Source organism: Elephas maximus, chromosome 3 (assembly GCF_024166365.1).
Source record: "Elephas maximus indicus isolate mEleMax1 chromosome 3, mEleMax1 primary haplotype, whole genome shotgun sequence".
In the NCBI taxonomy this organism is placed as follows: domain Eukaryota; kingdom Metazoa; phylum Chordata; class Mammalia; order Proboscidea; family Elephantidae; genus Elephas; species Elephas maximus.
Window position 1 is genome coordinate 132,542,850 of NC_064821.1, and position 72,089 is coordinate 132,614,938.

The window sequence follows — 72,089 nt, forward strand, 5'->3', positions numbered from 1 at the left end:
TACCAGCCAACTGTGTTAACCATTTGCACCATTCAGTGACTCTCATCCTCATGATGTGGCAGCAGAGAGTTTCGCCTGAGACAGTAACCCAAAAGAGAGAGTGAGTGCAAGACAGAAGCAGCAATCTTTAGTAGCCTAATTTGGAAGTGACATACCATCAGTTTGCCACATTCTACTGCTTATACAGACCAACCTTGGAACAACGTGGGAAGGACTAACACAAGGAATTTATACTAGGATGCATAAAAGGCTGTCTTCCTTTTTAAATTAACATTCTTATTTACACACAGTAAAATATACTCATTTTTATGCTTAAATTTCCATTATCCAAAAAATCACCTTATGTTGCCACTTTGTAGAAAACCCTCCTCCCACCTCAAACCCCTGGAAAACACTGCCCTATTTTCTATTCCAAAACGTCATGTAAATGGATTCATACAGTATGTAGCCTTTTGAGTTCTGGCTTTATTCACTCAACATAAGGCATTGAGATTCATCCATGGAGCTGCATTTATCAAGAATGTTTTTCCTTTTTATTGCTAAGTAGCATTCAAGTCTATGGATGCACCACACTTGGTTTATCTCTTCACTACTTGAAGGACACTTCAGCAGTTTCCACTTTTTTAGCAAATATGAATAAAGCCATTATAATCATATTCATATTGGTTTTTATGCAAATTTAAAATTCATTTCTGTTGAGTAACTACTTAGGAGTTATACGCCAAGTGTTTTTTAAAAGAACAGTGCTACTGGGAGCTCCTAAAAATCAAACACATATGCTCATCCAAAGACTTCACCAAAAGAATAAAAAAGACAACCCACAGACAGGGAAAACATTTTTGGCTATAACAAATGCAGTCATTGTCTAATCTCTAAAATCTGCAAGACACTGCAAACCTCAACAACAAAAAGACAAATAACCCATTTAAAAAATGGGCAAAAGATGTGAACAGGCACTTCGCTGAAGAAGACATTCAAGTAGTTAACAGATACGTGACGAAATGCTCACAATCATTAACCACTAGAGAAATGCAAATCAAAACTACAAGATAACATCTCAACCCAACGAGGCTAGCATTAATCCAAAAGACACAAAATAATAAATATTAGAGAGGTTGTGGAGAGACTGGAACACTTACACACTGCTGGTGGGAATGTAAAATAGTACAACCACTTTGAAAATTGATTAAGCGATTCCTTAAAAAGCTAGAAATAGAAGTACCATATGATCCAGCAATTCCACTCCTTGGAATATATCCTAGAGAAAAAAGAGCCCTCACACAAATAGATATATGCACACCCATGTCCATTACAGCACTGTCTACAATAGCAAAAAGATGGAAGCAACCAAGGTGCCCATCAATGGATGAATGGATAAACAAATTGCGGTATATAGTTGGAATACTATGCAATGATAAAGAACAATGATGAATCAGGTTGTTGTTGTTGTTAGGTGGCATTGAATCAGTTCTGACTCATAGCAACCCTATGCAACACAGAGCAAATCACTGCCCGGTCCTGCACCATCCTCACAATCATTTTTATGCTTGAGCCCATTGTTGCAGCCTCTGTGTCAGTCCATCTCGTTGAGGGTCTTCCTTTTTTCCACTGACCCTGTACTTCACCAAGCATGATGTTCTTCTCCAGGGACTGATCCCTCCTGACAACATGTCCAGAGTAGGTAAGACTCAGTCTCACCATCCTTGCTTCTAAGGAGCATTCTGGCTATACTTCTTACAAGACAGATGTGTTCATTCTTTTGGCCATCCATGGTATATTCAATATTCTTCACCAACATCACAATTCAAAGGTGTCGATTCTTCTTAGGTCCTCCTTATTCATTGTCCAGCTTTCACATGCATATGATGTGATTGAAAGTACCATGGCTTGGGGCAGGTGCACCTTAGTCTCCAAGGTGACATCTTTGATTTTCAACACTTTAAAGAGGTGATGAAGATATCTCATACCATGGAGGAATCTGGAAAGCATTATGCTGAGTGAAATTAGTCAGTCACAAAAGGACAAATATTGTATGAGATCATTATTTTAAGAACTCAAGAAAAGGTTTAAACACAGAAAAAAATATTCTTTGATGCTTACAAGGGGGGGAGGGGGGAAAGGGGTGTTCACTGACTAGATAGTAGACAAGAATTATTTTAAGTGAAGGGAAGGACAACACACAATACAGAGGAAGTCAGCACAACTGGACTAATCCAAAAGCTAAGAAGTATCCTGAATATAACCACACTTTGAGGGGCACATTACCAGGGGCAGGGGTCTGGAGACCATGGTTTCAGGGGACATCTAGGTCAATTGGCATAACAAAGTATATTAACAAAATGTTCTGCATCCCACTTTGGTGAGTGGCATCTGGGGTCTTAAATGCTAGCAAGCGGTCATCCAAGACGCATTAATGGGTCTCAATCCACCTGGAGCAAAGGAGATTGAAGAACACCAAAGACACAAGGAAAATATGAGCCCAACAGACAGAAACGGCCACATAAACCAGAGACTCCATCAGCCTAAGACCTGAAGAACTAGTTGGTGCTCCACTACCACGAATGACTGCCCTGACAGAGGAACACAACAGAGAATCCCTGATGAAGCAGGAAAAAAAGTGGGGTGCAGAACTCAAATTCTAGTAAAATGACTATGCTTAATGGTCTGACTGAGACTGGGGGACCCCAGAAGGCATGGCCCCCAGACTCTCTGTTAGCCCAAAACTAAAACCATTCCTGAAGCCAATTCTTCAGACAAAGTTTAGACTGGACTATAAGACATAAAATGATACTGGTGAGGAATGTGCTTCTTAGCTTAAGTAGACACATGAGACTAAGTGGGCAGCTCCTGTCTGGAAGTGAGAGAAGGCAGAGGGGGACAGGAGCTAACTGAATGGCCACGGGGAATAGGATGGAGAGGAGGAGTGTGCTGTCATATTATAGGGAGAGCAACTAGGGTCACATAACAATATGTGTGTAAGTTTTTGTATCAGAAACTGACTTGAATTGTAAACTTTCACTTAAAGCACAATAAAAAAAGAAAAAAAAAAAAACTGTTCCACCACTGTCCTAAGCACTTTGCATAGGGTATATCATTTAACCCTCACAACAAATCTAAGAGGCACGTACTATTATTATTCTCATTGTACACCTAAGTAATTAAGGCTTAGAGTCTACCAACGGTCATAGCTGTGTGAAGCTGGGTCTCAGTGTGTGCTCTACGGAACATGTAAGTCCATGCTACTACTCTATACAACCACGCTGCTCAGTGAGATTTATTTGCTGGTTTCTTCCAGCGTATTTTATTCTGTAGTCCCCAATCCCCTTCTGGTTTGCCTGTTTCTTTGTACATTAGGGCCCAAGGCCAGCCTATTGCATAGGTCAATTAGGTAATGTGATTTCAGGGATACAAAGAAGACCCCCCCCCCAAAAAAAAAACCTGTTGCCATCAAGTTGATTCCAACTCAGGGCAACCCTATAAGACAGAGTGGAACTGCCCCATAGAGTTTCCAAGGAGCGGCTGGTGGATTTGAACTGCTGACTTTTTGGTTAGAAACTGAGCTCTTAACCACTGTATCACCAGGGCTCCAGCAGGAAAGGCCCAGGTACCCCAAATTCTCCCTGACACAAGAATTGATGCATATCGATTTTTCGAAACTTCATTCTTTTAGCTTAAGATTAGGATCTATGGTAAAGCACAAGGTTGCCAAAGAAAAATAACATATTACTTGTTTTCAAAGTTAGTATGGGTAGTGCAAATGGTTTAGCACTGGACTACTAACCAAAAGTTGGTAGTTTGAACCTATCTAGAGGTGCCTCAGAAGAAAAGCCTGGCAATCGGTCACAACCTTGAAAACTCTGTGGATCACAGTTCTATTCTACAACACATGGTGTTGCCATGAGTCAGACTTGATTTTATAGCAACTGATTTTTTGGGGGGGAGGGGGCGGCGTGAAAAAAATCTGAGAATAGGTTTAATAGGTTTTGATGGACGTAGGGGAAAAAAGCAAGTATGCAGTAACCACTTGTGAAGATAAAGATGTAGGAGAAAAGTTACAAAACAGGAAGTCTAGAATCACCAGAGACACACACTGATCCATATTTAGTGAATGAATAAATAAAAGATAACCTTGAGACACTTTTCCAGTTTAGCCCACTGGGAGCTCTGGCTTCGCCTGTACTCACTAAGTTTCCTGGCAGAGTGGCAGGTTAGGGAGTAGCCCTGCCATCAGCACTTTCCTTCAACTTAATCAATTGGGGAGCACTGATGAATGGTGACTCTCATCCAGTACAAAAGCTAAAGAAGTAATTACCAGGTGATCCACTGCTTGCATTATCTTTGATTCCACTGAGTTGAACATAGTGCTGTTCAAAGAGATCATTCAATGATTTTTCAGTAGTTTGAGGTTCAATAAAGTCCAACACATTTTTCCTCCAGCACATTTCCCACTTGGTTTTTGTGATCAGATATGCCAAAGAAAAACTAATTCTTGGAACTTATTAAAACAGAGGGTTAAAGTTAGAGCAGCTGGCTGGATCAAGTCACTTACCCACCACATTCCCAAGGGTTTGAAGGTCAAGTCCAGCTCTCAGAAGGCACAGACATGCAATCTGTATTGATGCTGAGACTGTGATGGCAGTGGGCTGTGGCTGTAGGACCAGAAACTAGAGCAGGCAGGCCAAGACTGGGTCCAGAGTATAGAACTAAGAAAGGCTTGGGGCCAATGGGCTGGAGCCAAACAAGGAACACCCACATCTCTCTCTACTTCTACGCTAGAATGCAGAAGTTGCTCATCCAGATTCTTTTTCACAGGATGGCTCTGTTCACTTCCTGTATGAGTGGCAGGGACTAATATTAGAACCTGGAAGTGGTAATACAATCATCCAAAGGAAGAATCTGGAGGAGGAAGTTCATAGAAAAAAAAAAAATGACTTTTACTCATGTTTAATATGAATTATTATTAGGGCACTCTAATGAAGGTGTCTAGTGGAGATATGAATCTGAAGATTAAAAAAAGTTGGGGCTGGACAGTGAGTTTTGAGAGTCATCAACATACAGATTTTAGATTTGGTCCCTATCATCTCATTTATTTTAAGATTGGGACAACCTTTCTTTTTCGTCCCTTCCTAATTGCACCTTAACTCTGCCCTATATGGGCTGAAGATTGACCCCCTTGCATTTGTGTATCTTCCTTAGCATGCAAGAGACCCATAGCTGTAGTGTGGGTTTTAGCAGGCCCTTGATGCTGTAACAGATAGTTTCACTGATTGCCACATCCCATCCAGGGGTCAGATGGCCAATCTGAGTGTCACAGCTAGAGCTACTTGTGAGGCCACTATGTTTGCCATGCCGCCACACCAGAAATGTATTGATTATCTTTTAAAGACCTGTAAAAATTGTTTGGGGCGGTGTCTGATGTCTTCCAACCCACAAGGGGGAACGAGAACCAAGATCAATAGCGCAAGGCTGACTCCCATGAGGTGGAAGCCAGACAAGCCTCCTCTCTCTGCCACCTTTACTAATTCTAATACCAACCATCCCTCACACAGCACTCTCTACTTCTCTGCTGGGTTCAATAATTCACACAGAACTCACAGACCATACTCAAAATTATGGGTTTATTAGGAAGTACCAGTTACAATTCAGGCTAAAGAACACTCAAAATACAGCTTCCATCAGATAGCCTCTCCCCGGCGGTGCTCACAGGCACGTCTTTCCCTGGCCCTCAGTCTCTCCCTAAAAGCACTCAGCTTTCTCTCTTTGTGGGCCAGGAAACCCACTGCACTGTCTCCTGCTGCCAGGTCTCTGCTGCTAGTCTCTCCTTTGGTGGTGAGCGCCTCCTCTCTACTCTGGAACTGGCTGTCTGTTAAAGCAAAACTGACCAGTCCCCTTGGTAGGCCACAATTGCCCTAACACACAATCGGCTGGGTGGGAGTTACAAGATCATGGCTAGAAAGACCGCACAAAAGGGTAATTAATCTCACCACCAGACCTAACCCCCATGAAGTTGTATGTATATGCCCATCGCATAGTAAATAATATGGTAACAAACGCTAACCCTATCAAACCTAGCACATTCAGTCTAAGTTTTTGCCACCTCTCTATATGGCACTCTTTTGCACATACTCAAATGCATTCATTCTCATTTCCTTTTCTCTGACTCCCTTCCCCACTTTCTCTGTAACTGTAAAGCTGCTTCTTTTCCTTGAGGTGTCCGATATGCCTATTTAGCTCATTTGTACACGTCTGCAATTTTAGGTTGGGATTCCCGGGAAACAGTCTCTGAGATGGAGATTTGTATTCAGGAGGTTTATGGGAGCACTCTAAGGAACAACACTTGGAAGGAAATGAGGGATGCAGGACTGGGCACAGGAAGAAGTAGAAGTGTGATGCACTTCCCATAGGCTCTCAGCCCATCCTGCAGAGAGCTCTGAAGCTGGGATGGCACTTCAGAATTATACCGAATTGGGGGCTGCTCTGCCATCCTCCAGAGCCTATCTAAGGTATGACAGGTATGGCAAGTGTCCCGAATGCCACTTGAGGAGGCGTGCCAATGAGCAGTTTCTATTGGCCATCGCAGTTTCCATCACCAGCTGGTAGAGATCATTCAGCAATTTAAAATTAATTGCCATAGGCACTATTTTCCATAGACAAGTCTCTGCAGAGCGGCTGCCTTTGAGATGCCACATCAGCCAGGCACTGGATGCAGGGTGCTGCCAGGAAAGGGGGAAACACGTTGGCAAAGCAGCTCCCTTCAGCCAAGGGCCACTACAGGGAGAGGAACTTACCAAACAGTACCCACAGCTGGGGAATGACTGCTCCATCTTGAAGGGGGATCTGCGTGCACAGTTGAGTCCACCACATCTAGTATTCACGTAATAAACTCAGCTCCATTCCTCTCTTGTTTTGAATGACTACAAATTATCTTTATACTAAAAATAAAAGCCTTCCCTGACTCTCATTCCTCCTCCAGTACTGCCTTACTCAAAGATGCGGATGTGAGGAGCTGTGTGTTGTAGCCCCCATGAACATCATTGTTTGGAGAAGCAGTACCAAGTGAATTCTATGGATGTAGAGATCAAACACCTATTAAACTGTTATGGCTGTTTCATTCTAGACCATTCTAGTCCACCGGGAAACCCCAAGTGCTATTAACATAACAGACTATAACAGATACATCGAATCCATTACGTACAAATTTTAGTACATGGCTAATAGACTTTAATGAAAAATCTCAGGGGCTCTAAGTCTACCAGACCAAAGTGTTATTGTGTCTGAGCATTTAAAATTTTAACAGACTTTTTAAAAACTGAAAAAAAAAAAAAGGTTCTGTTTTCCAAGGAACATATCAGACTTTTTGAGTAAAAACACACACCAACTAACCACTGTGGTTGCCATGGAAAAAAGTATTAGGTTTATTGTCAGAAAACTCAGGTTTGTGACTAAGCAAAGCATACTTCCAGCTGTGTGGTCGAGCACAAGTTAAAACCCATCTCCGGCCTGAAGTTTCCTCATCTGTAAAATGGTAATGATAATAATAAAGTAATGAAATCTACTTCGTATGGTTAACCAAAAAATCAAATAGCACTGACAATAACAAAAACTAATATCGATTAACTACTGTTTGCTAGTCATTGTGCTAAATATATTTTTCTTATTTTGAGCCTTATTAGGACCCAAAGAAGTATTTACTATTACTATCCCTACTTTAAAGAATAGGGAAAGTGAAGCTTGCAAAGATCAAATAGCTTTCCCTTGGTCACACAGCTTGTAGCCTTTGGATGCTTCAACTGCAAAGACGACAACAATAAAACAGTGGCCGTGGGGTCAATTCTGACTCATCGTGATCCCATGTAGAGTAGAACGTGTTCAGAGTAGAGTGTGTTCCATGGGGCTTTCAATGGCTGTGACTTTTTTACAAGTAGAACACCAGCCCTTGCTTCGAGGCATCTCTCCAGGGATTAGAACTGCCAACGTTTTGGTTAGTAGCTGAGCACTTAACCATTTGTCACACCCAGGGACTCCTGTCCAACTCCAAAGACCATGATTTGATTCTCTTCTGCAGTTCCTCAGTAAAGTATACCTGAAAGTATTTTAAAGCCTGTGAAGCCCCGTTTTAAATGTTACTTTGTTCGTCATTAGTCTTGGTTGAGATTCTTTTGTTCCTGGGTCTGTCCCTGGGGAGAGAAGGTAGCTAGCGTAGGTTACATTTGGTCAATGTGTTTGTACACTAGGTCCCTGGAGTCTTGCCCTGATAACAGAAAGAAGGTGGTGACAGCATTTGTTGGCACTGAAAAGACGTGCAAGTCTAATTCACATTTGCTGGCACTACAGGATGGCAAATTCATTCTCGAAGTCCAATCAATAAACTCCAACCAGAAGTTTTAGTACTATTTAGTAATTCTACCAAGGCTAGGAGTACATCACATGTTTTAAGTGATACTCCTCACTGATTTATTTGTAGGTTAGTGAACATCCAATGTTATTACACTTAGCCTTTTTTTTTTTTTGTAAATGCAGACAAGCTCCACTGTCTAAATATACTTTATTATTCCAGTGATGTAACAGGGTAAGGTCAGCCTAGTTCCCTTTATAATTACTCTATTTCACTGTGCCAAAAAAAAAAAAAAAACTTTCACAATATATCAGAACTCAGTCCAAAATAAAAGCTATTCACCTGTAAAAATAGGGTGAGGGGATTTTAGAGAAATGCAATTGCATTTTTTTTAATACACGAAAAAAGCTCTAATTGCTCATTTTATTTTTTCAAGGTCCCTGCAAACTCAAAAAAAGGGCTAAATGGATTCTGGACTTTATAAAAGAAATTAACTTCCCAGATTAATATATTGTTTGCCAAGTTTCAGTTTAGAGTGAATTTTTACTACCAAGTTATAAAACTCCTGAAAATACCGTGGGGACTTTGAATGGAAAAACTCAAGGAACTCCAATACAGCTGATGATAACCTAAGAGCCAAAAACACGTGGTGAGATTGCTATCCCAAATGGTGAAAAAGGGACAGAGTTGGTTCATATGGTGAAATAAATGTTATATTTTATGGTGTTCATATATTTTGAAAGGCATGCCATAGGATATTCTGTAAAACTTTATTTGGATCTGTGGGAGCCTGGATGACTCATGGGCTCATAATGGGATACAGAGCCCTCTGCTTCAGGGCCATCAGTACAAATCTTCCCTGGGAAGAGAGAGATATAAAATTGTTACAATGGATCAATTTTTGTTTAATCCTCACTCACCACCCACCCCTACACTCTGCACCTTCCACGCCCTCCCCAGGCCTCCAATCTCTGGGATGAAAGATTAAAAAAAAAAAAAAAATACCATTTGTAATTGTAAGTGAATTACAATTTGTAAACTGTACATTTTTAATAAAGTGAAAATTGCTGCTTCTCATTTATTTTAGCTCTAAATCAGCCAATAAATGATTTGCGGAAACTTCAACAAAGACATCAAGAAGTCAATGCCACCTATCACAATTTATTAGCAGATGTTCAGTGGCCTTCCTTACTGCTTAAAAACTGACATAAAATGTAAAGATAATATCCATCTAATAAAAACTTATAAGAAGAATGATATACTAGCTCACCTGAGTGTTTAAAAGCAGTGGAGGAAAAGGAAATTCACATTCGTTGAACCGAGCATCAGCTAAGTACTTCAACTTACATGACATTTAATTCTCACAATACTTGGAGATATATATATTTTATATACATGTCGACAGATGAGGAAACCGAGGCTTAAAGATTAATTTGCTCAACACTATGGAGTTCTTGGGTGGCACAGTTAAGCACTCTACTACTAGCCCAAAGTTTGGGGTTTCGAACCCCCACAGAAATACCTCAGAAGACAGGTCTGGTAATATGCTTCCAAAAGGTTACAACCTTGAAAACCTTATGAAGTAGTTCTATGTTGTAAATATGGGGTCACCATGAGTTGAAATCACTCAATGGCAACTAACAACAATAACAACATAGCTAGTAAGACATAGGACTGAGAATCAAACACAGATCTGTGAGATTCTGAAGCTTGTCTCTTTGCGTTAGCCATTGGACTTTGAGAGTATGCTAAAGACCTGTAAGTAAGTGCAATATGGCCCAAGAACACGAAAATAATGATGCTACCAATGAATCCCCACCATCTAGTTCACCAAATGTTAATATTCCACCCTTACAGGGCATCTCTCCCCCAAAACTTTGAAGTGCTTTAGTAATCTGATTCTAAAGCATCCATGTGAATATACCTACCCCTTAATGAAAACATGCATCCCCATTCTATAAATGGAAAAGGCAAATTTAGCAATATATGGCACCCAGAGAGAGCCGATCATATTTTAACATTTCGCCCCATATGACAAAATTATTTTCAGTAGTAATCATGAAATGAAACAAATAATAATGACCACCACAAAAGAATTACAATTTTTTTTTTTGAAAATCATGTATATATGTATATCTATATATATATATAAACCCATTGCCATTGAGTCGATTCTGACTCATAGCGACCTTTTAGGATAGAGTAGAACTGCCCCATGGGGTTTCCAAGGAGCAGCTGGTAGATTCAAACTGCCCACCTTTATGGTTAGCAGCTTGTAGCTCACCATAGCTCTTAACCACTGAACCACCATGGCTCACTCTCTCTTTCTCCATATATATATATATATACACATACCCAAGCCATGGAGTTCTCACTCGCCTCATGTGCATGTGAAAAATGAATAAAGAAGATCGAAGAAGAATCGATGCCTTTGAATTACAGTGTTGGCAAAGAATATTGAGTATACCACGAACTGCCAGAAGAACAAACCAATCTGTCTTGGAAGAAGTACAGCCAGAATGCTCCTTAAAAGCGAGAATGGCGAGACTTCGTCTCACATACTTTGGACACGTTATCAGGAAGGACTAGTCCCTAGAGAAGGACATCATGCTTGGTACAGTACAGGGTCAGAGAAAAATAGGAAGAAAAGAGATAGACTGACACAGTGGCTACAACAAAAGGCTCAAGCATAGCAGCCATCATGAGGCTGGCACAGGACAGGGCAGTGTTTCTTTCTGTTGTACACAGGGTCTCTATGAGTTGGGACCAACTCAATGGCACCTAACAACAACAACATACATATGTATATATATATAATTTTGAAAATCATGTGTATATGTATGTGTGTGTATCTACTAAATTGTACCATTGATGTAACACTTTAATTCGTTCTTACTTTTAAGACAGTTTAAGGAAAAGAATCAAATTTCGTTTTGAAGATATTATTGGCACTCAGTAAAATATTTCACACATGAACTAAAATCTGCACTTCTCAATCAAAAACCTAGCACTCGTGCTCTGTTTCACTGTTTTAAAGTTTCAAACACAAATTTAAAACTCCAAGGGGTCACGTAGAATGACAGAATTGAAGTCATTCAAGACCTGTTTCTCCATTTTTACCAGTACTTTGCTATTGTTATTTATTTCAAATCTACTGCTCAAACATAAGAATATGTAGTACCATAGGGCTTGGAGACACAAATCGTGCCTGAAGTTCCAACATTCCAATTCCTTAACAAAATTTGTCTTGAAACAAGTGTTTGTACTTGAGTCCGCATGTGCTGGGAACCAACTGAATAACTGGGAGTTTTCTAAACTAACTTCTATGTAGAAAATAACATTTATTAAAGAATAAGTAATAAAAATGTGCTAATTTGAAGCTTACATATGCATTATTAAAATTTACCAGTATAATTGTTTAGAACTTAGACCAGCAAAATATTTTTTGAAGGAGGAGGATTTTAACACTGACATTGTTAGAATTGCCAGCACATGGTTATAATGAAAACCAACCTGCTTTTGGTGACTTTTGCTGTTGTTTTTTGGAAACCCTGGTGGCGTAGTGGTTAAGTGGTACAGCTGCTAACCAAAGGGTCAGCAGTTCAAATCCGCCAGGCGCTCCTTGAAAACTCTGTGGGGCAGTTCTTCTCTGCCCTATGGGGTTGCTATGAGTCGGAATCGACCCCACGGCACTGGGGTTGTTTTTTTTTTGGTACTGTTGTTTTTAAGTTCTCTGCAGACCCTGCACCCCCCATTGCCTGCACCCGGAGCAGACTGCGCTCACTGCGCATCCATGGTATGCCATAGCTCAGTTGTTTGTTCAGCATTGGCTTACCAACATATCTGCAATAGGATATTTTCTCTAAAGCATGGGATATTTTCTCTCCCACACAAAGTATGAGCAAACTGTTGAAATTCTTCTTCATGGGAGAAATGGAAAATTTTTTGACACTATGTAGCTTGTCCATCAGGCGTTCATTTAAAAGAAACAGGTGCTATAGAGTCAACTCTGACTCATAATGGCATCGTGTGCGTCAAAGTAGGATTGTGCTCCATGCGAATTTCAATGACTAATTCTTTGGAAGTAGGTTGCCAGACCTTTCTTCCCAGTTGCCTCTGGGTGGACTCGAACTTCTAACCTTTTGATTAACAGTAGAGTGCGTTAACCTTTTGCACCACCCAGGGACTCCTGTTTGTGCCCTTAATTACCATCCCAGTATCAAAAGATGGAAACACATGACTGCTTTGAGTTCATTTTTGTCATTTTAGTGGTATGTCCAAATCACTACAGAGACAACATGGCTACATAAGAACATGAGTGGGATAATGAATACCAAAAGGCACCATCAACAGTCATGTGACCTAAGGGCAACTCAAGCAATTATCTGTTCGGGAAAGGCTGCCATTACCTTTCCATGTGTCTCTACCAGCAGGCTGGCATGGTCTTGAAAAAACACGTTTCATACCCTCGTTTCATTAGTCATTTTATAGTCAACTGTTTATACTTCCATGTGCTCCATTAACTTATAAAGTGAGTGTTAGCAATCTCCCAATGCCTGCCACAATGCCATGTTCATTTGACTGTTTTCAGTGTTTTTGTTTGTTTTTTTACTTGAATATCATATTAGATACCCTGAAAACGTTAACTCCCAACTCTTACAGGAGATTCAGGTCAGTCTTTAGGAGAAAAAATATGTACATGTGATTAATGTTGGCTTTGACAACTGTATCACTTAGGTTTCAGTCAGAATTTAGCAACTAGTTATTTTAACAGAGATGATTTAATACAAAGGCCGTTAGTCTTTTTGCTGAAAAGGCAAAAGAGGACACAATAAGGTATATATCACAGAGGTAGTACTGGTAGGAAGCTATCACCCTCAGGGCTGCAAAAACAAAGGTAAGAAGCTGAGATTATGAAAATTTAGAAGCTTAGGGGAGAGGGCAAACAGAGCTGGGATTTAGTCCTCTGAGGAGAGGGCGCTGGTGCTAGGAAAAGGTGAAGCTTGTTCTGTGAGTGGTGGAAAAACTGCAAATTGTTGTGATCTGCAGTGACGAGAACGAGTGGTTGCTCCCAGGATAAAGAAGCTGGGTTTATGCCGATGGGTACAGGAACTAATGAAAAGGAACAAGTCCCTTATCCTTACTCCAGTATTCCAGTCTCCATCTAGGAATTAATTAATAAATAATTATTTGCTTACTGTTTGTCCTCCTTATAAGCCAATGAGTTCCATTACTGTTTGGTCCACCATTAAATCCCTAATGTCTGGCATATCCCAGCTACCCAAACCTGGGATATAGGAAGGATGAATCCAAATAAACTAATGAAACCAATACACTTACTCAGAGCCCTGGTTGTGCAGTGGTTAAGAGCTTGGCTGCTAACAAAAAGGTCAGCAGTTCAAATCCATCATCCACTCCTTGGAAACCCTGTGGGCTAGTTCTACTCTGTCCTATAGGGTCACTATGAGTCAGAATCCACTTGTTTTGGTTTTGAATACACTTACCCAAGCTACCTGGGAACTGGGGAAGTTGATAGAAGGTAAAGAAAGGCTTCACTCTAAGGACAGAAAAGAGATAATAGGATAAGCAACAGTCTGTGTGGTGCATTGGGCACTCAGAACTATGTGCTGGTATATTTTGTAATAATTGCATTATGGTAGATTTATATATTTATTTTTAACCCAACAGCAAGTTTGTTTCCATATCGTCTCAATTTTGTTTGAAGTGCTCCCATGAACACAAAAATGAGCTTTGTAAATAATAAATTTCATAAGATTCAAAGTATATCATTATGTACACAATATATTTTGAGTACTCTCCTTCTAAGATTTATAAGTTTCATGAGCAAGTGTGTTTTTTGGGTTGTTAATGGCAGCCCAAAGAAATGCACTTTAAACATCCTGGCTTATTTCTAACACCCCTATCTCAAAATCTCATCACAGCCACATATGTTGATTTTGACTTATGGTGACCCCATCCAAGTATGTCGGAGCAGAACTGTACCGCCTAAGGTTTTCATGGCTGATTTTTTGGAAATAGGTCTCCAGTCCTTTCTTTCAAGGAGCCTCTGGGTGGACTCCAACCTCCAACCTTTCTGTTAGCAGACTAGTGCCTTAAACGTTTACACCACCCAGGGTCTCCAAAATATCATCAGAGCCTTCTAACTCTGCCTCTCAAAAAAAAGTTTTGTTTTTTAACCTTCTATCTGACCCTTGAAGCCCTGGTGGTGCAGTGGTTAAGAGCTTTGGCTGCTGACCAAAAGGTTGACAGTTCAAATCCATCAGCTACTTCTTGAAAACTGTGTGAGACAGTTTTACTCTGTCCTCTAGGGTCACTATGAGTTGGAATAGACTCAACTGCACTGGGTTTGGTTTGGTTTTTTTGACCTTCACATCTGTATCTTAATTGTAACATTATGAAATCAGATGGGATACAAAAAGAATAGCATTTTTTTTTCCCTTTCTTCATTGAAGATTATTTCATGAAAATAATATGTTGACATTGATATGAACACAAGACCAAGGACAGAATTGAAGAATGCCAGTTAGTGAATCATTCTGTTGGGAAGAAATGGCTAAACATATACACACATTGTTTCTTATTATACATCACTTTCTTCCATTAAGACTAAATATGCAGAAGAAAAAAGAAATGTTCAAAGCCAAATAACACAACACAATTGGAAAATCATGTCTTATTCAGAGGTCATCTGAATATAGAAAAATATGAGTAAAATTCAAAATAATGGAAGGAAAAGTGATGTACTTTTTTTTTTTTTAGCATATTTGGTCAGATTTCCAGATGGCCCACTATACTTTTACTCCTCGGTTTTCCCCAAATGTCAAATCCTTGAATAAATCAATTCTACATGACAAGCCTTAAAAAAGAGACCTGTGATATGTATAAAAGCATTAAACATAATTTGAAATTTAAATTGTTTTCCAAAGAAATTGTAGCCCATTTGATTTTATTCAATGTTTACTGCTGTTATTTAGTCCATTTACATGTAACAATAAAATTTAAACCATTAAATTACATGACTTTCTCAAAATTGCTCTTCAGTTGTGATAAAATTGGGCTTTTGTGTCCTATTTATAAATATGGGTAAGTAGCCAGTACATTGAATATACCATTGCACTATAACTAAATTTAATTTTCAATAGTTTCCTCTGGGCTTTGGTCGTTTACTGATACTGGCTGATAAATTTGTGTGTGTGTGTACGTGTGTGTAAGCTGTGTCTAAATTGCTTCTAAGGAAGAGGGAACCATTTCTAAGGGACAGGAAAGTCATAAAACTTCTAGAAAAATCCAAGACTTAAATAGGGTTTAACAAGTGTGTTAGTTACAAACCAGTTTGAGAAAACAGAAATTTGAAATTAACCACAAAGAAAGGAACTCTCAGGTAACAGCACCAATTTTCTCTAGTTTAAGATTTTTGAGTATTAAGAAAATTTATTATTTATGAAATATCTCAATTCTTGGTAAGTTTTAAAGGATTTTTCAGCCACCTTTAAACTACAAAAAGTCTACAGTACTTGATCTAGGGAAATGTTGTATGACGAGAAAACAGAACTTTATGGAATAACCCTCACGATGACTTCTTGGCTGTTACTTCTCCCTGTTTATATTGTGAGATTCCACTAGATAAACATTAAGGTCTCCACTCTGCTTAGGCTTTAATCATATTTAGAGATATTCCTCTTAACTCCAATTTCCTTTCTTGACCAATTTAAAAACCCAGAAAGTAAATAAGGATCAATAAAAATCAAATTAAATTATAATCTGTAATATTCACCAAGATGAGTGAATCCAAGAGACAACTAATCCTGCAAAATCTGTGAGATTACTTCTTTCATTCTTTTGATTTGGCTATTTTATTTCCACATCTACACAGCGCACATTGGAGTAGAGCGTTGGCAACATTCTGGTGAACTTGCCAAGAGTGTATACCCAATTGGGAGAAGTCAGGCCAAAAGGGCTGCTTTGTGTTCCATGAGGAATCCTAAGGTAATCTTGGCTAAAGCAAGTTTATGGCTTAGAGTACACAAAAAAATGGTGTATTTGGGTTTGTGATTTTTACCAGTGAGACAAAAGTGTGTTTTAATTTATGACTCTCATCTCTGTGATAATTCTCAGCAAGCCTGTGGTTTGAACCAAGAGCTCTGGCCCACAGTAAAACATGTATCTGCTATGTCCAACACAGGCCTGTTCGTTGCTCCCATGGAAAGCTGGCAAAGGGAAGAGAATCTCAGTTGAAGATTTGGACACCTCCATCGACACCTGTTTCCAGTCGAAACCCTATAAACCAATTTCTGTTTTCAAAACTAATTGAGAAAGTTAAGAAGTTCTTCACCCGATTAAGAAACAGAATGTCTGTTGTGCCCGAGGGGAAGCTGGGTTATGTACCTTATGGAAATGCCTTTTAAAGGAAGGAATGGTCATCTGCCACTGAGGCAGTCAGAAAATCTCAGCCAAAATTCCATCAGTATCCCAACTTACAATCTGTTTCCAAACCAGAAGGAGAATGCTACCCATGCTACTGAGATGGGTAACACTGGACAAGCTACGCAGTATGGCACGTGGAAGCCAAGGAATGGCAAAATAAAGGAGATACAGACTCTCAGCCACAATGTCAACAACAAGAGCTGTTTCTGACTAACGCTGAAGACACATGAAAGCACACAGACGCTTAACAAAAGTGGTGACAAAATTTCCAGATGGGCAGTTTGATCACAGATCTCATTTGGCAGCTCTCCATTCTCTGCTGGCTTTAGATACCAGATAAAGATCGTAGTTTCTCCCTTTGTTTTGCCTGACTTTGGGAAAGGTTTTCCCATCATTGGCCCTCCATTCTTTTACTGACAATTCAGATTGTGTCTACACCCACAATCAATCCTACTGTATTTGTTGAATTAGCTAATGACTGCCTTTTTAACCAGTCAGTGACAGTTGCTCTACTAACTACTATAAAACTGCTATTTTAGAGTCAGGGATAATCTGGATTGTATTTTTAAACAAATGGAGCTTTAATACTTTCTATCGTATGGAATAAATAGATAACTTGAGAGGCAGTACACTAAATGCAGTGGTTCCCAAACTTGGCACACATTGGGATCACTGGGGATCTTTAAAAAATACTGACGTTTACCTCCAAATTTGAACATTCGAATTTAATTGATATGGAATAATACGACCTAGGCAGTGGAGTTTTTAAAAAACTTTCCAAGTGATTTTAATGCATAGCTAAATTTGGGAACCAGTATCATAGTGCAGAGTACACAGTACTTAAAAGCTCAGCTGCTAACCAAAGGTCAGCAGTTTGAATCTACCAGCTGCCCCTGGGAAACCCTATGAGGCAGTTCTACTCTGTCCTATAGGGTCGCTATGATTCGGAATCAACTCAATGACATTAAGTTTTAATATGGGTCATAGTGACTATGCCAATAAGTTCTAGCACTTCCCAGGTTCAAAACCCAGCTTTCTCCACTTAGTAATGGTATGGCTTTAGAAAGATTGCTTCACCACCTAATAACAATTACCCAAAACAGTTATTATGAGGAATGAATACAAATAAGGAGTACAGAAAAGTGCCTAGTACACATAGTAAGTGCTCAATGTTAGTTCAAAAAATGAATAACTTATAACTTATAAAAAGCATTTTTATGAACAAGCCTGTTTATACTATTTTCTTATCAGTTTTTTAGAATAATTCCATTCATTAAAAATTTATTTACTAAGAAGTTTGCATTAGTTTTCTATTGCTGCCATAAGAAATTACTAGAAACTTAGCGATTTAAAACAGCACAACTTTATTATCTTACAGTTCTGTAGGTCAGAAGACCAACAGGGTTCTCACTGGGCTAAAATCAAAATGTCAGCAGGGCTATGTCCCTTTCCAGAGGCTTTAGGGAGAAACTGTTACCTTGCCTTTTCCAGCTTTTAGAGGCCACCCACATTCCTTGGCTCATAACTCCATTTCTCTGTCTTCAAAACCAATAGTGTCACATCTCTATGATCCTTCTTCCTTAAGGCCCCTCTTAGAGACCCCAGCTGGGGAAGGTTCTCTGCTTTTAATGACTCATGTGGTTAGATGGGGCCCACTCAGGTAATCCAGGATAATCTCCCCAGTCTCAAGGTCTGTAACCTCAATCACATTTGCGAAGTCCCATTTTCCATGTTAGCTAACATATTCATAAATTCTGGGGATTAGAGTGTGGACATTTTTGGAGGGCCATTATTCTTACCACGCAATTACTATGGCTTAGTATCACATGTTTTTTAAATGTTCTCTTGGATGGATAAAACTCCTTGACTCCTTAAAACCTATTATAAATTCCTTGTTTTACAAAATAAACTTCATTCAAATCTTACAGGAATCACTATAAAATTCAAACCAATAAAGTCCGCTTATGCTAACTAAATAACTAAATCAATCCCAGGTAGGGACAATAGTGATTCCATGCAAACTTTTTAACTCCTCCATTGTTTCTTCATAATGTTTCGATACAACTCTTTCACCAGATTCCCTCAGTAGATTTTTGGGTTTTTTTTCAAGTTGTCAGATTCCCTTCCTACTGTAAGAACACTTTACTTCTCCGGATTCCAAACCCAAACCCCCACCAAAAAACTACTTGAACAAAAATAAGTAATGAGATTCCACCCGGCCTGGTCATATTCCCAGACACCATTCACACCTCTGTGAATAATCCATCTTTTCTCTGCAGCACCAATTGACCCTGAAAAGTCTGGGCAAGTTCCCAGAAACCTGTGAGCTAGCCCACACATTCTATAAGAGGGAGTGGGTATTATAACCTGAAAAGGGTTGCCTGCACAAGTGACCTCTTTCCTAGCCAGCACCTCACCTTGAAAACACATGTTTTGACATTTCTCCTCAGTGATTCTGAAGCACCATCTTCTGCCCATGCTGCTTAGAAAGACCAGCTTGACCACACCAAGTTCAAGGTAGTCACACTTCGACCTCCACAGCCTGTCTTCATCCAATGTAACTTAGACTTGTTAAACTCGCTCACACCCTTCTTTCTCCTTCCCCTGCCTTCTGTCTGCAAAGTGGTTTAAAACAACCTATGTTTCCTCCACTCCTAGAAGTGAAGAGTCTGGGAACTAGAGTTCATGTAGTCTTATCACATCGGAGGGATAACTGGAAGATAAAGCTAGATAAGTACAACAGGGCCAGATGATGGAAGGCTTTGGATGCCAGGCTGAGGGTTGTAGGCTTGATTCATTAAGTGATAGGGAACCAGCATTGTAGGCTCCTGAGTAGAAGAGAGACATGATGATAGCAGCATTTTAGAAAGAACAATCTGACAGTGCCATGTGTGATGACTTAGAAGCAGAGAGAAAACAGAAGACAAGCCAGTCAAGAGACTATCATAAGAATCCAAGTCCAGGATGATCAGAGCCTGCAAGAGTGTGACAGTGCATGTGAAGCAGGAGCAAAGATAAATCCAAAAGACTTCAGAGAGAGAGACTATCAGGCTTGGTGACTAATTTTATATGGGGTGATCAGTTTGAGAGAGACTTCAAAGATGACTCTAAAATGTAAAAATAAAAAAAAAATAAAGATGTAGGAAAATGGTAGGTCTGCTCGCACAGACAAGGGGAGTAGAAAGCAAATCTGGTTTGAAAGTTTGTATAGTAAAGACAACACTGACCTATTGAATTAACAATAATTAACAGTGCTTATGCTACTCCTTGATTGAAAGTCATCAAGAGCATTCCATTTTAGTTAAAATAAATCCAAATGCTTAACATTACCCACAAGATTCTGCTTTAAGTGACTCTGGCATCTCTCTGATCTTATCTTTAACCATTCTTCTCCTTCTCCCAAATAGTAGATATATTCTAATACTTTGCATGGGTCAAATTATTTGCTGTCTGTAGAGTTGGACTTATGGTTCATGTCTGGCCAGACATAGCACTCCATATAGTGATTATTCCAAGGAATAAGGGATGTCATATGTGGATGCTGGTTTAAAAAAAAAAAAGAAAAGAAAGAAAGATAAGGAAAGCCTCTTTTTTTCTGAAAGCTGGAGATATAAGGGTGAGGCACCTTTGTGATTGCTAGTGGTCAACTTGCCATCAGATAAAGGAAGTCTTTCTGAGAATGAAGTCAAGTAGAGGTAATCATTACCAAGAGATATAGAGACAGACAGGGAACAAAAAACCTCATTTAAATTCCTGAATCCAACCAAGTCTAGCTATCTCCACATCTTAAACTTCCCAGCTATATGTACCAATAAATTCCCTCTTCTACTTGAATGACAATAATGGGATTTTTTTAAAGTTATAAATCCAAATTAAAGAGAATGCAACAAAACTTTGGCAACTACAAAGCAGAAGGATGAGTAGCAATTGACCTAGCAGATCCAAAAAAAATTGAATCATAAGCTAGTAGTAGAAATGGCTTAGAAGCAGCCCAACCTGTACCATGGCAATCCCAAAGAGCTTAGGAATTCTGACACCAGATTCCTCTGCATGTAGGGGGTAGAGATAGAGCTAAAACCGCAATCATTCAGGAAGCAATTAAACCTTCAGGAACCCTACCACAACAAGTGGGTACCTATTCCTCCCCCACCCAACAAAAGACTGGAGATTTACTCTATATATAGAGTAAAGCAAAGGCTTTCTAGACTAGAAGACACCAACCACAGATGAGGGCTTTGGTGCAGTACTAAAAACAAGCCATTTGTGCAAATTTTCAAATTAAATGCTAAAATAGTGTTCCTCCTCCAGCTGAGGAGGGAGATTTTATCCCCCAGGAAAAAAAATCAGTAAAGCCTTCACTGGAGAATTTACTCTAGCTAGGATAAGAGCCAAAAGATACTATCCTTACAGGAGTTTTCCAACTCAATGGTCCAGCTTGAATCACACCTTGGAAAAGCCCTACCCACAGAGTTTCCTATCAGATTCTTAGTGTCTCTCTTTTAAACAAAAGTCAACGTTCAACGTTCTCCAGAACTTTGAGGGAAATTTCCAAAATGAAAGGCAGATGTTAAACCAAAAAAAGAAAAATCTCAAGAAAATAATAGAGAGATAAGAGAAAAACTTGATGAAGACAATTCAGAGATAAGAAAACTTTAAAGCATCTTTTATCAATAGCCTCAAAAAATATGAACAGATATGAAACAAGACATTATAATGGGAAAAATGGAGCATTGAGAACCCATAAAAATACTGTAAATTAAGAGTGTAATAGCAGAAATGAAAACTTGGTAGAAGAGAGGAATAAAATTTGAGTATCTCTTCCAGGCAGTTAAGTAAAAAGACCAAAAAACAAATGTAGGAGAGAAAAGACATGAAACCCAGAGGACAATTCCACATGCAAATAATAGGGATTCCGGTAAGAAGGAAGAGAAAAAAAAAAAAAAATGGAGAAGAAATCATCAGTGAAATAGTTCAAGAGAATTTCCCAAACTGAAGACCCATCAACTGCCCAGCATAATGCTACACACAGATCTAACCCAAAACACACTATCATGAAATTTTACAGCACTTGGAACAAAGAAAAGATACTAAAAGTTTCCAGAGAAAATGAGCAATATACACACAAAGAATCAAAATTACAATGACAATAAACTTCTCAGCAGCAACACTGGAACCTAAAAAGTCAATGAAGTAATATCAAAATTCTGAGACAATGTGGTTCTAACCTAGAGCTTTGTAGCTAGCCAAATAATCAGTGTGAAAACAGAAGAAAGACATTTTCAGATATAAGGACTCTTTAAAAAATTACCTTTCTTGCACCTTTTCTCAAGAAGATATGTTCTACTAAAATACACAAACCAAGAAAGAGGGAAAATGACATCTAGGAAAGAGAAGACCAAATACAAGGGAGTTGTAAAGGGAATCCTCATGGTGATAAGGAAGAAAAAGCGAGATGATGGCTCTGCAGTCGCTGAAGGTTGTCCAACACAGGCTAGGGCAGATTTGAAGGCTCTGGGAGATTTCTTCACAAAATGGGATTAATATAATACCAAATTTGTTTGAATATAAGGAGCCTGGGTGGCACAAGTGGTTTGTGATGAGCTGCTAATGCAAAGGTTGGCGGTTCAAACCCACCCAGCTACTGAGTAAGGAATGCCTAGCAATCTACTTCCGTAAAGATTAAAAAAAAAAAAAAAAAACCCTATGGCACAGTTCTACTCTGTAACACATGGGGCCACCATGAGTCAGGGGCCTATCTGATGGTACCTAACAGTGAAAAGAACATTTGAATATAATTGAGAAGAGATTTACTATAGATGTATTAGATATAAAATGGCATTAGTACATGGAAAACTATGCAAACTCTAGTAGAATTATTATTATGATTTTTATTATTCTTGTTGGTGATCCCAGGAAAAACTAAAAGTTGCACAGGGGATGATATTATTAAATAATAATATAATAATAAAAACAAAAATTCCTAACACTTATTTATGGCTTATTTATACGACATGCATTGTTCTAAGTGTCTATTAACTTTTCTAATCATCACAATAGCCCTATGTTGTAGGTACTAGGATTATATCATTCTATAGTTGAAGAAACTGAAGTACAGAAGGATTAAGAAGCTTACCCATGAGGAGACTGGAATTCTTATACACTGCTGGTAGGATTGTAAAATGGTATAACAACTATGGAAAATGGTATGGTGCTTCCTCGAAAGGTTAGAAATAGAAATACCTTATGATCCAGCAATAACACTCCTAGGTATATATCGAAAAGATAAAAGAACAATGACACAAAGAGACATATGCACACCTATGTTCTTTGCAGCATTATTCGCAATAGCAAAAAGATGGAAGCAGTCTAAATGCCCATCAATGAATGAAAGAATAAATAAATTGTGGTATGTGCATACAATGGAAACTATAAAGACTAATGAGGAGTCTATGAAACATCTTATAACGTGGACAAATCTGGAGGACATTATGCTGAGTGAAATAAGTCAATCTCAAAAGGACAAATATTGAATGGTCTAACTGTTATAAAAGCTCAAGAATAGGTATACACATAGAAAACAATATTCTTTGATGGTTACCAGGGATAGGAAGGGGAGGAAGGGGGAATCATTTTCTAGATAGCAGATACATGTTATTTTTGGTGATGGGAAAGGCAATACCCAATATGGGCAAAGTCTGCACGACTTGACTAAGGTAAATGATGACACTAAGAAGTACACAAGAATAAGTGACTTCAGTAAATGCTGTAATATACACGATTTTGCAACAACAGTAAGAACAACCAAAAAATATGTGTGGTTACATCAGTAGATATGTATGCATATACGTGTAGGAAGGCATATGCAAGTACATGAGTATGCATGTATAGGTGTATCTGTAGGCATATGTATATACATGTTTGTGTTGTTGCATATATATTCATATATACAATAAAGCACATAAGTGGCACAGTTATTGAAACACTTCGTGGGATTAGTTTACTGGTTTAAGAGGCTTAGAACCATAGTCTCATGGGACAACCTAGTCGATTGGCATAATATAGTTCATAAAGATAATGTTCTATATCCTAGTTTGGTGAGTAGTGTCTGGGGTCTTAAAAGCTTGTGAGCAGCCATTTAGGATACAACTACTTGTCTCTACTCATGTGGAAGAAAAGAGAATGAAGGAAACTTAAGACTCAATGAAGAAACTAGTCCACAGGACTAATAGCCCACACAAACCACAGCCTCTTCTAGCCTGAGACCAGAAGAACTAGATGGTGCCCAGCTACCACTACTAACTGTTTTGACCAGGGACACAATAGATGGTCTCAGATACGATGGGAGAAAAATGTAGAACAAAATTCAAGTTCCTAAAAAAGGCCAGATTTACTGGACCAACAGAAACTAGAAGAAGCCCCAAGACTATTTCCTAAGATACCCTTTGAACATAGAGCTGAAGCCACTCCTAGAGGTCACCTCTCAGTCAAATAATACTCATAGCAACCCTATAGGACAGAGTGGAACTGCCCCATAGGGTTTCCAAGAAGCGGCTGGTAGATTTGAACTGCCGGCCTTTTGGTCAGCAGCCGAGCTCTGAATCACTGCACCACCCAGGTTCCAATAATAGATTGGCTTATAAAAGAAATAATTTCACCCCTGAGTAACTTACTCCCATAAACAATTAACTAAATGAAACTATATGATGAACATATACCCAAAAGCAAAGATGAGAAGGCAAAGAGAGGCAGGGAAGCCAGATCAATGGAAACAGCACAAATAGAATAGAAATAATGAGAATGCTGACACATTGTGAAAATTATAACCAATGTCAAGGAACAATTTGTATAAAAATTGCTAAATTGCTAAACTTTCACCTAAAACACAATAAAACATGTTAAAGAAAAAAAAAAAAAAAAACTTACCGGAATTCATCCTAATCATAAGTAGTGTTGTCAGGATTTTAATCCAGGCAGTTGAGCTGTAGAAGCTATTCTCTTAACTATTACTCCATGTTGCCTCTTAAAACAATCATAAAATATTATATCTCTACTTTCAGTAGCATTTCCATGGTCAAATACAAACTCTGACTATTGATGTAACCAAAATTATAAAATGACTACACTGGAAGAGTAGGTAGAAGGGAAATGTGTACAGGTATGGTACATTATATTTAAAAGGAAGCTAAATCTTCATCATTCATATTGTGAAGTCAATAGATAAGACCTAAAAAAAAAGTAAGTAGAAGGAAAGAAATAGCAAGATAAACATCATTTTTAGAGATTGGAGATAAATGTCAAAATAACAAGTTAAAAGAATGTGGTTGCCTCTGTCAAGTGGGAGATGGCAAGATACAGGGAGGGACAGTTCCTTCAGAGAACTAATTTTATCTTAACAAGCTTTGTAAGAATAAGTTATGTATAAACTATGTACACCTATAATTTAATTTTTTTAACCAAAAAACCCTTTGCCGTCGAGTCGATTCCGACTCATAGCAATCCTATAGGACAGAGTAGAACTGCCCCATACGGTGTCCAAGGAGCATCTGGTAGATTCAAACTTCCAACCTTTTGGTTAGCAGATGTGGCCCTTAAAGACTACGCCACTGCTAAAGGTGTCAGTATTTCTAAGTCAAAATTAGAAGCCATGAGGATAAGTGACCCTCAGTTGCAGTGAGTAGAGAGGAAAGGTCCCAAGAACAGAGTGCTTAGAGGCATACATGGTCCCTGGTTAGGAGCTCAAAAGAACAAGAGGACACAGACAAGAAACAGGGGAAAACTAAAATAAAAAAATCAAAGGCACCAGGGAATTCCAATGGCCTAGAATTTTTAGAAAGCAAAGCAGAAGAAAGCGTTGAGAAGGAGGGAGCCATCAACATTACTGAAAAGAGGAAGAAGACAATGAGAATAGCGACTGAGCCAAAAATTCTCTAGATTATGAGAAGAAAAACAAGGACATTTTCCTAGTGGTTAGGGAACAAAGGCCGCATTGTGGGAGACTCAGGCAGGATCTATTGGTAGGGCATTGATGGAGTGAGGATAGGTTATGGATGTCAGTTGTCAGTGTAGCAATGAATCCTAAAGAGGTCATTTCCTCTGCCTACCTACCTCAAGAGCTGCCCAGCTGATGTGATTTTTTTCCTGAAGAAGGCTGCCAATGGAGCAGCCTTCCCTTGAGAAAAAGGGTAGGAATGACAGTAAATCATTACTGGCAAGAAGCTTGTTGACATGAAGAAAATGGCATATTTTCCAGTAGTGGCAGGGTGTCATTTTTAGCAGTGCTAAAGCAAAGAAATCATAATATCTAGAAAATAATATTTCCATGCCCACCATATAAATTCTAGCCAGATGCTGCCTGGAGAAGAGTGAGCTCCTTTGGCTTTGATGACAAGTACAGAGGAGCAAAGGCCTCCTTCACACTATTTATTGGTGAGACCTCCATTGTTGGTTACATGAATTAGGAGACAAGCTTTGGGGCAGGATCACAGCCAACTCAGTGTTAGGCTTCAAGATAAGTGAGAGGTCACCGTTTAATTTCAAGAAGAACATCAAGTACATGCTGAAGAAAAGAGAAGCCACCTGGCAGCATTAAAGTGAAATTTCCAGAATTTCATTGTACTCTTGGGGCAGGTGGGTGAGAGCATGCTCAGGGATCCAACAAAGTAGGCCGTGTGACAGGTGGAGATGAAAGCATCCCAACCACCTCTTCCAGCAACTACAGGAGATTTCATATCAGTTTCATCTTCCAATCGTGTGACCAGTCTGTTACCTGTAGGGGCTGTTCACAGATTATGCACTCTGAAATCTTATAGTCACATGTCAGAGTGCTGTTTTCTTGAAGTAGAGAATGTCAGAAGAGAGTAAGTTGGCTTCCAGTTATACACTGCTACTTAAGTTTCAATTATTCACTGGAGCTGCAGGTTATATACATTCTACATGCAGATAAGAGATCATCAAGATTCAAGTAGTAGTAACATCATACCTGAGAGCTACACGTGAAGTGAAAAATATTTTGGATGAATCATGGTTTCTTTCTTTCTGTGTTTTCATACTATCCAGAAACAAAACCACAACACACACACATACCACTTATATGGAATTGAAGGTAGACCTTGGAAGGAGGCTCAAGGAGCACTTGCCCTCTCACCTCACACACCCTTGCTTGCTCTCCTTCCATACTGCACCAGAAGCAAAGAAAACGGGAACATATCTGCTCCAGCAGAGCAGCAGCACAAGAAGAGATGGCAGGTAAGGGAGTAGCAATCTCTGGTCTGCCCTGGAAAGAGATCTTCCTACCATTTACCTACCCCAACCCCACCTCTAACAAATAAAGAGCTGCTAGTAGTCAAGAAAATATCTGTCATTTGGGAGACAATGAGTGATACCAACTCTGGGCTTGAGCTCACTCTGTGCTTGGAAAAATAGAAGCACAGCCTAGGAGTTAAGCACCTAAGCAGTAGAGTCAGAATGTTAAATTCAAATTCCAAGTATGAACTTACTAGCTGTGTGACTTAAGGCAAGTTATTTAACCTCTCTGTGCCTCAGCTTCCTCAACTATAAAATGGTGTGAATGATAGTATTTACTTCATAGGGTTATTTTGTCAGATTAAATGTTAGCTATTAATAAGTATGCTAATAAGGTTCCTGAATTCCAAGCAACCTTCCCAACAGCTTGTTATTGTTATTGTTGTTAGATGCTGTATTAGTTATCTAGTTCCGCTATAACAGAAATACCACAAATGGGTGGCTCTAACAAACAGAAATTTATTTTCTCACAGTTTAGGAGGCTAGAAGTCCAAATTCTGCTGTGCTCCTGGGCAATCTTCATGTGGCTTGGCATCTCTCTTCCGCCATCTCTGCTTCCTAGTTTCTTTAATCTCTTTTATATCGCAAAAGAGATTGGCTCAAGAAACACCTCACACTAATCCTGCCTTGTTAACATAAAGACAACCAATTTCCAAACAGGCTTAGATGTTAGGATTTACAACATATTTTATGGAAACATAATTCAATCCATAGCATACTACCCTTTGGCCCCCCAAAGTCATGTCCTTGCCAACATGCAAAACACATTCATTCCATCACATTATCCCAAAAGTCTTAAATCAATTGCAAATCCAAAATCTCATCTTCTGGATCATCTAAATCAAACATGGGTAAGACTTTAGATGTATTCTGTCCTGGGGCAAAATTCCTTTTCATCTGTGAACCTGTGAAAACTAGACTACAAGTTATCTGTTTCCAAAGTATAATGGTGGAACAGGCACAAGGTAGACATCTCCATTACAAATGGGGAAAATTGGAGGGAAACAAGTAAGTCCAAAACCCAACAGAACAATTTACATTAGATTTCAAGGCTTGAAAATAATCCTCTGTTCTCTGAGACCATCTGAGCAATGGCCCTGCCCTCCAGACTCTGGGTGTTGGCCAAACCCTCTGGATTCTGGGTGGAGTTCCGTTGATCCTGGGCTTCAGTTCTACAATCCAGGTTGACTGGGATGGCAACTCTGTTCCCTCAGCTCCTAGTCCATCTGAGTGGCGACCCCACCTCCTTAGACCTGGCAGCCCCCATTCTTCTGCCTCTTGGGCATGGAAGCCCCCGCCCCTCAGCTTTAGGTGGTGACCGCATTCCCCTGTCACATCTACAGCAGCCCCACACTCTGGAACCAAATTGGCAAAGATCAGACTCTTTGAAATCTAGGTGGCTATGTCCCCACCCTTTGAGATCCAGGAGACCATGGCCCCACCCTCTAAAACTGACAAGGCTCTGCTTCCTGTGCTCCTTCCGACAGTTCTGCTGATCTCTGAGCTGCTCCAGGGATGGTCCTTTTCTTTTCTTGGAGGGAAACAGATGTATCTCCTTTGGCCTGTTTTCTGCCTATAGAATTCTAAGAGCCAGACAGCATTCTTTCCTTTCATTCTTTCTCTGTACCCTTCAGTCTAAGCTGATGGATTTTCTGGTGTGGTAGTTTGTTTGATTCATCAGCCATAGGCTTAACCTCTTTAACAAAAAATTGTGTAGCTAAGTCCTTAGTGAAAGTTTTAGAGCACATGTCCTTAGTTTGTACAACAGAATTTTCCAGATCTTTAAGTTCTGTTGTCATTTTGCACAGTTCATTTTGAAATTCATCTCTTTCCTCTCACATTTTACTGTAAGTGACAAGAAGAAATCAACATGGCCCCTTTAAGATCTTACTTAGATATCTCCTCAGCCAAATATCCAAGTTCATCACTTACAAATTCTACCTTCCATAATTCAGGTGAGTTATTTGCCATTGCATAAAAAGCATTGCCCTGCCTGCATTGTCCAATCACATGTTTATCATTGCCTTTTAAAGCCTTGCCAGAAGCACATTTAACTTCCATGTATTCTCTAAGACAATAGAGACTTTCTCCATAGCGCTCCTCTCTTCCCTCTAGGCACGCACCAGAATTACCTTTGACATCCATAATTCAATCAAAACTGTCTTCAAGGCAATCTAGGCTTTTACTATTAGTCACCTTAAAACTCTTCCAGCCTCCACCCATTACCCAATTCCAAACTGTTTCCACATTTTAGGTATCTGTTAGAGCAGCACCCCACTCCTGGTACCAAATTCTGTCTTATTATCTAGTTGTGCTGCTATAACAGAAATACCACACGTGGGTGGCTTTAACAGACAGAAATTTATTTTCTCACAGTTTAAGAGGCTAGAAGTCCAGATTCAGAGTGTCAGCTCTAGTGGAAATTTTCCTGTCTGTATCAGCTCTGGAGGAAGGTCTTTGTCTCTTTTGAGGCTCCACTCCTGTGCAATCTTCATGTGGTTTGGCATCTCTCTCCCCCCATTTGTGCTTCCTAGCTTTCTGGTTTCATCTTTTACCCTCAGAACAGATTGACTCAAGTTATACCCTACACTAATCCTACCTCATTAACATAACAAAGACAATCCAGTCCCAAAAGAGATTATAACCACAGCTTAGATGTTAGGATTTACAACATATATTTTGGGGGGACATAACTCAACCCATAACAGGTTCCATTGAGTCAATTTTCAACTCACAGCAACCCCATGTGACAGAGTAAAACTACTCCACAGGGTTTTCTTGGCTATAATTTTTACGGAAGCAGATCAACAGGTCTTTCTCCCACAGAGCCACTGGATAGGTTCGAACAAACATCCTTCAGGTTAGTAGCCATGCACTTAAGTATTTCACCACTAGGGTTCATTACCAGCTTGTTTATTGTTGCAGCTGTGTTCCCTGGAGTCAATTCCAACTCATAATGACCCCATGTGATAGAGTGGAACTGTCCCATAAGGTTCCTAAGCTGTTATCTTTATAGGAACACGTCACCAGATCTTTTCTCCCATGCATCTGCCAGTGGGTTGGAACCATCGACCTTTCAGTTAGGTTAGCAGCTGGCTTTTAATTGTTACACTACCAGGCTTCCTTAGCCAGCTTGTTATATACCTGAAATTCTGTGTTTGGTAAATTATTCTTGGACAGAGAATTTGGGGTCCACAAGAATCCCTAGCCTTATTTAAAAAATCATCAATCAATCTCATATTGATGAAATAGTTGATTTAATTTCCTTCTTGTCACAACCAAGAGCAAAGTCCTATTAAATCACCTCTCTATAGCTTTTGCCTTCTCCTTTAACATGCTTTCTTTGCTTGTCTTATAGAACTCTTGGTGTTCCCCTAACGACACTAGTTTCCCTTCACTCTTCTCAACTCACCTCCGCATATTCAGGGCCAGGCCAGGCTAGCATTTTCTAGATTTTTACTGACTCTTCTGGGTTTTTCTCATAACCCTTGTCCAGTCTGACTTATTCCCTCTGATACATTTTTCCCCATTACCTCTGTATATATCTGTCAGCAACGATTCCTCTGGCATTTAAAACTCACCAGGTCCATAATTTAGTTTCTCACAATTCCCACTCCAACCCCCCCTAGAACACCTCTCAGTGTACCAGTTCTATACCCCATGTCTCTTTAAGGTAGTACACATTTACCAACTAGAAACCTATGATTAACTCTGGCTGATTCTTTCAATCTTCTTTGCATACAGTCAGTTGCTAAAGTGTCTTGGCCTAAAAACTGTCTTAAGTGAGTTCCCTTTTCATTTTATTCATTCTTATGCCCTTGCCCTAGATAAGACCCCTATACCTCTCACTTGGATTTTTCAACAACCTCTGACTAGTTTCCCACATCCTATCTATTCCCCTTCCAATTTAATGTTCAGAGGGCCTCAAGCTCTGAGTAAACACTCCCTTATTCAAAATCATGCAATGATTATCCACTGTCTGGTGAAATAAATAAACTCAACACTTTAGCACTGAAACTATCTTTCGAGTTCTAAAGCCTACTCTTCTCTACGTACACCCAACACTCAAGTTAATCCGATATCATTACCCCGGAGCCCAAACGACACCGTTAGTCCTGCATATGTTTCCATAAACTCCATACACCTAAAATGTCCTCCTTCCTATCACCACTGCCTGGTGACACAGGTCATGTTGGTTCAAATCCCCCGCTTTTATAAGCCCTGTGGCCTTGAACAGGTATTCAATCTCCCTGGCCTCAGGAGTAACTCTGGAAATTGTAAAATACATTGTTGTGAGGGACTGTTGACGATTTTAGAGAACTAATGCAATATAGGATCCCTGGTGCCATAGTGGTTAAGAGCTTAGCTGCCAGCTAAATGTCAGCAGTTTGAATCCACCAGGCACTCCTCGGAAACCCTGTGGAGCAGTTCTACTCCATCCTATAGCATCTCTATAAGTCAGCATGTACTCGACAGCAAGGGCAAATGTAATGTACGAGGGGACAATAGTGATTTGGTGGTAGAATTCTTGCTTTCCATGCAAAAGACATGGGTTTGATTCCTGGCCAAAGCACGTTGTGTACAGCTACCACCCTCCTGTCAGTGGAGGCTTTCAAGTTCCCATGATACGAAACAGATTTCAACGGAACTTCCAGTCTAAGACAGACTAGGGAGAAATGCCTGGAAATCTACTTTTGAAAATCAACCAATGAAAACTGTTTGTCACAACTGTCCAATATGCAATTGATCATAGGGATATCACAGGACTGGGCAGCATTTTGTTCAGTTGTACAGTGGGTCACCACGAGTTGGGAGCTTGACTGGATGGCAGCTAACAACAACGATGTAATATAAACAATTTAGCTCATTTAAATGGCACCCATTTTTAAGGCTTAGCTCTTATATAATCCCCTATAAGAAGCTTTCTGTGATTCCCTGCAGCAAAATAGTAATTCCCTCGCTGTCGCTCCTGCTGTCTCTGTAGCTCTCATGCTCGCGCTATTGCTCTCACACTCGCTCTCTCGATCTCGCTTTCCCTCTTTTATTTTTTATTCTCTCATTCAGCAATCATCCATGGAGTAGCTGCTATTTGTCAGATGTCAAGTGGTCTTGGGCACATAAGCAGGATAGATAAGGTTTTTATCCTCAGCAAGCCAGTGGGAGAGATGTTGTTAGGTGCTGTGGAGTCGATTCATCCTCATAACGACCTCGTGTACAACAGAAAGAGATAAGCAGGTACACATGGGTGTCAAAGAAGCACAAAGAAGGAAAGATCTAACTGCCTAATGAGCCCAGGAAAAGCTCAGTAAAGGAAAAGCTCAGTAGGGATGGTGAATTGAAAACTGAGTCTGAGTGGTGAGAAGGAGCTTTCCAAGCTCCAGTATTGGCAGGGTCTTCCCAGTGGAGGGCTACAAGTTTCCAGGAGGTCTGCGAGGCATCAGGGAGCTTGGCTCCTTTAGGACTCTTTCTTAAAGTTGGTGTGCAGAACTCTGAAGCAAAATCATTTCAGGTGCTCCTAAAAACCAGAACGCCACTCCAAAATCACTGAATGGAAGTTCCTGGGGTTAGGACCTGGGAAAATACATTTTAGACAGGAGACAAGCATGATGCTCAGGTCATTAAACTGTGAGAACCATGTTCCCCCTTTGGAGTCACCAAGGCCCACCATAAGGGCTTCCAAATAGAGCAACTAGGAAAAAGCAGATGAGGTAATAAAAGTGATGGGTATGCAATAATATGTCCTTCTTAAATGCTGGATTTTGAAAATGAATTTGAAGTAAATTAGAATACTAAGAACCTTTAAAAATCGTATTATAGAGGGTTTTTTTTTATATGAAACTATATTCATGAAAGAAAAAATGCATATTCATGTTCACTAAACACTACATATATAATCACATTTTTGTAAAAAAAATAACTTTTTGTATGTATGTGCAGAGAAAAATATCTTAAAGAATATTCCTCAAAATGTTAGTGGTGACTAGCACTAGGCGGTGGTAGTATATGTTTTCTGGGAGGGGGGTTCTGTTTTTCCTGCATGAATATGTATTTCACGTGTAATTGTTAAATACAAAGCATTACAAGTTCATTTTCTTTAAGGCAAATAGCCAAAACCAAACTGGAATTCTAATTCAGTGACCTGGAGCCTTGAGAACAAGAGAATTTGACCCCAGGGCAGGAGGTGGTGACACAGCCCTGTGCTCTGCACAGGGCTGCAGACCTCCCTGTGGTTAAGCGCCTAGCAGCAAGGCCACCAGGGGAGAGCAGGAGCTGAGGCTATGCCCTCCCTAGCCCAGACAGCGTTAGGTTAGGAACTATAGACCCAGCTTTGAGAACCTGGGAGCACAGAGCAGAGGAAATGAAGCCAAGGCAAGCAGCCCTCACAAGAGGTCTGACATGGGCCAGATCTAGAGCATATCCAAGACCACCAGAGTCCTGGCCAGATACAGCCCTCCTCTCCTCAGGCCTGGGAAGGTTCTAGAGCCCAGCGGTCAGGTCAGGGCCCCCCATAAACCAGCTGGATACTTAGGGGCTCAGGTATTACAGAAAATATTCCTAAACATATTAAACGACCCTCAAGGGAGCCTAACCTTTCTCCAAACCTGGAATCCTTCAAATTTTCATATTCCATTTGTGAAATAATGACATGCTGTCTCACAACTGTGAAATTATAATATTTTTCTACTTTGTGCTTCTAAAATTAACATAATTGAAGGAGTTGTCTCAGACCCAGGGTTTGAAATCTGTGCACCATATTCTATACCCCAGACTACACTATCATCTTGTGCCATGCAGTTGTTTAGTGAATGTCATCATGAATAAATAATGATATACGGGACGCTACCCTTTTACGTAAAATTATATGTACAATGCAGCTGATACTGGGAATGGAAAGACTTTTCACTGGTCCTATATCATAGTCTGTAAACCATGAACATTGAATTAACCCAATAAAAGTGACAATTCTGACCCTGAGCTATACCCATTACTCTAAGGTTACAGCTTGCAAGCCAGCTCAAATTGTTCTCAATGTGGTACTTTACCGAAATACTTATCATCTGGAAACCGTATGTAGTGCATATTCTTAATAAATAATAACACGTTTTATTTTGGTTTACTGAAAATTAACAGGGCATTTGGGGAATTGCTGTTATTGTGGGAGCCTGTTTCACATTTGCTTTGGCAGTACAACAGCTATCTAAGTGGAAAAGAGAAAAGCCAATGGTTGTGGAGGGTGTTCCCCACCCCATTTTTTTTCCTCTGCTGTTGGTATTCCGAGAAAGCCATGCAGCTGGTACTGTTAATGACATCCCATATCCTCAGAAGAGATGAAAGAAGTCAAACAAAGTTGTAATGAGTTTAACCATATGAAATTGTCATTCTGAGTTGATTAGTTTTGCATTCAAACACACTAAATCTTTTTTTTTTTTTTTGGAACTATATTCCTATCTGTAGTCCAAACGGTCTGCAAAATGTCAAGGCTTTTAAACAATTGCCTAAGATGGCTTTGTGAACAGGCTGAGCTAAAAGGCAAAAAGCAGTGAGCTTCTGGGGTTATTCCTGTTGCAATAGCCACTCTTGAGTTGTTCTCTGAGAGTTCTTGTTTGTCTCCACCCCAAGTTTTAGAAGTACCCCCCATAAAGTTCTCCTGCCCCCTAATGTAACAATTAAGGAGTCAGCTTCAACAAGATTAGTTTTAATTGGAGAAAATACACATAGAGAGAGAAAGAAGAAGAATTATGGAATTGAGGGAGGAGAGAAGGCCTGGAACTGAGAAGACTTTTGAATTTGAGAAGACAAACCAAAGCAGATTTTTAGTGGTTTCATCTGGTGTTTTTCTTCTTTCCTGCTAGTCTTGCAGTGTAATAACATCAGGTAATGAGAGCCATACTCGGAGTGGGTGATTGGTTTTCCAGCCTCTCAGCTCTGCTTCAGCCTTGCTAATCTCCCCATCCCTTGCCCACCCTGTTCGCCAACCCCCTTGCTACCCTAAACTGCTACAAATGGTTTTGTTCTCATGGTAAGTGAGAAACGTTTCTAAACAAGTGTCTCTATGTTTCTGTTGACATTTGTTTTCCATTTTAGTGTTAAATATACATTTTCGTTGACTTGTTCGTATCAGCTCTGTGGGTGTTTTCGGGTTCAACCTGGGCATATTGAGAATGCGTATAATTATTCCTATCTAACAATACATTTTATATTTCCTGGATTTAGGAGAATTTGCTTTTTCTTACTTAATCCCGCTGTTCCACATGGCTGATCCCTGAACTTTAATGGTTCTACCATCTACCCAGACACCCAAGTTGAAAACCAAAGTGACATTTGGCTACTCCCTCCTCCTTCCCCTGCCCCTGCCACCCCACACCCATGTCCAACCAATTCTGTCTCCAAACTAAGGCTAAAAGTTGTCATCCACCATGATTGCCCTGGGTCAAGCGCTTATCATTTTCCCCCTAGGTTATTATATCCTCCTGCCTTTAGTCTCTCCCCTTTCAATCCACCTAACCAATGCCACCAAAACAATCTTTCTAAAGTTCAAAAATATCACATCCCAGGTCTGCCTAAAATCATTGAGTGTATTTTCATTTTCTACAGGAATAAATGTACACTTACAAAGCAGCCAACCAAGAGTTCAGGAGTCAAACTGTCTTGGTTCAAGTCCCAGTTGTTCCCTTTGATAGCTAGGTGACTTGAGGCATATCACCTAACCTCTCTGCACCTCAGTTTCCCAAGCTATAAAATGGGGTAATAATAGAACCTACCTCAGTACTTTTATGATGATGGAATTAATACTAGTAAATGGCATAGAACAAAGACGTAGTGAGCATTATAAAACTACTTGCTAAATAAATAACAATAATCCTCCCAAGTATGGCATTCAGTACCTTCTCTGTCAACTTTTCTAATTTTCTGCCTAACCCTCCCTCACTCCTGGCCACTCTTCACACCCTTCACCTCATCAGGCCATGATTCACATATTTTTGAATATGTTGTTTCTTCCACCTTAAATATGCTTCTCATTTATTTCTCCAGTCGGGGATATTCTACTCAACCACAGTTTAACACTCATATCTTTAATATATCCTATTGTTATATTGTTATATAAATCATAGCATGTACACTATTATTATATACATTATTGTCCTCACCAAGCTTAAAATCTTTGAGTTTCACAGACTCTCCTATATTCACATCTGCCAACCCCATAACTAGAATAGTGCATAGAAGACACTCATTAAACATTCAAGGAATGATTGATGTTGGAAAGAAGGGAGACAAGCAGAAAAGGAAGAAAAAGTCACTAACAATTTATGGGAATAGCATGCTTTGGGCAAGGTGCTAAATAGTCTGCATGGATTAGTTCAGTCCTAACAATAACCCTATAAGGTTTGTATTATTATTATCCCCATTTTAATAAGAAAAAAGATAAGGGGGAAAAAACCTGAGGAATAAGGGTTAAGTGACTCTTTCAATGTCAACCTGACCCTGGAGTCTTGAGTGATAGTGAGACAGAGCAGGAAGGAGTCAGTCCGCCAAGCATGGGCTTGTATCCCAGCTCTAAATCCCACTAGCCTAGCTGCTTTGAGCAAGTTATTTGACATCTCTGATGTTCAATCTCCTTAACTGTCAAATATGCCTAACAATGCCCACCTCCTACCTTCCAGTGTTGTTATAAGGACAAAGGAGATAAAGTATGTAAAGGTATAGTTACAGTGCTTTGCACACAGTAGGATGTCATTATGAAGCAGTTAAAGTTAACTCTAGCTAGTCTTACTTGTTTTTTTTGTTTTTTTTTAGTCTTACTAGCTTATAGCTCATAGGGTCGCTAAGAGTCCCAATCCCCTCGAGGGCAGTGGGTTTGGTTTTTTGGTTTTAGTCTTACTAGCTTCTTGGCTCGGGTAAAGTGGGTTAATTAGTTATGATTTCCACCCTTGGTAGTTTTAAAACGGCCTTAATACTCTCCTGTAATACACCAGTTTGGGTTGGTAAGTAAGAACCTTCCTTTAAAGATGTTTTACACACTTTTGAAACAAAGGCTTAAGGAATGTTGGGGGGAAGGGGAAGGGTGCCTCCTGAAAGTGTGAGAAACAAAGAAAATGGACAGAACAAAGTGCTTTCATTTGTATTGCACAAACAACAAAACAGAACTCCTAGAATCAAAGCACCAATGACCTTGTGTTCTGGGGTTTCAGCTCAGAATTTAAGAAAAGGCAACTTGAATAAGCCCAGCAATTTCTTCAGATGCTTAGGTGCAAAAAACCTAAAGGAAACCTTTAAACCTAGGAAGGGTTAGAAGAGTTGCACGTTAATCTTAATTTAATTTTAAATACTTATCACATTTGTGACTAAAGAAGCCACGAATGAATGAAAAATAAAACTTTCTGAAATTGAATTTTTGTTTGACAGGTTTTCACCTTGTCTATTTTTCTTGTGGTCTTCTGACATTTTTGCAGTACATGATCAAAGACCAGCCCATGTCTTTTACTCCCAAAATTTAGACACAGTTACAAGAAGCAACTGAATTTATAGCTAGAAAAACCAAGTACCTTTTTCACATGGCATAATTAAAACTAGGCCTGTGAGAGAAAGGCATGAGAGACAGAGAGGTTGTCTAAATATTACACTGATAAATGACAAACCCACCTTGAAACAATTCTTCTACCATGTCTGTATTTAGCAATGTTCTCCATTTTCCCTCTAAAGAATATTTGGTTTCCAAGATACCATGTTTTCCAGCCATCCCCTATGTTAGTGTGCCAAATATCACAGATGGAGCTAAAATGATCCCCAGTAATTTACTGTTCTCTACAGTCAAAGGGCAAACTTCTCTTCTGTCTTTATTGTAGCCCTCTAGAGCATCCTCCATGCTTATTCTCTGGACAGAGTTCCCACTGATAACCAGGGAGGGCCTGCTGGTGAAATGCATGTGCAGAAAACCCCATGCTACAGATCAGAGGGGAGAATTCAGTCCAGGCCCAGCTGGGCGTTCCAGAGAGAGAAAAAGAAATAAACAAAAATATCAACAAATGCTATGACTCTGCAAGTTTGGGGTTTTCAGATCTTACAGGAATTGTATAAAATATTTTCTATGTACTATGTGGTGGATGAGGCAAGGCAAATTAACAACTAAGGGAATAAGGTCTGTGAGAAAAAGAAAAATAAGTCAAGGAAATCATAGAAACGTCTGATTTGGTTCCAGAAAGTCACTCTTGTGAAACTTTCAGGACATTAAGAAGAATGTTTCGTGTGCTTAACTTGGGTTGGCTTAGCTACATGGGGAGAAGGAGGAACTAATTGTATAAACTCCACCAAGTGTCTGGCAGCCTGACACGTTTTTTGTTCTATTTTGTTCTTCCCTTTTTGTCCTTCCCATACCCACCCTTCCCTTCCTATAGCCACAATTCCAAACCCCAGCCTCCTCTAATCTCCCCTTAGCTTCTCTCTGGAGTAGAGAATGACATTCATGCTGAGTGTTTGACTACTTGGCAATAACATCCAGGCTTTACCATTATTGATGGTCTTCTCATCAACACTTTCAGTCCTTGGCAAAGCTTGGTGCAGGCTGAGCCCTGTCAGAAGAGTGTGATTGCTAACACCTCACAGATAGATGTACCCCCAACACACCAAATTCTCTCACAGACCATTTTTCAGTTCCAACCATCTCTTCAGCCAACAAGTAAAGGCAGATATTTGTAAGTGAATCATTCCATTATACGTGTCTTTTGACACTTTGTGTTTTGAATAGCCTGTTTGGGTAGGGCTGATGTGGCATTTGATAGCCTTAAAACCACAGATGCCTGAAGTAACTTTCTTCAAAATAATTGAGGCACTTTCATCCTAATAGGCTGAAGAAAGTATAATTACAAAACGTGCCTAAGGGATAGATCTTCCTAGGTGTATAAAAGTAACTATTTCTCCACAAAATCACCTTTTCCACATACTTCATCCAGCGTTGGGAAACAATGCTTCTAGCTATCACAATCATTAGCATTTCAAAGCCCTATTCCTACCTACTTGCTTACCCACTCTAAGAATTCTGCTTTAATGTTGTTGTTGTTAGCTGTTGTTGAATTGACCCCCGATTCATGGTGACCCCAATCAACACTGCCCAGTCCTGTGCCATCCCCATGATCAATTGCAGATTGGACCGTTGTGATCCATAGAATTTTCATTGGCTGATTTTCAGAAGTAGATTGCCAGGCCTTACTTCCTAGTCCATTTTAGACTGGAAGCTCCACTACAATCTGTTCAGCATCATAGCAACACATACGCTTCCACTGACAGACAGGTGGTGGCTGTGCATGACGAGCACTGGCCTGAAATGGAACTCAGGTCTGCTATATGGAAAGCAAGAATTCTACCACTAAACCACAAATGTCCTCATTCTGGAACTCAGGTCTGCTATATGGAAAGCAAGAATTCTACCACTAAACCACAAATGTCCTCATTCCCTCATAATACACTCAGTTTTAATTCCTTTCCCTTGTTTAGACTTCTTCCTGAGCTGCTAGGTTCAAGTCCATATTCCTGAACTTGGCCTAAGAAGTCCGTGTAGTCTGGCCTATGCCTATCTCTCCCTGGTGCCCATAAATTTTACCATACTGGCTTCATTCCAAGGTCTCAACTAGTCATGACCTCGCCTGCCTCCAGGCCTTCACACAGGCCACAGCCATTACCTGGATTGACCTTTCCTAATCCCAACTACCACCATCTTTGAATTTACACTTGAGATTTAAAAAAAAAAAAAACACCTTTGTGGGCCTTTCCTGACTCTTAAAAGAAGTCAGACTCATCCCCTACACTCTCCACAAAGAACTCTGTCTTCTTTCATAATATTCATCACACTTTACCTTCTTCCACTAGCAGGAAACCCCATGAGGACAAGAACTATGCATGTTGAATTCAATGCTGTATCTTTAGCACCTAGCCCGGTGCCTGTCACGTAACAGGCCCTGAATACAGATTTGTTGACTGAATGGTTAAATGAATGAAAGATTTCTTGCTCCATGTTTTTGATTTTGTTGTCATACTGAAGAGATTGTTAGCTCATGAAGGCAAGACCCATGTCTTCCTATTTTCCCCAGCACTTATCACAGTATCTGGCACATAGCATATAATCAATACATATGTAATGGATTGAGATTAGATTCAAACTTCAAGGCCAAGGTGGCCTGAGAACATACAGATGTGTATGTGAGTGTGATGTTTATGTGTGTGCATATCTTCATTAAAAACAACATCTTAATTAACGACTTGCCTATGATCAGACAGGAAGCTAGTTCTAGACTTCCAGGCAGAAATCTAGCAAGTAAGCTCCAGCTTAAAAATCAATTAAAGAACAGAAGCAAATGAGCTGCTTGCAAATCTGTGCTGCTTAATTCCTTTCCTCCTTGTAATGACAGCGCTTTCTCTGTGAAGTAATTTTCTTTTGATAAAAGGAGGCCAGATTCCCCGACCCTAGAAAGGAGTGAATTAGTGATATCTCTGCCTGAGAGTTGACAAACAACCTTTACGTCTTGCTCCCCTGATCTCCAGCAGTGAAACAAATAGACTCTGAAAATAATCTTTTTTTTTTTCTTTCACTTTAAGAGATTGAGGAACCGTAGAATTCCAGTAGAGTCAGACCTATGGATAATTCTTCATCTTTGCTTTTCTTTCCAGGGCCATCAGTACACTGTTGTCCATGTGTACCTCACACCCACAGCCTCACACACTGGATTTCCAATAATGCCAGTCTCAGCGGCAGAGTGAGTACCTCCTCTCCAGAGGCTCTCTCCCTGCACATTCTCCTCTGTCACCTGCCATCAACAGTCACAGCGTTCTCCAGGCCTGTAAGAGTTTTTCTCAAATGTGCTGCCTCTGACTGTAATCTGGGTGTTAGTTAGGCGTCATGAGAAAGGATTTTCCCTTACCTGAACCAAATGCACCTCTTTCTATTTACAGAAGAGGATTGTGAGTAAAGGGTGAATCGACATGATTCTATCAAATCAACTGAATGAAGAATTTCTTTTAGATTTTGTCCTCCATCCTATCCCACTCCCTTCCCAATGGGTCCTTTTAATAAGCTTAGGCATTTGTGGGTAGTACTGAGGAAAATTCTAGTGTGGCTGGTATAAATCTTAGAACTTTGGATTCTTTATGGTGGCTTTTGTGGCTGTGTACCACCAAGCCAATTCCAACTCATAGTGACCCTGTAAGACAGAGTAGGACTGCCCCAGGGGGTTTCCTAGGGTGTAACCTTTATGGGGCAGATCACCGGGTCTTTTCTCCCACAGACCAGCTGATGGGTTCTAACTGCGAACCTTTCAGTTAACCAGTATGCCACCTGGGCTCCCCTATGGTGAATACCTGTGTATATTTGTCTTTGTTTAGCATGTTATTTGTTTTTCTCAAGAAAACATGTGCCAAAAAATAGTAATTAGCATATATTTGTAGAATAATTGATAAATGAGTACAATAAATTAATAATAAAAGAAATAATAATCATAATATCACAAAATGCCAAGTAAGGTAATCATTTTTATACAGTTCCTAAGACTGTTTATGAAAGGCATGTGAGGGTTTAAGAGCCACATAATCTAGGTAACTCCTGTTGACAAGAATAGCAAAGCTCTAAATTAGCTTTTGAGGTCTACAAAAATTTTCAGAAAATTCAATCCACATATCCAAAATGCCGAAATAATAACCTTGTTGAGAAACCTAGGTATGGTATCAGAAGACTTCATGTCCTCTCAGCCTTACCTCCAACTCTTGCTGTGGCTGTGACAGAGGTCCATGAGGACTTCTCTGACAACATATTGCTTCAAGTGCACATTGCACATTATACTATAGTATATATGTTATATATATATAATATGTATATCCTATATTGGAAACCCTGGTGGTGTAGTGGTTAAGTGCTATGGCTGCTAACCAAAGGGTCTGCTGTTCAAATCCACCAGGCGCTCCTTGGAAACTCTACAGGGCAGTTCTATTCTGTCCTATAGGGTCGCTATGAGTCAGAATCGACTGGACGGCACTGGCTGTTGGGTTTATAGGAACCTTGGTGGCACCGTGGTTAAGCACTTGGCTGCTAACCAAAAGGTTGGCAGTTTGAACCCCCCAGGAGCTCCACAGGAGAAAAAATGTGGCAATCTACTTCAGTAAAGGTTTACAGCCTTGGAAACCCTATGAGGCAGTTTTCCTCTGTCCTATAGGATCTCTGTTAGTCGGAACTGACTCAACAACAGCAGGAAAAAAAAAATTATATATATATTATATATAATAGATAGTTCAGCAAAAAAGAGGAAGACCCTCAAGAAGATGGATTGACACAGTGGCTGCAACAATGGGCTCAAGCATAACAACGATTATGAGGATGGCGCAGGATCAGGCAGTGTTTCATTCTGTTGTACACAGGGTCGCTATGAGTCAGTATGAACTCAACGGCACCTAACAACATAATAGATATTGAAATCTATTATTTAAAAAAATGGAAATCTTCAGTGAGATGGGTTGACAAAATAGCCACAACAATGAAATCAAACATAACAAGAATCATAAAGATGACACAAGACCGGGCAATATTCTGTTGTGATATAAACAAAGTCATCATGAACTGGAACTGACCTGGTGGGAATTAAAAACAAGATCTATTAAAAAATGATGAAGTGATGGTCCTGGGTTGTGTATCAGTTTTCTATTGCTGCTGTAACAAATTACCACAAAATTATTAGTGGCTTAAAATAGCATATGTTTATTATTATCTTACAGTTCTCAAAATCAGAAGTTCTAAATGGATTTTAACTGGGCTAAAATCAGGGTGCAAGGAGTTTTCGTCCCTTCTGGAGGCTCTAGGAGAGAATCCATTCCAGCTTCTATAGGTCACCTGCATTTCATGGCTTGTGGCCACTTCCTCTATCTTCAAAGCCAGCAGCATAGCTTCTTCAAGTCTCTCTCTGACACTGTACCCACATTCTTGCCTCCCTTTTTCACTTATAAGGACCCAAGACAATCTCCATATCTCAAAATCCTTGACCTAGTCACATCTGCAAGGTCCCCTTTGCCATGGAAGCTAACAATATTCACAGGTTTTAGGAATTAAGATGTGAACATCTTTGTTAGGTGCCTTCGAGATGGTTTCAACCCATAGTTACCCTATTCACAACAGTACAAATCACTGCCAAGTTTTGTGCCATCATCACAATCACTGCTGTGCTTGTGCCCATTGTTGCAGCCACTGTTTCAATCCTTTCATTGAGGGTCTTCCTCTTTTTTCCTGACCAACTGCTTTACCAAGCACGATGTCCTTCTCCAGGGACTGGCCCCTCCTGATAATGTGTCCAAAGTATGTGAGATGAAGTCTCACCATACTTGCTTCCAAGGAGTATTCTGGCTGTACTTCTCGCAAGACAGATTTGTTCATTCTTCTGGCAGTCCATGGTATATTCAATATTCTTCCCCAACACTGTGATTCAAAATCATCAATTCTTCTTCCATCTTCCTTATTAATTGTCCAGTTCTCACATGCATATGAGGCATTCGAAAACACCATGGCTTGGGTCAGGTGCAAGTTAGTTCTTTAAATGACATCTTTGTCTTTTAACACTTTAAAGAGGTCTTTTGCAGATTTGCCCAGTGTGATGTAATTTTTTGATTTTTTTGACTGCTGCTTCCATGGGTGATCCAAGTAAAATGAAATCCTTGAAAACTTCAAACTTTTCTCCGTTTATCAAGATGTTGCTTATTGTCCAGTTGTGGGGATTTTTGTTTTCTTTATGTTGAGGTGTAGTCCATACTGAAGGCTGTGGTCTTTGATCTTCATCAGTAAGTGCTTCATATTCTCTTTGCTTTCAGTAAGCAAGGTTGTGTCATCTGCATATTGCAGGTTGTTAATGAATCTTCCTCCAATCCTGATACCTTGTTCTTCTTCATATAGTCCAGCTTCTCGGATTATTTGCTCAGCATACATATTGAATGAGTATGGTGAAAGGATACAACCCTGACACATGCCTTTCTCAACTTTTAAACCACATGGTATCCCCTTGTTCTGTTCAAATGACTGCCTCTTGGTCTATGTACAACAGGTTCCTCGTGAGCATAATTAAGTGTTCTGGAATTCCCATTCGTCGTAATGTTACCCATAATTTGTTACGATCCACACAGTTGAATGCCTTTGCATGGTCAATAAAGCACAGGTAAACATCTTTCTGGTATTCTCTGCTTCCAACCAGTATCCATCTGACACCAGCAATGATATCCCTAGTTCCACATCCTCTTTTGAACCTGGCTTGAATTTCTGGCAGTTCTTTGTCGATATGCTGCTACAACAACTTTTGAATGTTCTTCAGCAGAATTTTACTTGCATGTGATATTAATGATATTGTTTGATAATTTCCACATTCTGTTGGATCACCTTTCTTTGGAATGGATACAAATATGAATCTCTTCCAATTGGTTGGCCAGGTAGCTGTCTTCCAAATTTCCTGGCATAGATGAGTGAACACTTCCAGTACTGCACCTATTTCTTGAAACATCTCAATTTGTATTTGTCAATTTCTAGAGACTTGTTTTTCATCAATGCCTTTAGTGCAGCTTGGACTTTTTCCTTCAATGCTGTTGATTCTTGATTATATGCTACCTTCTGAAATGGTAGAACAATGACCGAATCTTTTTGGTACAGTGACCCTGTGTATTCCTTCATCTTCTTTTGATGCTTCCTGCATTGCTCAGTATTTTCCTCACAGAATCCTTCAATACCACAACTCAAGGCTTGAATTTTTTCTCCAGCTTGAGAAATGCCAAGCATATTTTTCCCTTTTGGTTTTCTAACTATGTCTTTGGATATGTTAATACTTTATTTGTCCACTCAAACCACACTTTGAAGTCTTCTGTTCAGCTTTTTTACTTTATCGTTTATTCCTTTTGCTTTAGCTACTCTTTGAACATCTTTGGGGGGGCTATTATTCAGCTTACCACAGGATATGAATGCTAAGTCCATGTTTTCAGTGTGAATAAGCAAGTACAGTGCGGCCTGCCTCTGATGTCCATGTTTGTCAGGCCAATTTCACCTAAGCAGGCCCCATTGTGCTTAAGGTTTGTGAAAGGAGGAGCAGGAACCTCAGAGTTGGCTAAGAGAGATTGTGACGACAGAGGACTAATCAAGGTATGAGGTAGAGGTGAAAAGAACAAACTTTCATCAATACCCTTAAATCTTCTCCTCCAAGACTGCTGTTTAGGCGTTGCCCACAAGGCACCTACAGCATCCTTTTCCATTTTGCAGATGGAAAAAATTATACTGAGAGGATTTACATAAATAATGTACCCAAGGTCACAGCAATCCATGGTGAAGCAGGAAAATAAACCCAGCCATCAGTGGCCCCATTTATAACATCCCCATAATCATATTTACTCCTACCTGGGCTTAGTTCCTAAATGTTTGAATTTATCCAGCCCCTTTAGTGATGGTTTCAGAGTTCAGTCTCAATTCAGAAAGAAAAAAAAAAAATAGTTTCACTTTAATTAAAATAAGCTTATAGCGGAGGTGGAACCAACATGGCCCTATAGACAGAAGCGCCACACCATCCCTCCACAGCAAACACCTGAAAAACAGAGACAAACATCAATCCTGGAACCCTAAGCATCAAATGAAGACATAAAGAACTCAACCAAGCACTGAATGGAATAAGAAACTGACAGAAAACAGAGAGCAAGGAGAGATATGAGCAGAGGTCCCTTATCAGCTAATGCAGCATGGATTCATCATCTTGGACTCCTGTTGGAGTTTGGTGGACAGGGAGTATAGGAAAGCAGCTTCACAGAGCTCCCAGTAGGAGACAGAGCACCAGTGATACACGCTTTCCTGCCACTCACCATTCCTCCCCCTGCTTAGCCTCTGCCAAGGGAGGCACCAGATCTTGCTACTTGGATTTGCCCTGCCCACATTGGGTGGCTCTTTCAGTGCCATTTCTTTGTCACTGATGTTGCTTTTTTTTGGCTTCTTTTGGTTTCTCCCCTGCCTCTCACTTCCTCCCCCTCCTTTTTTTCCCAAACACCTCGCTCCATGTACCATCTTTGCTTCTTCTTGACAGGCTGAGGGACGCTGCTCAGCTGGGGGACTGCTTCACTGGTTTGTACCACTACGCTGGTGGGATCTCTGGGGCCTTTTGTTTGTTCATGTGTTCTTTTTTTCCTTTTTGTTTTTCTTGATTTCTCAGTTTCTTGTCTCTTTCTACTTACCTTCTTTTCCTGTCCCCTGAATACTTGGCACTGTACGCCATCTCCACCTATTCTAGCTGGGCTGTACTGCTTGGCTTGGGAGCTACTTCCCTAGCCTGCACAGCCACAATGGTGGGATCCCTGGGGCCACTTCATTATTTCTTTCTTTTTTTTTTTTTTCATTTTCTGATTTCCTTCATTTCTCTTCTTACCTTCTTTTCCTGTCTCCTAAATACCTGACACTGTGTGTCATCTCTGCCCCTTTTTTTTTGTACTGCACAGTTTGGGAGCCACTTCCCCTGACTGCTCAGCCACACCAATGGGATCCTTGGGGGCCTTTTTTTCTTTTTTCCTTTTTGTTTTTCTTCATTTCTCAGTTTCTCATCTCTCTCTATTTTCCTTCTTTTCCTGTCTCCTGAATACCTGGTGCTGTGTGTCATCACTGCCCTTTTAAGATGGGCTGTGGCCTGAGGCCTGGGAGCCACTTCCCCAGTCACCGGTGGGATTCCTGGGGGCATTTCTTCTCTCTATCTCTTTCTCTTTTTTTCTCTTTTTATTTTTCTTCATTTGTCAAGTTTCTCATCTTTCCACTCCAGCAGCAGAATCCCACAGCACTTTTATATTTGGCTCCTGTTTCTCTCCCTTCTCTCTCTCCTTTCCTATATCCAACTTAGCTACACACATCACAACCTCCCTCCTCCTTCCTGCCTATCTGCATCATGTGCTGAACATTGCACCCCCAAGCAGCACAGGCATGGCCCACGGGAACCTGCTGTGCACTGACCCCCAGCCCACCCTGTCAGCCCCATTACATGCCACAAACAACACACCCCCCCTTCCCCTTCAGATGGAACTGTCCTGCTGCAACATGGCTGAGTGATTGGCCTTGCCCATTGGATGAGGAGGTGAAAAATACCATGCCCACAGATGAGTAAACAACAAAGAGTGCACAGCCCACCTGCTCAGACATAACTAAAATAAAAAAAGCAGGACAAAACAAACAAATCTACAATCGATAAACAAAGAAAATAACTGCTGAATATCCTGGAGACAGCAGACGATATCAAAACATATTTAAAAAAAAAAAAAAAAAGGACAGAATGGTTCCAGTAGGTGTCCAAAATAAAACAGCAGATGACTTTCCAGTAGAAGAAAAGACATTGGAACTACCAGATAGGAAATTCAAGTCTCTAATATCCAGAGCTATCCAAGATTTGAAGCAAAAAGCAGACAAAAATGAGGGAAGAGTAGACAAATTCATGGAAAAAGCAGACAAACACACCGAACAATGGAACAGTGGACCAAACAATGGAAGAATTCAGAAAAATAATACAGGAACAAAATGTCAAAATAAGTTTACAGCTAGAAATCATACAAAAGCAAAATTAGAAATCCAAAAGATAAACAACAAAGTTTCAGGAATGAACAGTCATAGAAGAGCTGAGGAGCAGGTTTGAAACAATGGAAGACAGGATTAGTGAAATTGAAGACAAAAACTTGGACACCACTTTCTTTGAGGAAAAATCAGGAAAAAAGAACAAAGAAAGATAAAGAAATCCTGATAAATATGTGGGATACAACCAAAAGCAAAAGTTTGCAAGTGATTGGAGTTCCAGAACAGGAGGAGAAAATAGAAAACACAGAGAAGACCCTTGAAGAATTGCTGACAGAAAACTTCCCTAATATCAGGAAAGATGAACTCTAACCATCCAAGAAGCTCGACAAACCCCATGTAGGATAAACCCCAAAAGAAAATCACCAAAAAAAAAAAAAAAACCCACTGCTGTTGAGTTGATTCTGACTCACAGCAACCCTAAAGGACAGAGTAGAACTGCCCGGTAGAGTTTCCAAGGAGCACCTGGCAGATTCAAACTGCCGACCTTTTAGTTAGCAGCCATAGCACTTAACCATTATGCCACCAGGGTTTCCAAAAACCACCAAGGCATATCATAATCACACTTGCTAAAACTGAAGACAAAGAAAGAATCCTGTTAACAGCTCAAGAAAAATCAAGCCATATACAGGAGGGAAACAATAAGGCTAATCTCTGCTTACTTGGCAGAAACCATGGAAGCAAGAAGGCAATGGGATGACATATATGAAACCTTGAAAGAAAAAAAATTGTCAACAAGAATAATATATCCTGCAAAACTCTCATTCAAATATGATGGTGAAATTAGGACATATCCAGATAAACAGAAATTAAGGGAATATGTAAAAACCAAACTTAGAAGAATTATTAAAGGGAGTCTTTCAGATTGAGAACAAACATCAGATGACAGGCTGAATATAGGACTCAAGATTGCACCAGCCAGATACCAACCTAGGAATGAACTCTCAAATACTATTCAAAATCAAAAGATTTACAACAGGGAGCCAGAGAGGTTAATCTGTAAATGACAACAAGGTCAGAACAATAAAAGAGGGAATAAACAGTATAGGTACACAACTTTCTAATGGAGAGGCAGGGAAGGTGATACCAAGCAATAACAGACTGGTTCATACCTAGGAAGATAAGGGTAAATTTCAAGGTAACCACAAAGAAAGTTAACAAACCTACATATAAAAATAAAGAAAGACATGAAGTCTCAGTAAAAACAAAATTACAAAAATAAAAGTGATTTTGAAAAATCCACAAACAAAAGGCATTCAGCATAGGAGAGGAAGGGGAACAAAGAAAATGTCAGCAACACACACACACACAAAGTACAAAATGACAGCAATAAGCTCACAGCTATCAATAATTACACTGAACATAAATGGCCTAAATGCACCCATAAAAAGAGAGTAACAGAATGGAAAAACAAAAACAAAAACAGAATCCATCAATATGTTTTCTACAAGAGAGGCACCTTAGAAACACAGATATAAATTTTTTATAAATCAAAGATGGAAAAAATATATCAAGCAAACAGCTACCAAAAAAGAGTAGAAGCGGCAATATTAATCTCAGATTAAAAAAACTTTAAAACAAATCCACCATAAAAGACAGAGAAGGGCACGATATAATCATTAAAAGGATGATCCATCAAGAAGAAATAACCATAATAAATATTGACACATCTAATGACAGAGCTCCAAAATACATAAAACAAACTCTAACACCACTGAAAACAGAAATTGACAGTTCCACAATAATAGGGGAATTCAACATACCACTCTCAGTAAAGGATAGAATATCTGGAAAGAAACTCAACAGACATACAGAAGAGCTAAAGGACACTATCAGCTAACTTGAACTCACCCCAACAGCTGCAAAGTGCACATGTTTTTACAATGCACATGGAACACTCTCCAGAATAGACAACATCTTAGGCCATAGAGCAACCCTCAACAAAATCAAAAACACTGCGATACTACAAAGCATCTTCTCTCACCACAACACCATCAAGGTAGAAATTAACAACAGTAAGAACAAGGAAAAAAACTAATTACATGGAAACTGAATACCCAGTGTTTTTTTTTTTTTTAAAAAAACCACTGGGTAACAGAAGAAATGAAAGATGGAATAAAAAAATTCCTAGAATCAAGCAAGAATGAAAACACATCACGCCAAAACTTTTGGGACACAGCAAAGGCAGTGCTCAGAGGTCAATTTATAGCAATTGATGCACACATCAAAAAAGAAGAAAGAGATAAAATGAAAACATTAGCTACACAACTTGAACAAATAGAAAGAGAACATCAAAAGAAGCCCACGGCCACCAGAAGAAAGGAAATAATAAAGGTCATAGCAGAAATAAATGAAATAGAGAATAGGAAAAGAATCATCAAAACCAAAATTTGATTCTTTGAAAGGATCAATAAAATCAACAAACCATTGGCCAAACTGACAAATGAAAAACAGCAGACGATGTAAATAACCCAAATAAGAAATGAAATGAGGGACATTACAACAGACTCAAATGAAATAAAAAGGACCATAACAGAGTATTATGAAAAAGTATACTCCAACAAATTTGAAAACCTGGAGGAAACAGACAAATTTCTAGAAACACATTACCTACCCAAACTAACACAAAATGATGTTGAAAATCAGAACAGACCCATAGAAAGCAATCAAAAAGTTAAAAAAAAAAAAAAACTCCCAACAAAAAAAAGCCCTGGCCCAGATGGCTTCACCAGAGAATTCTGGCAAACTTTCGGAGAAGAGCTTACATCAGTACTGCTCAAACTATTTCAGAACATAGAAAAGGAAGTGATACTTCCGAATTCATTCGATAAAGCCAGCATAACCCTGACGCCAAGACCAGATAAAGACACCACAAAAAAAAGAAAATTACAAACCAATATCTCTCATGAATATAAATACAAAAATTATCAACAAAATTCTAGCCAATAGAATTCAGCATCATAACAAAAAATTAATACACCACAACCAAGGAGGATTCACACCAGGTATGGAACGATGGTTCAACATCACAAAATCAATCAACATAATCCACCACATAAATAAAAAAATCACATGATTATCTCAATCGACACAGAAAAGTCATTCGACAATGTCCAACACCCATTCCTGATAAAAACTCTCAATAAAATAGGTATAGAAGGGAAATTCCTCAAAATAATAAAAGGCATCTACGCAAAACCAACAGACAATATCATGTTTAATGGAGAGAGGCTGAAAACATTCCCCTTGAGAACAGGAAAAAGGTCAAGGATGCTCTTTATCACCACTCCTATTTAACATTCTGCTGGAAGTCCTAGCTAGAGCAATAAGGCAAGAAAAAGAAACAAAGGGCATCCAAATTGGTAAGGAAGAAGTAAATCTGTCCCTATTTGCAGATGATATGATACTATACACAGAGAATGCAAAAGACTCCATGAGAAAACTACAGGAACTAATATACAGATTCAGCAGAGTAGCATGATACAAGATAAACATACAAAAATCAGTTGGATTCCTATACATCAATAAAGAGAACAATGAAAAGGAAATCAGGAAAACAATACCATTTATAATAGCCCTTAAGAAAACAAAATACTTGGGAATAAATCAAACCAGGGATGTAAAAGACCTATACAAAGAAAACTACAAAACACTACTGCAAGAAACCAAAAGAGATCTACATAAATGGAAAAACATACCATGCTCATGGATAGGTAGACCCACCATTGTGAAAAAGACAATTCTACCCAAAGCAATTTACAAATACAATGCAATCCCAATCCATATACCAACGACATTCTTTAAAGAGATGGAAAAACTAATCATTAACTATATAAGGAAAGGGAAGAGGCCCTGGATAAGAAAAGCACTATTGAAGAATAAGAATAAGGTAGGAGGACTCTCAATTCCTGACATCAGAACCTACTATACAGCTATGGTAGGCAAAACAGCCTGGTACTGGTACAACAACAGATACATTGACCAATGGAACAGAATCGAGAACCCAGGTGTAAAATCCATCTAATTACGGTCACCTGACCTTCGACAAGGGCCCAAAGTCCATCGAATGGGAAAAAAAACAGTCTTTTTAACAAATGGTGCTGGCAAAACTGGATGTCCATTTCCAAAAACATGAAACAGGAACCATACCTCAGACCATACACAAAAACTACTTAAAAATGGATCAAAGACCTAAATATAAAGCCAAATATTACAGAGATCTAGAAGAAAAAATACGCTCAATGCTAGAGGCCCTAATACACAGCATTAACAGGATACAAATTATAACTAACGACATAAACTCCAGAAGGTAAGCAAGATAACTGGGGTCTTCTAAGAATTAAAAACACTTATGCTCATCAAAGGAATTCACCAAAAGAGTAAAAAGAGAACCTACAGACTGGGAAAAAAAAATTTGGCAGTGACAAATCCAACAAAGGTCTAATCTCTAAAATCTACACGAAAATCTAACACCTTTACCACAAAAAGACAAAAAATCCAATTAAAAGATGGACAAAGGAAATGAACAGACAATTCACCAAAGAAGATTTTCAGGCTGTTAACAGACACATGAGGAAATGCTTGAGCTCACTAGCAATTAGAGAAATGCAAATCAAAACCACAACAAGACATCATCTCACCTTGGTATTACTGGCTAGAATCAAAAAAAAAAAAAAAAAAGAAAGAAAACAACAAATGTTAGAAAGCTGCGGGAAGATTGGAACTCATGCACTGCTGGTGGGAATGCAAAATGGTACAACCATTTTGGAAAACAATATGGCACTTCCTTAGAAAACTGGAAACAGAAATACCGTATGATCCAGCAATCCTACCCCTAAGAATATATCCCAGAAAAATAAGAGCCGTCACACAAAAGACATATGCACACCCGTGTCCATTGCAGCATTGTTCACAATAGCAGAAAATGGAAACAACCTATATGTCCATAATAGATGAATGGATAGACAAACTATGGTACATACACACAATGGAGTACTACACAATGATAAAGAACAATGATGAATTGGAGAAGCATCTCACAACATGGATAGATCTGGAGGGCATTATGTTGAGTGAAATGAATCAATCATAAAAGGACAAATATTGTATGAGACCACTCCTATAAAAATTCATGAAGAGATTTACACAAAAAAAGAAACAATTTTTGATGGCTACGAGGGTGGGGAGGGGTAAAGATGGAAAAACACTAAATAGACAATAGATTAGTGGTAACTGTAGTGAATGGTAAGACGGTATACAATACTGGGGAAGCCAGAACAACTTGTACAAGGCAAGACCATGGAAGCTCCATAGACACATCCAAACACCCTGAGGGACCGAATTATTGGGTTGAGGGCTGTGGGGACCATGGTCTCAGGGAACATCTAGCTGAAGTGGCATAACACAGTTTTTAAAGAAAATGTTCTACATTCTACTTTGGTGAGTAGCATTTGGGGTCTTAAAAGCGGCCATCAAGGATACTCCAATGGTCTTACCTCTTCCAAAGTGAGGGAGATTGAAGAAAACTAAAGATACAAGGGTAAGATCAGTCCAAAGGACTAATGGACCACAACTACCATGGCCTCCATGGGACCGAGTCCAGTACAACTAGATGGTGCCTGGCTACCACAACTGACTGTTCTAACAGGGATCACAATAGAGGGTCTTGGACAGAGCTGAAGAAAAATGTAGAACAAAATTCTAACTCACAAAAAAAGACCAGACTTACTGGCCTGACAGAGACTGGAGAAACCCTGAGAGTATGGCCCCCGGACACCCTTTTAGCTCTGTAATGAAGACACCCCTAAGGTTCACACTTCATCCAAAGATTAGACAGGCCCATAAAACAAAAAGAGACTAAATGGGCACACCAGCCCAGGGGCAAGAACTAGAAGGAAGGAGGGGAAAGGAAAGCTGGTAATAGGGAACTCAAGGTCAAGAAGGGGCAGTACTAACATGTGGCGGGATTGTTAACCAATGTCATAAAACAATGTGTATACTAACTCTTTAATGAAAAGCTAGTTTGTTCTGTAAAACTTCACCTAAAGTACAAAAAAAAAAAAAAGGAAAAGAAGACCCTCAATGAGATGGACTGACACAGTGACAGCAAAAATGGGCTCAAATATATTAATGATTGTGAGGATTGTGCAGGACCGGGCAGTGTTTCCTTCTGTTGTACATGGAGTCACTATGAGTGGGAACTACTTGCTGGCGCCTAACAACATTTTGCCTTGGGGAGCGAGGATGGAGGTAGGGATTGAAGGCGAAGGGTGATGGGGTGATGGTAATGTTCTCTGTCTCAATTGGGATTTGTTACACAAGTACATGCACATGTCAAAACTAAATGAATGGACAATAATATTTATCCATTTTATTGCACATAAAGTGTCTTTACCTAAAGATAAAAACACTGTAAACAAATACTTAACTTTTCTTAATAATATGCATTATCAATTATTTAGGAGACGTGAATATGTCTATATATTGAAGTGGGTGAAAAATAAAAGGGATAGATGGATGGATAGGCAATGAATAAAGAGACAGACATATTATAAAATAACAACAACAACAACAAAAAACCTGTTGCCGTCAAGTCAATTCTGACTCATAGCGACCCTATAGGACAGGATAGAACCGCTCCACAGAGCTTCCAAGGAGTGTCTGGTGGATTTGAACTGCCAACCTTTTCGTTGGCAGCCATAGCACTTAACCACTACACCACCAGGGTTTCCTAGTATAAAATAAATATGGTTAAATGTTGATGTAATCAAGGTGATATGTATTCAGTGTAGAATGTAAAATTATTTCACTTGTGTTGTATACGGGGAATGATCTATAATAAAATTTTGTAAAAAACTTCAAAAAATAAATAAATAAAATCAGCTTATAGTAACTACTGAAGAATGGATTTGACTCATTGAACACTGGTGACTGAAGACCGGACGATCGTGGAATGCCATCAAGGACATCATACATGAAGAAAGCAAAAGGTCATTGAAAAGACAGGAAAGAAAGAAAAGACCAAGATGGATGTCAGAGGAGACTCTGAAACTTGCTCTCAAACATCGAGCAGCTAAAGCAAAAGGAAGAATTGATGAAGTAAAAGAACTGAACAGAAGATTTCAAAGGGCGGCTTGAGAAGACAAAGTAAAATATTATAATGACATGCAAAGAGCTGGAGATGGAAAACCAAAAGGGAAGAACACTCTCGGCATTTCTCAATCTGAAAGAACTGAAGAAAAAATTCAAGATTCGAGTTGCAATAGCAAAGGATTCTATGGGGAAAATATTAAATGACTCAGGAAGCATCAAAAGAAGATGCAAGGAATACACAGAGTCATTATACCAAAAAGAATTAGTCAATGTTCAGCCATTTCAAGAGGTGGCATATGATCAGGAACCAATGGTACTGAAGGAAGAAGTCCAAGCTGCTCTGAAGGCATTGGCCAAAAACAAGGCTTCAGGAATTGATGGAATATCAATTGACATGTTTCAACAAACAGATGCATGCTGGAGGTGCTCACTCATCTATGCCAAGAAATATGGAAGACAGCTTCCTGGCCAACTGACTGGAAGAGATCCATATTTATGCCTAGTCCCAAGAAAGGTGATCCAACCGAATGTGGAAATTATACAACAATATCATTAATACCACACGCAAGCAAAATTCTGCTGAAGATCATTCAAAAACAGCTGCAGCAGTATAGCAACAGGGAACTACCAGAAATTCAGGCCGGTTTCAGAAAAGGACATGGAATGAGGGATATCATTGCTGATGTCAGATGGATCCTGGCTGAAAGCAGAGAACACCAGAAGGATGTTTACCTGTGTTTTATTGATTATGCAAAGGCATTTGACTGTGTGGATCATAACAAACTATGGATAACACTGCGAAGAATGGGAATTCCAGTACACTTAATTGTGCTCGTGAGGAACCTTTACATAGATCAAGAGGCAGTTGTTCAGACAGAACAAGGGGATACTGATTGGTTTAAAGTCAGGAAAGGTGTGCGTCAAGGTTGTGTTCTTTCACCATACCTATTTAATCTGTATGCTGAACAAATAGTCCGAGAAGCTGGACTACATGAAGAAGAAAGGGGCATCAAGATTGGAGGAAGACTCATTAACAACCTGCGTTATGCAGATGACACAGCCTTGCTTGCTGACAGTGAAGAGGACTTGAAGCACTTACTAATGAAAATCAAAGACCACAGCCTTCGGTATGGATTGCACCTCAACATAAAGAAAGCAAAAATCCTCACAACTAGACCAGTGAGCAACATCGTGATAAACAGAAAAAAGATTGAAGTTGTCAAGGATTTCATTTTACTTGGATCCACAATCAACAGTCATGGAAGCAGCAGTGAAGATATCAAAAGATGCATTGCATTGGGCAAATCTGCTGCAAAGGACCTCTTCAAAGTGTTGAAGTGCAAAGATGTCACCTTGAAGACTAAGGTGCGCCTGACCCAAACCATGGTATTTTCAATCACATCATATGCATGTGAAAGCTGGACAATGAATAAGGAAGACTGAAGAAGAATTGATGCCTTTGAATTGTGGTGTTGGCGAAGAATATTGAGTATACCATGGATTGCCAGAGGAATGAATAAATCTGTCTTGGAAGAAGTACAACCAGACTGTTCCTTAGAAGCAAGGGTGCCGAGACTGAGTCTTACATACTTTGGACATGTTGTCAGAAGGGATCAGTCTCTGGAGAAGGACATCATGCTTGGCAAAGTACAGGGTCAGCGGAAAAGAAGAAGACCCTCAACGAGGTGAACTGACACGGTGACTGCAACAATGGGATCAAGCATAAAAACGATTGTAAGGATGGCTCAGGACTGGGCAGTGTTTCATTCTGTTGTGCATAGGGTCACTGTGAGTCAGAACCGAATCAACGACACCTAACAACAACAACACCAACAACTACTGTAATTTTCTCCCTTGTATTTATGAGTCATTTAATAAAAACTTGCTAGACTCAGTAGTCCTGTGCCTTGCTCCAGGCCCCTCACTTCCCCCAGTTCATCATTTCTTGGCTGGGGAAGGTCCTTATAGTTCAGATATCTGGAGGGTTAAAAAAAGGGCTTTTGCATATCTGTATTATTGCCATAATATATATAAAAGATGTGAATTTTCTGAGACATTAGATGGAAACAACACGTCTCTTCACTTTTTTTTATTTCCTTAAGGGTGTTTTGTTTCCCTTGTTCTCATTTCTAGCACAGAAAAACATGAAATTTTCCTTAGTATTATAAACTAAGAGAGCTCTGAACATACATTCCCCTTATTGTGACATCCACAAATCCATTTTGATATATCCGGGCCCACCCCTGCACCTGCCGCCTCTTCTTTGATATCTGAGTAGACGTTTTGCTGTACAGCAAAATGTCTCAGCGTGAATTACCCCCTGAGGTAAACTCAGTGTTCTGAAGAACGACAAGGGCTGTGGAAGGTGCCACTCTGTACATTTTGAGAGAGATAATGTCAACACTACATCAATTAGGCACTTGTTTCCATCATGCAGAGAATCAAGAGGCAGAGCTAATCAGCCCACTTTCTAGAATATGTTATTCTTCTGAGAAGACTGTTCAAAGTTTTACTTTTTTGCTTTTCAGCTTGTTATAATGTTTGCCCAACTGGAAGGTGAACTATAAGAACTCAGGTGAGTTGAAACAAATAAAATATCCTTTGTGGTCCTCCCCTGGTTCTCTGTGGGGAGCTGGGACAGCTACAAGGTGATCAAATGTACCAGGTGCCAGAGAAAGGGCATGCTTAAGACTGAAAGGATTCTGTTGACAAAAGGGAAAAACATGCCAACCAGTTTTTCTTTATAAAAAGAGGAAATAATTGATGTCTTCCCCACATCTCTTAGGGATCATAGAGAAATAGGACAGAAACTGTCATTTTAGGGGAGAAAAAAGATACTTGAACTGCTGGAGGTGAGGGTCTGAGCATCATTATTCCTGGAATCCTGAGTGCCTAAAATGTCAGCAATGATCAGTGAATGTTAGCTTAATGGGATTGAATTAAATTAAATTATAGAGCTGGAACAAAAGGCATTTCCACACGGGAATGGTATTATTGAGATATAACTTGTTTAGAATATTTTTGTACGTCTGCTTTATGGGGAACTCCAATGTTTCACTCCACAAATGTTGAACTCCATGAGATTCAAAGATGCCCTTCCCCTGCCATCCAGAGCAACCAGAAAGCTGCCATTGACTGGATCCAAGAGAAAAGAATGGCTAACGAGAGCACCACCATAGCACTCCTCATGCCTCTCCTGCCCATACCATGATGCTTCACCTCCCACAGGCATTTATGGTACTTACAATTTTTTTTTAAATGCTTCAAGTCTCTAGAAAAGATCAGAGAAAGAAAGAAATACACACATACACACACCACTACCATTACCACCACACCCTGCAAAAGTAGATAAGCCAATATATATATACACATATATATTTGTCTTTCTTCCAGAATCAAAGTTTTATGATGCACCAGTTTGACTGCATGACATTTCCCAGGCATAACTTTTCCTTGGGTCAAATGAACTTGGGCAAATAAAACTAGGTAGATCCACCTCTTTTGATCTCTCCCCTATTTTTTAGTCAGAAGATGGGACAATGGCAAGTTCATTAGAACAATGTCCAAGATTTGTTGAGTGCTTACTATATGGGAGTGTGTTATGGAATAAACTGTGCTCCACAAAGCCAAAATTTGTGTTGGAATCCAAAATCCTATACCTGTGGGTGTAATCTAATTTGAAATTGGTTTTTCTTTTTATGGTAATTTGGTCATGCCCAAATAGGAGAGGTTGGTTCTAAATCTAATCACTCTGAGCTATAAAAAGAATAGAATAGACACAGAGATGCACGCACACACATAGGGGAAGACAGGTGCCATGTGAGTCTCATCTACAAGACTAGGGACTAAGGAATGCCTGTGACTACCTACAAAGAAGGAATCAATATTCCTGAAACCCTGATTTAGATTCTCAGCCTCCAGAGCTGTGAGAAAATAAGTTACTGTTCTGTAAAGCCACCCACTTGTGGTATTTCTGTTAGAGCAGCACAAGGTAACTAAGACAAAGTGCCATGCTCTGCACTGCTGGGGTGTTATAAAAGAACAGGAGGGGAAATTCTCTCCCTGGAGCATTGCAGGGTAGACTGAGCACTGGATTTGGAGTTAGAATGCTTGGGTAGCCCTCCCTGCTTCTCAGATAAATAATTTTAAATTAGTATGTTTCCTTTAAACTTAATTCTGTTCACCTAAAATTAACATTTGAAATTTGTAAGAAAGATCAAATTATGCATGAAATAAAATGTGAATGTGCATTGCAAACTGCAAAGTAAATGTGAATGTCAGCATTCAATATTTTTAAAACTCCAGTTGAGAGAGAGCCCAAGTAAGCCAGACTGTGAATGCTTCAAGAGCAAGGATTGTGTTGTATTCCCTATGTGACACAGTTTCTGTCTTGTTGTTGTTGTTAGGTGCCATCGAGTCCATTCTGACTCATAGTGAAGCCATGTACAACAGAAAGAAACACTGCCTGGTTTTGCGCCATCCTCACAATCAATGTTATGCTTGAGCCCATTCTTGCAGCCACTGTGTCGGTCCATCTTGTTGAGGGTCTTTCTCTTTTTCGCTGGCCCTCTACTTTGCCAAGCATGATGTTCTTCTCCAGGGACAGATCCCTCCTGATAACATGTCTAAAGTATGTAAGACAGTCTCGCAATCTGTGCTTCTAAGGAGCATTCTGGTTGTCCTTCTTCCAAGACAAATTTGTTCATTGTTTTGGCAGTCCATGGTATATTCAATGTTCTTTGCCAATGCCACAATTCAAAGGCATCGGTTCTTCTTTAGCCTTCTTTATTCATTGTCCAGCCTTCACATGTATATGAGGCAACTGAAAATACCATGATTTAGGTCAGGCACACCTTAGTCTTCAAGGTGACATGTTTGCTTTTTAACACTTAAGAGAGGTCTTTTGCAGCAAATTTGCCCAATGCGATGCATCTTTCGATTTCTTGACTACTGCTTCCATGAGTGTTGATTGTGGATCCAAGAAAAATGAAATCTTTGACAAACTCAGTCTTTTCTCCTTTTATCAGGATGTGGCTTATTGGTCCAGGTGTGAGGATTTTTGTTTTCTTTATGTTGAGGTGTAATCCATACTGAAGGCTGTGGTCTTTCATCTTCATTAGTAAGTGCTTCAAGTCCTCTTCACTGTCAGCAAGGAAGGTTGTGTCATCTTCATAATACAAGTTGTTAATTGGTCTTCCTCCAAACCTGATGCCCCGTTCTTCTTCACGTAGTCTCATTTCTCAGATTATTTGTTCAACATACAGATTGAATAAGTACAATGAAAAGATCCAACCCAGACTCACACCTTTCCTGACTTTAAACCGCACAGTATCTCCTTGTTCTGTTTGAACGACTGCCTCTTGGCCTATGTACAGGTTCCACATGAGCACAATTAAGTGTTCTAGAATTCCCATTCTCCTTAATGTTATCCATAATTTGTTACGATCCATGCAGTTGAATGCCTTAGCATAGTCAATAAAACACAGGTAAACATCCTTCTGGTATTCTCTGCTTTCAACCAGGACCATCTGACATCAACAATGATATCCCTGGTTCCATGTCCTCTTCCTAATCTGGCTTGAATTTCTGGCAGTTCCCTGTCAATATACAGCTGCAGCCACTTTTGAATGATCTTCAGCAATTTTTTGCTTGCATGTAATATTAATGATATTGTTCTATAATTTCTGCATTTGGTTGGATCACCTTTCTTGGGAATAGGCATAAATGTGGATCTCTTCTAGTCAGTTGGACAGTCTTCCAAATTTCTTGGCATAGACAAGTGAGTTCTTCCAGTGCTGCATCTGTTTGTTGAAACATCTCACTTGGTATTCTGACAATTCCTGGAGCCTTGTTTTTCGCCAATGCCTTCAGTGCAGCTTGGACTTCTTCCTTAAGTACAGTTGGTTCCTGATCATATGTTACCTCCTGAAATGTTTGAACATCAACCAATTCTTTTTAGTACAGTGACTCTGTGTATTCCTTCCATCTTCTTTTGATGCTGCCTGTGTCATTTAATATTTTCCCCATAGAACTCTTCAATATCGCAACTTGAGGCTTGAATTTTTTCTTCAGCTCTTTCAGCTTGAGAAATGCTAACGGTGTTCTACCCTTTTGGTTTTCTATATCCAGCTCTTTGCACATGTCATTATAATACTTTATTTTGTCTTCCTGAGCTGCCCTTTGAAATCTTCTATTCAGCGTGGGGGTTCTGGCACATAGTAGGCACTTATAACTATTTGGTGAATAAATGGATGAGTGAATGACTTACTAAATGAATACCATGAGAATAGTCAAAAATAAATTTAACTATGTATCAAGAGTCATAAAAGTAAGATCTTCAAGATTTCCCTGAAAGAGGGAAAAAGAAAGGAACACAGAGTTGAAAAGAAGAAAGTGATGAGGTGAGGAACGGGGGGGAAACAAGAAAAGGAAGTGCAGATGGAAAAATGCAGTAGACAGTTTGGAAGTACGTATTAACATGTGTGCTGCAGACGGGAAGTGAACTAGCTTGCCTGGAGCAAAGGGGCAGATTAAATAGTAAAGAGAGATACAGTTTTCAGAATCCTGGGAAGTAGAATAAAGATAATAAGTGGACAATAGAAGGAGAGCTGCAAATGCCCAAGTAAAGCCTCTCAATCATTCACTGAACTGGATGTACAGAGAGAGCAACATTGAGTAATAAAGATTTCATGGGCCTCATTATCTAGCAGAGTTAATTGCACAACTAACTTCTCAGCAAGGAGGAATTGGATACAAGCTCTAGGAGAGGGCAATTGATGCTGCGTCAGTGGCATCTGGGTGGGCTTTCAGGAAGGAAGTGGCTCCTGAGTAGGAGTTTGAAGCATAACTTCATAGGTTGAGTTTGGCACAGAGAGTATGAATAATGGGAAGTCAGAAAGGCATGGTGACTTTGGCATTAAAAAAAATGTATATGGGTTTTGAGCAGGACAATGGTCCAACTTAATTTTTTTGAGTCTCCTCTACCATCACTAGTTGCCATTTAGTTAATTCTGGTTCACGGTGACTTATGTGTGTCAGAGTAGAACTGTGCTCTGTAGGATTTCCAGTGGCTGATTTTTAAAAAATAGATCACCGGGCTTCTTCTAAAGCACCTGTGAGTGGATTTGAACTTCCAACCTTTTGGTTATCAGCAAGCTCTTTAACAGTTTACACCACCCAGGGACTCCTGATTTCCCCTTACCGATTGCCATCAAGTCAAATTCTGACTCATTGTGACCCTACAGGAGAGAGGAGAACATAGGGTTTCCAAGGCTATGATATTTACAGAAGCAGCTTGCACATCTTTCACCGGAAGAGTGGCTGGTGGGTTCGAACTGCTGACCTTTCGGTTAGCAGCTAAGCATTCAGCCACTGTGCCATCAGGGCTCCTGATTTCACCCTAAAAACCAAAAACCAGACCCGTTACCACGAAGTTAATGGTTCCCCCTAGCTCCTGTAGATTCAGTCCACACTGAACTCTACTTTTGGACTCCTCCGCCACACAATTGTACGCTCGAATGTTATCTGTTCTCTTTCACTGCTTATTAGCACTGGTTTTAGTCTTCGCTCTCAAAAGCAGATGGTGATTTTTTAAGAGCCCTTCCTTTGCACCTCTAAGGTCATGTCTTCCACAAACCTGTACTTTTAAGTCAGTGCGAAGCACCCACACATAATGCCCGCAGCAACTCAAACAGTGAAAGTCTCCCACCTGTGTTTGCAACAATGGCTCTGAACCCTCTGCTCTCATTCTTAACTTGCTGCCACTTGGAGCCCTTCATGTCTGGTTCCATCTCCTAGCTCTGTCTTGCCTCTGCATTTTTTTTTTTTTTCCACTTTGGAGTCTACACTTGCAAGTGGATCCCTTAGCTCTTGACCTTTGATTTCTGCTCCAGGACTCTGGTTTATATCTCCCTACCTGCTGCCCCTCCTATGGCTATTCTGGGCAGTGCATCCATTTTATTTTCCAATCCACTAGCCTCACATGGTGGCGTAGTGGTTAAGTGCTACGACTGCTAACCAAAGGGTGAGCAGTTTGAATCCGCCAGGTGCTTCTTGGAAACTCTATGGGGAATTTCTACTCCGTTCTATATGGTCGCTAAGAGTTGGAATCGACTCGACAGCACTGGGTTTTTAAGCCTCACATGATCCATCTCCTAGCTCTGAACTGCCAGCTTCTAATTCCAGAAGAAGAGAGAATCAGCCAGTAGTGAATATGAATAGCGTTAGACATAGGATAAACCAGCTGCTGTCAATTCAGTTCCAACTTATGGCAACCCCATGTGTGTCAGAATAGAAGTGTGCTCCGTAGGGTTTTCAATAGCTGATTTTTGGAAGTAAATCACCTCGCCTTTCTTCTAACGTGCCTCAGGGTGGACTTGAACCCCCAACCTTTCAGTTGGTACTACCTAGGAACTCCAAGCACAGGATAAGTACTTAATATTAGTTTTTAAGGGCCCTTCCCTTCCCTTTTAAATGAATTCATTTAAAAAGATGTTTGCCAATTTCTTTTTCTTCTGGTAGTGGTGTAAGTTTCCGTAAACTGGGGATATAATGCATATCTACCAGCAGTCTCAGGTATAGACAACACCCCCCCTTATTGATTTCTACCCCCAAATTCAAAGAAAAATTCTTTTGACCTCTGCAAAGGCAGATTACTCTGAGGGGTCCAGGTACCAAGGACAGAACTATAGACACGTGAACTGCATCTTAAGCACAGCGCATGGTAAGAGCTCTGTGTAACTTCCCTGTAAGTTAGACAAGTACTTATCATGAAAGGTTTGTGAGTTCAGAAAGCCCCAGGGTATTCGAAAAGACAGTTCAGCTTCCTGTCTGGGAAGAAAATGACAGCTCTCCTCACTGGGACTTAGCTTCAGATATTCAAAAGGAAAAAAAGGAAACTTCTGAGCAACACATTGGACCCACTGCAGGAAATTTGGTGCCTGGTGAGCATTCCCCCTGTGGAATCACATGCCTAATGTATTGACAGTGTACAGAGGTGTTGGGCATCATTTCGGGAAAGGGTGACGCCTTTCTTGCTCCAAATACCACTACAGAGGCTGCACCTTGCCTGCTCGTGGATGGATGACAGCACGGCCCATCCACTCACCTCCTACAAACAAGGAGTTTTCAAACCGGTTGCTTACTTTCTGACTCTATTACATCTACCTGAGTTTCAGACTTCAGATATCCTAAAATCTCCTTTGGACAGTTGCAGCCATTTTCAGACTGGTTTCCCTGTCCTGGAGCTCACTCTTCATAAATATGTTCTTACATCCCGGAAAGTGATCTACAATGCAAATCTGATGATGCCCTTTACTGCTAAAAATCTTTAAATGGTTCCCTGCTGCTTATAGAATAAAAACCAAGCTACCTTTCCTGGCACAGAAAGTTTTCTATTGGTTTTGGTTTCTACCAAGCCCCTACAAGTTAGGTCCACATGGAATCCTTCTGGGCTCTTCCACCACACAGTAGTGCACTCGATTGGGTGCTGCCTGCACTCTTTCAGTACTTGTTTGTTCTCACTTGCTTTTCTGCTCCCTGAGCCTCTGTGGGCTCCCTCTGCTCCTTGGCCTACCCCTAAAAAACTTCATTTCCCCAACTTTCTCATTTCTTCCACCTCCTTTTTACTCTAGCAATATTCAATTTTTCATAATTCCTACCTACACCATAACATTTTTGCACCACCAAGCCTGTTCCCATGCTATTTTCTATGCCTAGAATGCCTTTTCTTTCAAGAGCTTGTTCAAATATCAGATCTTCCAGAAAAATACATACTGCCTCTCCTCAGGCTTGTTTACATGCCCCAACTCTCTATGCCTTCCTAGTGCCGGATGCTCTCCAATATGTGAGCAGTCCCCATTTCCATGCTTGTTTTCACCAGTTCACAGGTGCTCCTGTAAGGATGACAGCCTAGATAACCCTATGGGGCAGTTGTGCTTTGTCACATGGTGTCGCTATAAGTTGGAATCAACTTGATGGGACCAAACAACAGCAGCAACACTCTGTTTTGAGTTCCTGGCCTATGGCAGAGCACTTAATGCAGTACAGATATCCTAAGTATAGGCTGGCAGTCACAGCATTTCCAGGTATTTGGCAGAGCAGTGGGCCCTCAAAAGGAGCCCTGGTGGTGCAGTGGTTAAGTGCTAGACTGCTAACCAAAAGGTTGGCAGTTAGAACCCACCAGCCACTCCGCAGAAGAAAGATGTGGCAGTCTGATTCCGTAAAGATTAACAGCCTTGGAAACACTATGGTTCTGTTCTACTTTGTCCTGTGTGGTTGCTATGAGTCAGAACTGACTCCATGGCAATGGGTTTAGTCGCCTCTCGATAAGCATTTCTTAAACGAAGAATGAATGAAGCATTTTCAGGGAATGAATAAAAAAAGACAAAACAGGTTGGGTAAGGTAGACTAATGTGTAATGCAAACAGGAAAATGAGGACAGCTTGGATTCTAAAATAAAATGAACTAAGAGAAAAACTGTGACAATACTTTGGAAATGAGGATTTGTTGCTTTCAAATGCTAAAGAACTCAAATTTAAAACTTTTAGAAAAACTGTGTAATGTTTGTGTTTCTGAAATATCATAAATGTCTTTGACAAAACTCCAGAGTATTGATTTATTGTAGCTGCCAAAGGAGAGACTGACCCTGGGGAATGATTTAATTAGAGAGAGTCTCCAAGGAGCCACGAAAATACCACTTGTCCATGAATATGAGGGTTTGAAAGAGAAAGAAGCTGTAAATATAAATTATGTAGTCTTCTTGGGTTTTTCATATTACGCCTCACAAAAGACTAGTGTAAAGTAAGAAGAGAACAGAGAAGCTTTTTGATTAAGTAACAAAGCTGATTAATATTTAAGTGAGAGTGTATTTATAAGCATGGGTACCTAAAAGAGAGAGAAATGACTACAAGAAAAATTTAAGGCTTAACATTAGCGGTGAATTAGTTCAGTTATTTCTATAAGGTTAGTGGTAAGAAATGTGCAATAAGGCATACTATCAGGCTCTCCCTCACAGGACTTGAGTCACTCCTGAGTTGTCAATTTTCACTTTTGAGATCTTCATTAATTACTCCAATAGTCCCACTTACTTACAATCACCCTTTTACTAGAGTGAACAGCACCACAATACATTGAATGGGGCATGCAGAGATAAGTAACTTACAGGTTAGAAGAAGATTTGGCATCAGAAGAAGCCAGTTCAATGAGACAGACAAGGGAGATCTAAGAGTGTGCTAGAAATACTCAGAACTCGTGTTAGGCTGGTGCCACTCACTCTATGACTGTGCTTAGCCTACACTACCATTCTGGGTAGTCCCAGCAAAACACAAGCAAAAGTGGACGCCAATTTGGGCAAAAAGCCAATTTCCAGTATACATTTTTATTTCAAATCTGTATTTGGTCTGATAGAACAAATCTTCCAGATATTGACCAGTTTAACTCATAAAAAAGTCAAAAGTGACCCCTCGATGACAGAGCTGGCTTTGATCATGATAAAATTGCCATTGTAAAGAGTTAAAGCTACATAAAAATTATTTTTAATAAAAGAGTCTATTATTTCTAGTCTTGTTCAAAGTTGCTACAAGAAGCATGTAATTTTGTGTTTTGTCTGCATTTAATTCAGAAGGATCATTTTCCAGTTCAGAAATTTGGAAGCAGGGCTATACAACCTGGAGTATCATGGAACTTTAGTAACCAGGTTAGTTTCGTCTGGAAGTGAACACAAAAGAAGACATGGCAGAGACCCAGGGGCAGGGGACACAGCAATACGGCTCTAGACACATAATGTCGGTTTGCAGATCACAAACCTGAATAGCGTGCATCTTTACTTACAACCTCAAATTTTTCATCAGCATGAGATCAGTGTTGAGAATTGCTGTTACATTGTTCCAGCTCACACAGAAATTCTATTAATATGTTGGAAACTCCTCATAAAATTCAAAGTGAAAAGTAGAAAACTGAATCAAATTAGCCTTTATACTTTCCGGAAACAAACAGACTAAGCATACAATCGGTTTGGAATCAAGTGCTAGTCAGTGAATAAAATTTGGGTGTCACCGTGTGGCAGAAATGGTTTGCGCTCAGCTACTAATCAAAAGGTTGGCAGTTCGAATCCATTAGCAGTACCATGGTAGAAAGGCCTGGCGATCTGCTTCCATAAAGATTATAGCCAACCCTATGAAGCTCAGTTCTACTCTGATGTACGTGGGGTCACCATGAGTCAGTTTGACTTGACAGCAACATTTCTTCTTCTTTTTTTTTTTTTCCTGCGAGTTTCACATTGCTGCTCCCTATTAAGTCTCTGGTGGCACAGTGATTAAAATGCTCAGCTATTAACCAGAAAGTTGGCAGTTTGAACCCAACAGCCACTCTGAGGGAGAAAGATGTGGTAGTCTGCTGCTGTAAAGATTTATAGCCTAGGAGAAGGCAGAGGAGGACAGAGACTGGCTGAATGGACATGAAAATAGAGGGTGGAGAGAAGGAGTGAGCTGTCTCATTAAGGGGAGAGCAACTAGGGGTATATTGCAAGGTGTATGTAAATTTTTGTATGAGAGACTGACTTGATTCGTAAACTTTCACTTAAAGCACAATAAAAAAAAATTTTTTTAAGAAAAAAAAAGATTTATAGCCTTGGAAATCCTATGGGGCAGTTCTACTCTGTCCTATAGGGTTACTATGAGTTAGAATCAACTCAATGGCTATGGGTTTTTGTTTGTTTGTTTGTTTGTTTTTTGTTTTTCTGACATGAGGTCCCTCGCTGGGCCACTTTTATCCATTGCAAATTGAGGAGTCTAGACCACAACCAGGAATCTCAAACTCAAATGTCTTCAGCAAACAAGCATATAGCATAAATGAATGAAGCATTATGGATGTAAAGCAATACACAGCAGTGGGAACTTTGCTGAACTGGAAAGAAAATAACCCATCTAATATATTCAACTTTAATTCTTTTAAAAATACTGCCTATGGTGATGCCAAGTCAAATACATCTGGGGCCAGAGTCAGCTCGTGGGCTGCTAGTATGTGGCCTCTGGGGGAGACAATTTCTAAGGTCTCTTCCTGCATAACGTCACTCAACGAAGAGACATTGATTTGTGCCAATGTTGCAGAACAGTAGCATCTGAAATGTTTCAAGGCTCTGAGACCTACACTGGCTGCAGACATCACTTAGATCTTGTTAATAAATCTCACCAGAGGGAAAAAAGGATATTTTGTGTTCAACAATAAATGCAAGATAAATTCAACAATGAAATCATCTCTTAAATGGAAAATTTGATAACAGTATACAACACTTGCAGGAATAATGCTCAACTTGGTTAGTCAAGAAAATGTTTTGTGTACACTTCCCAGATATCTTAGTTACCTAGCACTGCCATAACAAAAAATACCATAAGCGATGGATTCAAAGAATAGAAATTTATTTTCTCACAGTTCAATAGGCTGAAAGTCTGAATTCAGGGCATGGCTCTAGGGGGAGGTCCTTCCTATCAATAGTCGTGGGAGTTTCTTGGTTTTCCTTGATGTTTTGAGCCTTCTTTGCATTTCTTGGCATCCATCATCTCTGCGTGTGTGCCTTTGTGTCTACCCTGCTCTTTTTATAACTCAAAAGTTATTAGCAACTTATTCTGTATGACCTTATGAACGTAATAAAAGAAAAACTCTACTTCCAAATAGGGTTACATCTACAGGTAAGGGGCTCACGTCTTAATACTTATTTTGGGGGACACACTTCAATCCATAATACCAGGCAAGGTGGTTTCTCCAGGAGCTTCAGGAAAACAAGAGAGGTCCCAGGGATTGAGCAGCTTGTTTGGAAGAAATGCATCAAGCAAGCCCTAAAACAAAGGATGACTAAAAATATGAACCTATGCCTTTGTATGCTGAATATTGAATATACCATAGACTGCCAGAAAGAACAAACAAATCTTGGATGAAGTACAGCCAGAATGCTCCTTAGAAGCAAGGAGGTGAGGCTTCATCTCACATATTTTGGACATGTTATCAGGAGGGACCAGTCCCTGGAGAAGGACATCATGCTTGGTAAAGTAGAGGGTCAGTAAAAAAGAGGAAGACCTTCAATGAGATGGATTGACATAGTGGCTACAACAATAGGCTCAAACATAGCAATGACTGTGAAGACAACACAGACTGGGCAGTGTTTCATCTGTTGTGCCTAGGATTGCTATGACTTAGAACCGACTCAACAGCACCTAAGAACAACAACACATTAATCACCAACTTGGTGCCACCTACAATGTGTTCTAAGATCATAGACAAAGAAAGAAAGCTATTTATGAGGGAGTTTAGGAATGCCTCTCAGGAGAAATTATTTTCAGAATGAGCCTTGTAGGATGTATGGGTATTAAAGTGGATAAAAAAAAAAGCAAGACAGGACATTCCAACATCATACAAAGACTAGGAAGCAAGGAAACAAAGTTCAATATGGCGAGACAGGGACAACAATGCAACTTAGAGAAAAGAACATGTGGTGTTGAATCAAGAACTGGCCTTAGGCTAATCGTTTTATCTCTCTGAGAAATGCTTTTCAAGAAAAATGATAATTATATTGAGGGCATCAATACGTTTATTATTAATAATACAAATAGTTGTCATAATTTCAAAACAAAATGAAACTTTACTTATGTCCTACCATAGCTGCATTCTAATCTTGTCCTATGTTATTAATCACGCAGAGGATGCCGTGGCACACCACCCAGATTTCTCCCTCCCATCTGAAGCACTTATTCTCCCAGCTGCCAGGCATATTGGTTGTTGACAACTAACTTCTGCATCCAATCTAAGAATGGCCCTCCATTATCCAAAGTTATGCACCCTCCCCAAGAGCAGCCTGCAACTAATGACTGGTCAATGGGAAGACACAAAGTCCCGTTACCTTGAGTCTGTTTGGAACAACTTTGCAAGTCCCCTCCAGATCCAGAGCTCCCTGTGGTATTGGCCGAGGCCTCTACTTCAACTGTATCTCAGCTCAACTTCTCCCTCGGCCAAATCCTACTTCCCTCACTCCCTTATGGGTACTATGCTTACAGGGGTCCCCAGCTAACCTCCTATATGCACATCTCCACCTTAGCATCTGTTCCCAAGAAATCTGACTCAAGGCAGTCACACTCTGTTCATTTGCTGCAACACTAAAATGTCCGTGGGTTTTAGATCCATGAGACTGATTCATTTATAGTATCACCTTAAAGCTTATTGATGAGGGCCTAAGGCACAACTGCCTTGCTCTGAGCTGAGTTCCATCCTAGAGTAGAGTTCAGTGGCCTCAGCATACTTAGTCAGTATCTGTACGAAAGAGCCAGCATAGAGATCATAGACTCCAAGCCTATAGACTCAGACAAGAACAACATTCAATTACTGAATGCTCTCCAAATCTATTAGATGCCACCAAAAAAAGCAAAAGAAAACAGATACCCTAACTCACAAGACTATGCATTCCGCCCTTCTGCATCGTGAAGAAAGATTTCTCCTCCAGAACCACTTCTGGGTCAGTGTAAACGTGCATCTGAAAATAGCTTAACAAAGCAGTAAACCTAACTGAAAATACTAACATCATTTAACATGGAAATGTTCTTTGACAGGGAATTGGGGAGGGGGGCACATTTGGAACATTCAGTCCTCCAGACAAAATGAATTTGAAAAATGGGAAGTGAGAAAGCCAAAAGAACATTTGTTCTCTCCCAGGTGACAGGCAGGAGAAGGTCCTGGGTAGGGTATCTGCCAGGAAGCCCGGTTGGTCCCTTCAGAGCCTAGGCCTTTCCTTCGGTGGGAAGGACTGAAGATTCTTCTGAAGGGCTGAAGGTGCCCCTGGCCTTTGCCCCATTCCACTTCCTAAACAAAATGGAGAAATACTCCTAAAGCCAAATTGTATTGATAAAGTTGACAGAGCTGTACTTGGAAGTATTTCTTGATTCTGTAAACATAGAGTCAAATTCACAGGAGTGAAAATAGCTCTCTCACAGACTTCACCATACTTTACACTTTGTTGAGAAGTCAACAGAGAAGTTCACACTTCATTGAAAATCCATTAAAACAATTACCAGGTCATTAGCACGGACTTTTAAGCACTGGGTCTGAGAGGCCTTCGGCTCCCTAAGCAAGCGCAGTCCTAGGGAGCTTTAGCAGACATCCAAAGCAGATGAAATCGATTGCTATCAGGTCAGCTCTGACTCACAGTGACCCCATGTGTATCAGAGTAAAACTGAGCTCCATGGGTTTTTAATGGCTGATTTTTTAGAAGTAGATCACCAGGTCTTTCTTCAGAGGCCCCTCTGGGTAGGCCTGAACTTCCAACCTTTCAGTTAGCAACTGAATGTGTTAACCATTTGTACTACCCAGGACTCCAAAACAAGATAGTCACACTAAAAACAAACAAAAGGACTATTAGTCTCACTGAGAAAAAAGAGATATACACGAATCACTTATAAAACAGCATATATTACATTCTGCTGCTATTCATAAAGTTTTCACTGGCTAATGCTTTTCAGAAGTAGACTGCCCAGTCCTTCTTCCTAGTCTGTCTTAGTCTGGAAGCTCAGCTGAAACCTGTCCTCCATGGGTGACCCTGCTGGTGTCTGAATACCAGTCGCATAGCTTCCAGCATCACAGCAACACACATGCCCCCACAGTACGACAAACTGACAGACACGTGGGGGAAATTCAGGCCGGTTTCAGAAGAGGACTATGAACTGACTCGACGGCACCTAACAACAACATATATTATATAATATTATAATAAGAATACTTATGTATAACTGTTGCCAATTGTATATAGCAAAGTGTAATTTGTTGTTTTTAGTTGATGGTCAGTAAATGTTGGTTGTTTCAGGAGCATAGATTCCAAGGTAATCTACATGTATCCATTCAATGCATGCATGTAAAGGCTTGAAGTACTATTTATATGCCAGTGGTAGTGTTGGTGGTTCAGTGGTAGAATTCTCATCTTCCATATGGGAGACCCAAGTTCTATCCAGGCCAATACACCTCATTCACAACCACCACCTATCTGTTATCACGATACTTTGTCGTCTCGAGCCACCCTTTGAAATTTTCTGTTCAGCTCTTTTACTTCATCATTTTTTTTTTTTGCTTTAGCTACTTGACATTCTAGAACAAGTTTCAGAGTTTCCTCTGACATCCAGTTAGGTCTTTTCTTTCTTTCCTTGTTTTTTAATGACCTCTGGCTTTCTTCTTGCATTTTTTATGTCATTCCACAACTCATCGGGTCTTCAGTCATTAGTGTTCAATGCATCAATCTATTCTTGAGATGGTCTCTAAATTCAGGTGGGATATATTCAAAGTCGTACTTTGGCT